General features: G+C 42.9%; 1 protein-coding gene and 1 long non-coding RNA gene across 2 annotated transcripts; both read left to right on the top strand.

Moving 5' to 3' along the window:
• Nucleotides 1–15,271: 15,271 nt before the first annotated feature.
• pipox (pipecolic acid oxidase) lies at nucleotides 15,272–48,818 on the top strand. Its single transcript, XM_076035840.1, has 8 exons — nucleotides 15,272–15,445; nucleotides 18,258–18,406; nucleotides 20,908–21,121; nucleotides 25,658–25,840; nucleotides 29,720–29,872; nucleotides 32,780–32,929; nucleotides 34,691–34,766; nucleotides 48,604–48,818. The coding sequence occupies exons 1-8, from the start codon at nucleotides 15,335–15,337 to the stop codon at nucleotides 48,732–48,734; spliced, it is 1,167 nt and encodes a 388-aa protein (XP_075891955.1). The 5' UTR covers nucleotides 15,272–15,334; the 3' UTR covers nucleotides 48,735–48,818.
• On the top strand, nucleotides 35,282–36,043 carry LOC142895083 (uncharacterized). The gene is made up of 2 exons (XR_012928163.1): nucleotides 35,282–35,748; nucleotides 35,880–36,043. It is a non-coding gene; the product is annotated as an uncharacterized LOC142895083 (long non-coding RNA).
• Nucleotides 48,819–72,089: the final 23,271 nt, after the last annotated feature.

Below are 72,089 nucleotides of genomic sequence, written 5' to 3'. Positions count from 1 at the left end.
ACTTCCTTCAACAAAGTTGAATACTACATTCAAACTGGCAGTTTGTGTGTGTGTGTGTGTGTGTGTGTGTGTGTGTGTGTGTGTGTGTGTGTGTGTGTGTGTGTCTGGATCCCGCTGCAGTGAAATAAATGCATTAATTCGCTTTCATTATGGTCGGACTCTCAGAACAAGCTGTGACCTCCAGGCTGTTAACCAACTTCTTCTTCTAAAAAAAAAAAAGAAAGAAAGAAAGAAAGAAAAAAAGAAGAAACCCATCACATTATTGTTACCTTCCTCTTTCAGGCAGCCCAAAGAGTACAAGACAGCAATTAGTAGGATTTGGAACAGGCGGCATATAGCATAGTGACACATCCATCCATCCCCTTCACATCTGGGGGACGGTGGGGGGGCAACTATTTGTGACCGCGGTGTGGAGCGGAGCGAGAGGCTCATTTCTTCCCGTCTTATAACGGCAGCACATTAAGAGTCCTCCGCACCGTCGGCGCCGCGCCTTATTTGTCTTAATAAGGAAGAGTGTAGTGGCTGTTTCTATTAGACATGCAGTTGGGCTGAATGCATTTCCCCACAGAGCCCAGGATATATTACCCTGGTGGCCTTTGCTGAAGTTATTCTGGCAGTGCAGAACGGAATATATGTATATGTATATATACATATATATATATATATATATATATATAAATATATATATATATATATATATATATATATATATATATATATATGTATATATATATATATATATACACATATATATATATATATATGTATATATATATATATATATATATATATATATATATATATACATACATATATATATATATATATATGATAGAGCTGTCAGTTGATTAAAATTTTTAATCGTGAACGCAATTCTTAATTTTAATCACAAATGAATTGCATTTTTTTTTTTTTACTATTGTATCATTGTACCATTTTATCATTGTCACAAATGGTCACTAAAATGTCTTAAAAGATCACCCTGTTTAATAATCTTCTTTTTTTTTTTAACCAGAAAAACAAAAATGGTGAACCGAAGCAGGGTGGATTCTTTCAGCTCAGTGTAACACATGAGTACAACATCAACACAATTCAACAAAATGTGAATTGGGAGTGGTGTCAGTCAAATATTGGCAATATTCACACAAAGCGACTTATCACACAAAGTGATAAGTTGCCATATAACAATATAACATATACCAGTGTTTTGGCTAAGCCCTCCATAACATCCACTGGTCTCAATGGAGAAGCCTCACTGTTGATCATCACACACTGTGACTCTGTTGACCAATGCTGACAAGAGATTATTATGGTTTTCTACATGACCACTGTAACCGGACTTCTCAAAAAAGAAATTCACCCTGGACTTTGGTTGCAAAGAAATCTCCAGTTTCAGGAGCCTACAACTGCTGCCACGTGTGGATGAAAGACCAAACCATACCACAGAGGAACCACAGCACATTTTTTACATAAAAAAAAAAAAAAAAAAAAAAATTCTATTCACTAAGTGTGAAACCTTGGAAACTTTTTAGATGCTCACAAAGCTGATATCCTGGGAGAAGTTGAGGGAGGAAATGAGGCCGACCTTCCTTTTAAAGCACAGTTTTGTTTTCTTTTGTTTTTTACACCAATTAAGTGAAACTGTCTTCACGGCACACCTGACATGATCTCATGGTACACTAGTGTGCCACGGGAGACAGTGGTTGAAAAACACTGCCTTAGAGAATACAAAGAACATCTAACACAAATGTACTTTGGGACACGGCGGTCAAAACTTGATGGTCAATTCACATCAGGACGTCCGAGCCGTCGCAGAAAAACACGGATTCCGCTCGGTCGGCGCTCAACGGCTGTTCAGAAAGAGGTCATTGGAACAGCCTGGGTGTGCCGGTGCACGCTCCTCCCTCCTCCGCTCGACAGTCCAAGCCTTGTCACTGCACGGCGAGGAGAGGTCAGCTAATTTTCCTCTCTCCTCGCTCCGTGAGCCGGTGTGACCTGCACGTCCCGGCCCCTCTCTGCGGCCTTGTTCAGTACCAGCGCCCAACACGTCCCTGCACGTGCTTGTCGTGTTGCTTAGTCTTTGTCGCACAATAAGGCCCGCCCGGCGTGATGATACACAGGGAAAATTAGGCACACCCCGACAGGTCATATTGCCTATTTACTACTGCAGTACATGTATAGACCAGGCTCTCAAAGGCAAAGCAACAACTTTGCTTTCCTTTTCCTAGAAACCAGAAGCAACAGTTTCATGGCAGACGACCATGGTTTGATACTAAGGATCTGAAATATAGATTGAAAAAAAAAAACCCTAACAATTCTCATACTAGTGCCACCCATTACTGAGGCAATCATCTTGCACAGCACTTCTCCACCTATCTTTATTGATTGTCCTGCACTGTTCAGTTTGCAATTGTATATACAGCCCTGTTAATTTTGATGTGAAAACATTTCCTGGCAATAGTTTTATGTTCGCTCGATTTGTAAATGCCGTTGATTTCTGATCTTCTTACATTCAAGAGGTACTGTAACGGAGGTAATTTCCCACTTAGGGATTAATAAAGTACTCTGATTCCGATTGGACTTCATGCTGCAACCATTTACATCAACACAACTACACTAGGACCGGAGCCTGTTTTGTAATAATATATTATTATGAAGAAAAGGTTTACAGAGTTACAGTTGATGCCTCATACAATCAAAATAGAATATGATGGATGAAAGGTTCCATATTCCTGCAACTTTATAGGTTAACCAGAATTCCATTTCAACATGAAAAAAAAAAAATGGCTCTGTGTTTACAGCCTAATACCAAAACCGTTTGGTTTTAAAGTAGCTTGATGCAAAAGTGGATATTGCTTCCTGTGCATGGGCTGCAAGAACAGCAAGCTGTAGGACATTGTCATAAAGCTGGGATAGACATCTACGACAGATTTTCAGGACAGTGTTTTACCTTTCTAAAAACGTGGAGCAAGCAAAAAGAGTGGAGGATTTCTGGTGAGTTCAATGAGAAGCCGAGACACATCATTACAAAAATAATGAAGTGAAGTGGTGAAGTGAACGTTACGTTGCGTGGGACTTAAATATCTGACAAGCAACAACATTATCTTGCAGCTACACTTTCTGCAATGTGTCAGAGGAAATGATCAGAAAAATACACAAATCTTTTCTTATGTTGAAAATATAATTACTAATTATATTACATACAAACCACATTAACTTTGGCCCAGCAGGACCCAAAACAATTTTAGTCAAGCTTAGCTTTGGGTAAGTATACAATTTCTGCTCTAGTTCCATTGGGATTTGTATTCCACGTCCACCACACTTTATTAGGTTCATTAGGTGCACTTTTTCAAATGCTTGTTAACACAAATTGCTAATCAGATAATGACATGGCAGCAACTCAATGCATTTAGGCGTGTCGGTTGGGCGAAAATGACTCAAAATTCACACCCCGATCAGAATGCACTCTTCATATCAGAATTCAGAGAAGAATGGGCAGACTGGTTGGAGGCCATAGAAACTGAGACTACAGTTCGCACAGGCTCACCAAAATTGGACAATAAGAAGACATGTTAAAGAAAATTTTGCCAGCTGTGATGAGTCTGTGACTTTGGAATGGTAGGACCGGTATTTGCCGTAGCTAAGATACAAAGCGTCGATCAATCCTGCCTTGTCCCAAAGGTCCATGCTGGTGCTGATCAAAGTGTGGCAGATATTCTCTGGGTCCTCACAGCTTGGCATCAATCAAACATTACAGCAGGCCTGAGTGTTATTGCGAGCCATGTCCGTCCCTTTGTGACTACAGTGTGTCATCTTCTTTAGGTTGCTTGCAGCAGGATAATGACCCCATCTCCAAAGCTTTAATTATATCGAACTGGTTAATTGGAGGGCGACACAGTGGAGCAGTAGTTAGCGCTGCCGCCTCACAGTAAGAAGGTCGTGGGTTCGATTCCGAGGCCTGGGCCTGGGCCTGGGACCTTTCTGTGTGGAGTTTGCATGTTCTCCCTGTGTCTGCGTGGGTTCTCTCCGGGTTCTCCGGCTTCCTCCCACACTCCAAAAACATGCATGTGTGGTCAATTGAACATTCTAAATTGTCCGTAGGTGTGCATGTGAGTGTGAATGGTTGTCTGTCTCTATGTGGCCCTGCAATGAACTGGCGACTTGTCCAGGGTGTCAGCCTGCCTTCGCCCTAAGACAGCTGGGATAGGCTCCAGCAGACCCCCGTGACCCTGAATAGGAATAAGCGGGTATAGAAGATGAATTTATGAATGAATGAATGGTTAATTGGAAATGACGAGTTCACTGCCATCCCTTGGCCTTCCACAGTGAACAGTTGTCGATGCAGTTCCTATGTTCCTATGCAGCACCTTTGGGTTATGGTGGAACAGGAGATTCCCATCGTGGATGTAAAGGAGACAAATGTGCAGCAACTGTGTGATTGTCCCATGTCAATATTTTATGTTTTTTAATATTCAATATTTTTTTCTAACACCTTGTTGAATCTGTACTGCAAGGAATGGGTAAGCATGTCTGAAGGCAAAAGTAATACAATCTCTGTTACTTATTACGGTCAACCTAAAAGAAGTGGATGCTAATTGTTTTATTATTTTCTATTTTAATGAAAAATATCTCCTGATGTGTGTTTTTCCTTGTATTTTCTTCCACTTTTCGTCAGGTGCGAGAGAACTTAAAGGAATCATCATAATGGTTTTTCCACCTAAAATTAGTCGTGGGGTTATTCTTTGAAATAGGTTATGGCCATGTCCCAGTTAAACATTCATTTTTGGTTTACTTCCAACAAAAAACTTCAGTTGTAACTCCGCCTTGGAAAAGCGATTGTGATTGGCCAGCAACTCACTGCTAGCACAAGCTAGCAGGAAAGACACCACTCGTGCCGTGACGCATTGCCCACTTAAAAAAAAAAAAAAAAGTCTGCATAGGTAGTACTATGATAATCAGGTCAGCTTGTGAAATTCAAGCAAAATCTGAACAGTGCAGGAACACAGGAAAAGGCATACCCCTCTAGAAATGCGCATGTTGTAATTATTTTTTTGGAATATTTGTTTGTTGTTTGTTGGCATGCCTGTAACACAAAAAGCTGACATCAGTTTTTCATTTCAAGATGTGAGGTTGTAAAATGCTGATGTACACGCGTTATATGTCGCAATATTTTATGTTCCAGGTGCCTTGTAGTAGAAAATGAATATTTGGCTCCTATATGACTGCATATAATTAAAATGACCAAAGCAGCAACCTTTGGCTGAAACCTAATTTGTATTTCACTCACATTTGCGTTGGGGATGTTTATTCATTTTCGCAGGTCAGCAGTGCACCCCCAAGGTGACTCTCCTTCAGACACGAACTGCATTTGATTGTTTTAAACAGATACAAATCATGACCATGCAACATCTGCTCACATCACCCAACAGGAAGGATAGAAGACAGACAAATGGTTAGATCCACATTTCGAACTCTTCCTTGAGACTAATGATTTCTGATCAAATTTTTTGACAATTTTCTTTGTTTAACCAGTCAATGTGTTTTTATAATCTTTTAATTTTCCGTTGAGTTGCTCAGCTTTTTAAAATGATTTCTACTTGGCCATAGTCAAATTTGATTCTCAGATGTGAAGGCAACAGCTCCAAACTTCACCAAGTGGAATTTTTGAAGTAAGTACTTTAATAGGTATTTTCATTTTTCTTTTAAATGCCATTCTACTTCACAAAACACAACACATAACAGAACAGAGTTAACTTCACTCCCAAAGGGAAAAAAAAAAAAAAAGTTCAACAGGAACTTTGCTGTGGGGACATCATCTACTGAATACCAAACATACTTTGTTATCAAGGTTAAAAGTAGGTGAACTCATCATTAAAAGCATGGTCTGTAGATAAAGGAGCCTTTAAAATACTCACTGGATTAGAAGGATTATATGTATATTGAAATGATGTATTGTATTATCATATATGATTATTATCATGCTCTAATTTTTGACTTGTGTGATATTGGCTATAGTTTTTCATAGAACATCCCAACTACACACAGCAGGAGTCGGGCGAATGTCATCGCTAAAAATGCTGCTCATAACTGACAGTCAAAGAAACTTATTAGCTCCATTTTAATAAATTTCCCTCGATACCGCTCGTCGCACAGCTGGGTTACAAATTCATTATGTGGCAAAGGGGCTGTGCTTCTGCCTCCAACAGCTGTCTGGGCTTTAGCACAGCTATTTTTCATGAAGCTCAGCGAAGAACCGCGTCTTTTCTGCCGCTAAGACGCCCCAGACAGCTCCAGAGGGAGGCATACCGGCAGCTGTCTCACCGTCCTCAGGAATGCTGCAGTATCCAGGCACAGTGACACTCCAGCTCACACCTGCTCTGGAGCTGCTGAGAGTTTTTGCACATTGGGACTTTCAAAATATAGACTTAACTTGTAAAGCAACACGCCTCGATGAAGATAATAAGCATTTAAATGATAAAAATAACCGTTGTCTGCACGTTTCTCCCCAAATCCTCCCTATTTACTGATTTCACATTTTGTTGTTTTTTTCTTCCTTATCCTGAAATGTAATAAAAAATATTTTCCCACTTTGCCTTTTCCCTTTACCTTTTATTGATTAAAAAAAAATAATCTGTATCTCATTACTGGTGTATGGTATATATGTGTCATTCTGTAGAGTTGTGAGAATTTTCTTTTCATTTGTCACATTAGCTATGTCCAATCTGATCTAAACCTTGGTTGATCGTGAATTCCAAATTTTAAAGTAAAAACTGGCAGTTCTTTTCAATGTGTTTCATTATAGTGCAACTTTTGTGTGCAGAGAATCGTCTCTGCGGCACGTTCACGTCTTTCACTCTCTTGCCGTAGTAATCCTGTTCTTCCTCAGTGAGTCCACGTCCATCAGCCCAAGGCAAAGCGGCATTTAAAACTGGCCCCAGTGGGTGTCCCAGAGGGACAACCCTCAAGTTGAGTCCATTGCAATCTATAATCAGGAGGGAGTGGTCAAGGCAGAGTCAAACAGGAGCTGTTCCTCAGGTTGGACGCATCTCTTCGCCACAATCGCCACAACTGCACCTCATCATCACGGCAAAAGCAGAGGACAACGGCAAAAGTCCTGCTGCCTGCATGGTCTATCTGAATGTGAAGCAGCGGGGGAACATGTTGTTCATTATTCATGAGGCCTCAGTTATTCATTAGATGTTCCTCAGAGTAATCTTGTCCCGTTGGTATGGACAGTGGCCATGAATATTTACAACCGCTGCTCAGTATTTAAACATGCCTCAGAATACAACGCCAGCAGTAAATGCCAGGTAAATAGCACTGACTCGAACTCAGAACTTGGACATGGATCTCTGTTCTTTTCTTTCTTTCTCCCTAACTGTCACTGCATTCTTTTCTTTTGGTCTCTGTTTCAGTTAATGCTCATGGCACGGTGTTTTGTACCAAACAATGAAAATGGCCAAAACGGAAGGCAAGCCCAGTGACTGTGATATTAACACATGTCAAACTTCAAATTTTTTTTACCCTTTTCATTGATCATTTCATTCATTAGATTTCACCCCTCTTTTAGGGGATGATTTTCATTGCCACCAGATTATGTGGCATCAATTCTTTGCTAGTACATCAACTACTCATTATCAGGAAAGATATCCAAGAGTGTTCCTCTAATTTTTTTGAGCAATGTCTGTGGTTTGTAGTAGAAACAAGCAGTTGGTTTTATCAGTTTTGATGTATTGTCATGCTCTTGGGCTCTCCCAACCACTTGCATTTTATGAGTCAATGTTATGAAGACTTGTAAGTCACCCAACTGTCCATAAGATGGAAATATCTTGTTTCTTCATTTCTCAGTTAATTAAAATTGTATTTTATTTCTTTATTTTTTTAATAATATAATTCCTTTTCTTTGCACTATATTGTTGCTGTAATTATGCAAATCCCCCCATTGTAAGATAAATAAAGGTATCCCACTCTATTCTATCCTATGACTGCAAGCAAGCAGCCTAAACAAAAACTACCTGCTAACAAGAGTTAGCATGATCCTTTTGTTAAACTGTCAGCACAGATCAGGCCTGCATAAGACACATTTGATTTTTATCATTGTTCCAGGTCCCAACGTTTATGTAAGATACAGTATTATAAGATGTTCAGTCATGCATGAAATTTGATGCTTTAGTCTTGAAGATTTAAAATACCGGTCCACAGGTTCATGACGGAGATATGAGTGCCTGCTGTAATCATTCCAGCCTAAAAAAATAAATCAATAATTAAAAAAAAGGCCCAACAAATGCAATTCAAATTCAATTGACAACGCCCAAAATCCACAGCCTACTGTGTAAGCCAAATTAAAGCTCATGTGAGGCTTCAGAAATGTGACATAGAACACATCAAATGACTCTGTGCCAAAGTTGTGGTCTTTACAGTGCGAATTTCACCCTCTGTAGTTCCCAAAAGCTCTGCATTCCCATGCTAGCTAGCTAGCTAGCACTAGCAGTGAGTAGTGAGTGGGCTGTTCCAGGGCACAGCCACAGGTGGAGCAGGTAGGGGTGGGGGAAAGAGAGCCAGAACAATCTCTTCTTACTGAGTAAGAGAAACGCTTGTTTTGTGAGGCCTGTACAGGTTTATTTGACCAAACAAACCTTTTTTATTGTTGGAAGTAGACGACCACAATTAATCTCTTAAATCTGGAAATGACAATGATAGAGCCACTTAAAAACCAGATAAGAGTTCCATCAGTGTCCCTGTCCGAAATGCACAAATGCATCCCAGAATCTGGTCTCTGCCCAGCAGCTGCCCACTGTTACTCATTGGAAGAGTCAAATGGCACTGAGCAAACTGAATGAACGAGACTCATTGAGTACCTTCTTGTTAAAAAAAAATAAAAATAAAAAATAAAAAATAATAATAATAATAATCCTGTTCAGGTGCACTGCAAAAGGTTATTCAGGCTTGTTTAAGATCAAAGAATCACTATCTGTGATGAACATGAGCAATACAGTCAAGGTCCTATTCTGAACGAGCCATTGCCATGCAAACAGCAAACATACATCTTCACCTTGATCAGACTCAGGTCATGTTCAGAATAAGTAATAACAGCAATTACATGTGTGCTTTGCTTATCATAACCTGTTTGTTAGGTTTTACATGACTTTATTTTGTATTTACAGCAGTGAGGCTTAGTTTAAAGCTATTATTCCAGGATGTCTTTAGACTTTAGACTTTCTTTATTGTCATTATGAAGAAAAACACAGCAGTGGTTCAATTCACAACGAAATGTCGTTGCCCAGTTCCAGAAATACAATACTAAAAAATCTATATACAAGCTGTATACAAGATAAAAATATAAAAATATGGGAAATATGGGAAATATGGGAAAATCTATGAGGTAGAATGTTGGTGGTACATAAATAAATAGGGTAATGTACATTATCAACAGTAATAATGTACATTATTACTGTTGCATAAAGTAGTAAATAATGTATATTTTTATATTTTTATCTCAGCTTGTATATAGATTTTTTAGTACTTTACTTGCACAGTTCATCTCTGGCTTTTTCATAAAATGCTAATGAACATGCAACCGGGAATATTCCCATAGATGCTGTGTATGTAAACACCTTTTTAGGAGTACTGTGTAGAATGTGGACCCTAATTGGAGTGGGCCATGCATGTAAGCACAGTCAATGATTGGCAACATCCGTAAGAGAGACAAGGGAGCAACACAATTTCAGTCATTTCATTTGCAATGTTCTCAGAGGGACGGAACACAAGGGTAATATATAGCTGTTTTTCTCTTTCTCAGCGACTCAACATATGCCAACAGTTCATTTCTATCAATGTTACTCAAATTAAAGAACAACAAAATACATTGGTTCATTGGTAAGTGACAAGTATACAGGTGCAAAAGGGGCAATAAACACAAATTTAAAACACATAGCACAGTCATAAGAATGTACTCTGCACGGCAACAAAAATCACATATTTTCAAAATTGGACCTAATTATGCTAAACAAATGTTTAAGGCCACTGACTGTAAAGTGAAGAAAAAACAATCCAGTTGAATCAAAGATTATAAAGAACTGCCTGAAACAATTTCAAGTCTTCAAACTTGGGCCTGACACGGGCAGATAAGAAGCAAAAGGGGAATAATTCCAGCATCACAATGTCAGTGGCAGAGAAGGCGGTTAGCACAAATGCCCTGACGCTGCATTTTCTCCAGGCGAAGAGGGGTGAGACCAAGCACGGCCTGCTGCTGATCATATTACACACAGCAGAAGGACGACAAGCAGCGAGGCCGCAGCAAATCAGCACCACGTGCACACACAGAATAAACTTTCACCGCCAGCAGTTGGTGATTTCAGAGTCCCAGTAAGACTCCCAAGATCATAAACAGCACACTGATGTCTCACTTTATGTCTCTGTGGAGCCACGCAGAGTCAATAAAAAGCCTCGTCACACTCCCACCCAGGCACCGGGGGTGGAAGTTGAAACCATAAAATCAGTTTGGACTCTTAACATACAGCAAGAGTGACAGCTGGAGACGTGTCGATCCTGAAAATGGCACAATAAGCTCACAGAGTTTGTCAGCATAATGTTTGCACAGTTAGAAGAAACCAGTTGAGTTCAATTTGTATAACGCAGCACACATAATGAAGAGGGAAGTTGAACTGATGGTGAACACAGCAGAGAACTAAACCATGTTTCTGGTCTTTCTATCATCTCTAATCCTCAATGATTGATCATTTGTTCACGCGGGTGAGTGAACTATAGCAACTCAGAACATCAGAACATCTTCACTCACAGCCCTGTCTGCCATCAAACCCTTTGACCTCGTTTGGGAGGGGGCGGGGGGGGGGGTCTAACGTCTACATCGTCACTTCAGGAGCTGCTGAGTACGTGATACAGTATATGCATACAGGCCCTGAAAGACACTGACAGCATGTGATAAGCAGCTGGCAATGACAACAGAGAGACAAGTCGTAGGTTAACTTAATTGTGTCTTCAATTATGAGCAGCCAACAGTGAGTGGCCTGGATGGTATCCACAAGGCCACATTAGAGAGACTGCTCAAAAGTATGCGGACGCGCGCGATCCGAACTAAATATGCTGAAACATGCATCATTGTCCTTCAGGGTAGAGTAGAACGCAGTGTGTGTGTGAGTGTGAGCCTAATGTTCCGTGGCGTGGTGCAACAGAAAGGACCACGTGTGCACCGCGGGGCCGGGAGGAGTGTCACATTTTGTGTGCGTGACACGGCGGAACAGCGTGGTGTTTGACCAGCTGACATTCTGCCAGCCCCAGTGCTGCCTCAACATCCATCTGCTCTGACTGCTGTCCAGCGGAAGGAGCACAGCCCACTTGTTTACCCCAAACACAGCCAACAGACTCTCGGCATTGGCTGGGCACTCACACAGGTACCTTTCAGTACCGCGACACACCCCTCCCTTTCAACAGCTCCCCCCCCCCAAAAAAAAAAGAAAATAAATAAATAAAAGAAAAGAATGAGGATACCGGAATTACAGGCATCATATTCAAAAAGGTTTAGCTAACCTGCTTGTCAAAAGTGTGTACTCATTCAATAATTCCATAAACAATGTTTAGAGATCCAGTGTGTACATTTTTTTAAAGAAACCCCATATATATATATATATATATACAGTATATATATGGGGCCCTCCTGTTCAGGCCGGGTTCACAACGGCCGCGGATCCCGCGGCGCCCTTGTTAACCAATGGAGTCGTTCACTCCAACCTTCGCGGGCGGCTAGCGCCGTGCAGCGCTCATTTCGGCGTCTGGTCTATTTAGTGCGCGAGTCGCGAGCGATCCGTGTCAAGGTGGACATGAAGTCCCTCAAAGAAACACGAGAGAATCGAGAGAGGTTTGAGTTTGTTTTGTTTTTTTATCATTATCATTATTATTATTATTATTTTGGGAGTACAGTATAAGGATGTAATCATTTTGGAATGTTACAATGAAAATAGAAATAGAATATTTCCACAAAAGAATTATTATTGTCCTCTCCATTGTTTCCTAGAGTATAAGAAACATAAAAAATATCTAGTTCAGTTACATAGAGAGCAGGGTAAAGAATTTGCAATTGCAACAATCGCAATAATTTATATCTATATCTATATTTATATATGTACATATATATATATATATATATATATATATATATATATATACATATATATATATATATATGTATATATAAATATATACATGTATATATATGTATATATAAATACATATGGAAAACCAAATCACTTTTATTGTACTGTAAGTATACACTGTAAGAATACACTTTTCACTATTCATGTATTTTAAGCTTTGACAAAAAATAAAAATCCTAAATCAAGCCACATTTTACACACTGGACCTTTAAACACTACTATCCTATGTACATAGTTCTCATCAAGGTTACATTATTAACAGTAGTGGCTACAAAAAATATGTGTGAAGGAAAATGAAAGCTAACATAACAACTAAACCCCACAGTTAAAGTAATGTGCACAATTCTGACACAAACCAACAAAGGTTGAAATTACTCTCAAGGTGCCAACTTGAGAACCAAAGAAAACAAAAGCATGAAAGTATGAATTAAAGTTGAGGTGATGTTTTCAATTAGCAGCAGCGTTTTTTGTTTTTTTTTTCTTTCCCTCTAAGGAGAATGCATCGCCATTAAGGTCGAGTGAGCTGTTGCTCTGGCAACTTCAGCTCAGCCTTGTGCGCGTCCTTGCTTGTCGCTCATTAGGAAAAGCATAGGTAACGCTGGAAATGAGGAATGATGACGGCACAACAAACACACATGCAGTTCCCCCAAGATCGGAGCGCAGAGTGAAAGCAGACCTTGTACAAGTGGGCCTTATAGATGACTTACAGATGGTTGGCTGTACTCGGCGCGCTCGTTGTACAGCGGAGGTCGATGGGGATGAGCTATCTCTGCACTGATCGATTGCAAATGAGAACTCCTCGGACTGAGGCTTCAGCTGTCCATTGAGTGAAGGGAGGGGAAAAAAGAAGAAGAAGAAAAAAAAAATCAATGAATGCCTGAATCTTTTGGAACCAATGACAGAAAACGTTATATTTTTGCATTGAAATTGCAGGGTGTGAAAAGGAATATCATCAGTGGAAAAGACAATCTACATGTCCACAGATTAAAGAGATTTGGACCAATTCCATGCTGTAAACGATTGCTTGGTGATTTCTTTTTTTTTTTTTTCCCCCTTCAAATAAGCATGAGAACTATTACCATGAAAATTATTCCCGCTGTGTTCCACATATTAAGAGCCTCCCATGTGCACACATCCACACTTCCTCAACCAAACTCTTAGCTGACAGCCAGTGTGTGAGAACAGCTGAGTGAGTGGCGAGCAAAAGAGCACTCTGGCTACAAATGCAGGAGAACACCATGTACAAAAGGTCCATTTACCATTCCTCTGCCTGCTGGTCAGAGGTATGGGCACAGCGTGAATGCAGTAAACATCTGCAACATAAATACCTAACAAATAACACTGGCAATGGTGCTGTTTAAGTGGCCAAGTCAGACATTCTATCATAAAACCACCAAAAATAGAATAGTGTGGGACTTAACTAAAAAAAAAAACATCTTTATTTTAGTTTTTTTATGGTTCGTGAAATTATGAAAATCAAAGGTCCAATGAATCCAATCGAATGAAAGGGTAAATTGAACTACAGTAGTGATGCTGTTAACTCCAAAGTGATGGAGTCAACAATAGACACTAATGAGTAATAGACGCGTATGATATTTAGGATGCTGATGATACAAAATGCTTAAAATAGAATACACCTGAGGAGGAAGAACTGCAGTATGTTGTAGGTGATGGGGCAATTTCAGAGCAAGTGAGCCTGGTTGTGAGACAATGACTTGCCAAATTGGCCTGTTCAAAAATTACACTTGTCATGTAATGGGGTTTGTGTTACAAAAAATATAGGTGTTGATATAGTACAAATCACTGAGCCCTCTCCCCAACCATAAGCAATAGAAAAAGAAATAATAAAATAATAAAAATCAGAAAGTTTGAATGAAGACAGATGTTTAATTAGTTATTCTCATGCAGGAGTTTACACTTTTTTAAATGTGTTTTGTTTGAGTGTTTTTTTGTTTGTTTTTTTAAATTTTGTTGCAGTTGGTGAAACAATTATTAACCTCGGGGCCTCTCCCACTCTCTATATATTAACACAGTGAACAAACAAAAAAGGACCTATGGACTGGGTAAGCTATTTATGGTTGCATAAGTGTACACTAATCAGTGAGATTACTGGTTATGTCTTCATCAAGCCAGCAGGACCTAACAACTCCATACTATCCACTAACAAAATTTTGTTGTTTCTTTGTTTTACTTTGCTGTATCCCACTTGGAATATGATCCTCATGCACATCCTCGTTTTTCACCGCGCCGTTTATTAAACCAGCTCTTTTTGTTGAAAACAAACATTTGTTGTGAGGCTTCATGTACATTGAGGATAGTTAAGCAATATCAAATTAGAGGGATTTCGATAGTGCCGGGTAACGGGAATAACATGGGGATGACAGCCACTTTAAAAACAATTTTTTTTTTATAAATAAAATAATTTCACTTGAATTAAAGGCCTTAATTTCCATTGTACATCAAGTACGCAAAGAAATAATGAGTGCCTCTGTAGTCAGTGTGCCAACAACTAATTAAAGAAAAGTTAGAAAAAAGTTTAGAAAAGACAAATAAAAATAAATTGAGGTCGAAACAAAAACATGTATACATTGTTCACTTGAACAGCATAGCTATCATCATAGCTCATACGAAGCTCATATGAAGCTTATGTAAACAGGCAATAAGTTACTTTATTTCTGGTAAATTCAGGCTTTTCTGGCTTTTTTTTTTTTTTTTTTTTTTTTTTTTTGATAACAAGTATATCACGAGAAACCATCTGAGGAAAATGTACTAATACGTTGCCTTCCATTTCTTGCGTCGTAAATTGTGTGGAACCTGAATACACCGTCCTCTCGTGAGACTCCCAGGCACTCCGATGATATAACCTCTTTTTCTGAATTAAAAACCCGCTGTCGAGAACACTAACTGTACCTGACCTGTCCGTCAAATCAGCGCTCTAATTTCGAATCCCGGCGTTTCTTCGCTCAAACGCGAACACGTGGAATTGGACACGCGGGCTGAACTCCTAGCAGACAAGGCCGAGGGTAAACCAATCCACTTCCGGCGCTGACTCAGGGGGGGGGGGGGGGGGGGGGGGGCGTGGGGTGTCAGCGAAGCACTTCAGTACTTGTATCAGCAGAGAGTGGACACCGTGGAGTCTGGAACCACTGCCGAAAACACGCAACATGACGAGCGCAAAGGAGTACGACTGTATAGTGATCGGGGCCGGCGTGCACGGCTCCTTTACGGCCTATGAGCTGGCAAAAAGGAACAAGAAGACTCTTTTGCTGGAGCAGGTACTGTAGTGTGGGGACTTTGTCCCGGAAGATCTTGACAAGCAGAGCAAAGTGTCAACGTGAAGTTTACCGTTATGTGGCATATGGACAGGCGTGCATTACCATGCGAAATCGCTTTGTTTGTAATCAAATCAAAAATGTTTTTTTTTTCTTATTCTTCTGTAAAGATACTGGAAATAATTTGCACATTTATAGAAATAAGGTTTTTATTATTTTCACATTTCTCGAGTGTTTTTAATAACATTAATAAAATATTCATATTCTTTGGTTTAAATGTCAACTTATTCTGTGAGTAATAAACGGCCAATAGCCTGTTAAGTCTTCTCTTGCTGCAGCCAGAGTTAATTTGGCTTTTCCCCCAGTGTGCAAACAAACAACCCAAGCTTCAGATTACACTGAGTTACTTATTGCTTCTACCCTCCCATACTGCATCAGCCTCTCGTCTGCTGAAAAATAAGCTAGTATTCTGCCACTAAATTGCACTATAATAACTCTTATGACTGGCATTGCAGACGGTAGTGACAGTGCAACTAGATCTTTATGCAGTTGGGTTTACATTGTTTATGAGGCTGGACTCTGGAAGTTATGAAATTAGATTTGGATTTTACCGAGTAGTTCACTGTGCACCATCAAATATTTATACATCTAAAATTAGTTATTTGTATTTTTTTATTTATTTATTTATTTTTTTGCCTTTATTTGTTGCAATACGTTTACACATTTCCCATCGTGCACATTTTGTTTTGTGTCAGCGGTTGTTAAATACATCTGGATTTGACCTTCTTTAGCCACTTGAGTGATTGCAGCGTTCGGCCGAGAGAAGATGTTGTATATCACTCGGTGTTTGGACCCTGAAGCTCAACACCCTTCCAGTTAGTGGGTCAGTAGTGATGGCCACTGATGACTGTTCTTCTCCAGGCTCCCTGTTTAACTCCTGAGCCTGAGTGGCTCTCTAAGTTACTTCCCTAAACCCAGGGACAGCTGTCTTCCCCTCCTGCTATCCCCATGCTTTGTCCCTGGATGGCTGGACCAGGTCCTGACACTTGGTGGCTTTCCTCTCTGAGGGCTCCACGCATCCATTTTCACAACGATCAGTTCCATCTTCTGATCCTCGCCAGACTGTATGCTTCAGAAACGTTTGGACAGCCTTGGGGGAAATTGCGCTTTAATTCCCAGGTCCACCCTCATCTGCCATGATGGTGCTGCCTGCAGGAAGGCCTTCTAGGTCTTCTTGGAGGATGGTGGTTTCTTCCCCTACCTGATGAACTGGATGGAACGCTGTGAGCAGAGTTAAGATGTGTTCACTGCTCCTCATGCGAGGACGGATGGACCAAATACAGCGAACAAATTTTACCGACTTACACGTGACCAATAGAGTTTGTTGTAAATGTAAAATCCTTGACTATAAGATTCTTAAAGGCATTTTTTGAAAATTTATGTCTTTGGTTTTTTTTTTACCTCAATGGGTAAAGGTGCACTCAGGCTTCGGAGCCTGTAATGTAAAATTATGGTCCTAAGACAAATGGCCTAAATCCAATTGCAGTAATCATTTTATTCAAAGTTTAATGTTAAGAATGTTCAACTTGTTCTTGACGAAATGGTAAAAACAACACATGACCACAGTTAATTTAAAGTTGTTGATATTAAGGCACATCACGGTTAATCATTCAGCCATTCTTTAGTAATCTGTCCGGGCAACTGTTGTCCTTTTTATTTAAAAAAAAAAAAAAAAAAAAAAAAAAAAAGGTGAAACAGAGCCTCAGTAACTCACAGTGCACAGTCCTAATTTTTTAGCTGGCGAGGATCCTTTCTTGCCATGAAGCGGCCAGGGGCCTTATTTTTGTATTTATTACTTTTATACGATGCAAGGGAGGCAAGGGACATGGGATGGTCATCTTGATTTATGAGCTTTTCTGCTGTGTTTATAGTGTCGTAATCGATTGCTCCTGCAATTTATTTTTATAACAACAAAAAGACAGATGATTTTGCGCGCATGGGCACTACCCCTCACTGTTTAATTTGTGCTCCTGCACAGCCTCGCCACACTATGACTCCTGGTGATTATCATATCATATTGATGCAGATTGTGTTCAGAGTGTGTGTTTGTGGTCCTTGGACAGTAGTACGCAAATTGAAAGAAGAAAACAAATGATGAGAGCAGGCCTTCGCTGGGGCTCAGTCCCGAAATATTGCTATGGACAGACAAACATCTCATAATTACTGTAATTTTGAGTTGGGTGTTATTTTTGCTTGTGTGCATTGAATTTTAAGCATGGACATGGGGAAAATATTTCAGAATGACCATCTTTCCTATTTTTTTTTCTTTCTTTTTTTTTTAAAGCTTTTTTGGAATCTTTGGTCTTCATTTTTGGATTTCTTGAATTGTGCAGATATGGAAAAAAGTTGTCAGACACCAATTGCATTTTTCCACAAAAATTATTTTGTGCTTCAAAAGCTGTGGCTGCATCAAACAGACAAATTACTGTTAATGAAAAAAAAATAACAAGACAAACTAACTCTTACACGTGCCCTGAATGTTTGGTAAGGGTCTTTATCTTTCTGAAACATCCGGTTTTGACCTTGATACAACAGTGCACATGCATAAGCGAGCATGTGAGTTGTGGGAAACTGATAAGAAAGACACTGCATGTAGACTTAAGAGTGACTCATTATGCTGTATATGACAAATGCATAGGGAGGAGGTCCAAAGACCTTGAAAAATAATGGTGTTCTTTTGCTTTGTTTGTTTTGTTATAGTTTTTTTGCAACTCCAGATAGCTTGTATCATGTGTTTATTCCTCCTTCTCTGCAGTTCATCTTGCCCCACAGCCGAGGTAGCTCCCACGGCCAAACCCGCATCATCCGCAAGGCCTACGACCATGACTTCTACACCCGCATGATGGAGGACAACTACGAGCTCTGGGCTCAGCTGGAGCGCGAGTCTGGTGTCAAACTGTTCAGGTGAGCAGTCGGCAGTAAAAACCCCATCAGACGGAATGTAGCAAAGCCGTGGCCAGAACGCACTGATTTGTCATATCCTGGGTTGTGTGTGCACGTAAAAAAAGCTGTGGCTCAATCTGCGAGAGCCACGAATGCATGACTTTCCCCATTACCTCTGGCTGGCATCACTGAGACGCCTCCTGTGTCTTTGAGAGTGGTGCCGGGATATATATATTTTTTTATTTCCCTGCGCTTTAATTTGCAAAGGTTCAAAAAAGAAATGTGCCGTTCCAAACGGTGACATGAGCAGTAAATCGCGGGAGCATCGCTAACAGCTCGGGCCTGCTGGTCGGATGTCTTTGTTCCGAGCGCAATAACACAACCTTTATTAATCACGTCTCGCCTTTTATAGTTTACGATTCCAAGCCACACCCGCGCGGTACTTCCAGGAATCAGCGTTCCGCCCTGTCCCTCCCGTCCCCACTCGCTACCCATCAGCGGCTGGTGATGGATGGGTCTACAGCACGAAGGCCACCTGTGCCCTTGGGCCTGGCACCACATAACGTCTGTCCACGCTGGCTTCACCCGAACGGCTCACAGCGAAGACTCGCCTCACACTTTGTCCTCCTGGGATGCTGGGAGGAGACTGTGGCTATAGTTGTGGTGGTGGGGAGGGGTCCCACTCAAAGCTGAAATCTGTCCCTTACATACATGACGACACGCTGCCACGTGCAAACGGGAGAGCCAGTGCCACAAATCACACACCTTGGTCTGACAGTCTGAGGCACGGTGATGCATCATGTTTACGGTCTCACATACACTGGGGTGGGCTTTTCCTGCCCGTCTTACACACTCATAAACACACACACACGCACGCACGCGCGGGCGCCCAGGAAGGCTCAGTCGTAAAGCGTCCTGATGGATGTGCGCCTGCAGCCGAGGTTGTCTGCGCTGTATGGCCGCTGACAGATGTTGGCGCAGCCTTCAGAAAACACTGCTCACTAACGGAGTGTCGGCCATCCATCAAGCAGATTACCAAGCCTTCTTCTTCTCCACAGCCCTCCCACGTCTGCCTTCCCACCCCCAACTCCACCCCCAAAAGAGTGCGAACTCACAATGGAAGTTGGACTTCTGTGCAAAAACTTGGTCATTTACACCAGTCCCGCTAAACAAAACTCTGGTTAAATTTGCCCGGAAAGTCTGGTTCGCTTGGGAAGTCATATATACGCAACTAAACTGAACAGAAACCAAAGCAAACTAGACTGCTAGGACTGTGTCATTGTGACATCACCCATTGGTTTAAGAATTACCCATTTTAAGCCGAAAGATTGGTTGGAGTGATTGGAGTATAGCTTTGTGCACTCACGCCCACCCACCCTCTGGTAAGCCAATATGTTGGCTGTTAAACTTAAGCTGTGCCCACAGGTTTATGGCCTTTTTTACTCAAAATTAAACCAAATCAGATGAAATGGACATTAGCGCCCGTTTGCTTTTCTTACTTGAGAAGTAGACCAACAAAAATGTTTTAATGAGTTTGTAATGCTATGAATTTATGCTTCTTTCCGGATCGACACAAGGTATTTTTAGTCTTTTTGCGATCAACCTTGGTGGTCCCAGCTCGCCAAATGATAGATTGTAGGTTTTTGGTACCTCCGCGTTTGCCTATTATTTGAAAACGAAAGCTACGCCCATTTTTAATGATATAGTCAATGCAGAAATTGAACTGCATGAACCAATTGATGAGCGAGGTTTTTCGTACATCTTTTGTCATGTTTGTCATCCATCTGTGGTTCGTGATGCAGCGCCACTACAGGTGAGGAGGAAAGTAGGTTATTCATGGAGTTGGGATTGCTTGGAAGTACAGTATGAAAGCAAACTCGAACCAGCTGAATGTTGCAACCTCTATCAAACCAAAGCACCAATCGACCTCTGAGTACTTAGTTACTTTAGTACCTTTTAATTTCCACTCTTCGTTTTTTATAAGTTTGTATGTTATTTTTTTTGTTTTTTGATGCACAAATTGTTTTGTTGCTAGGTTAATGTTGAACCGTACTGATTGTATTGAAAATAAGTCTTGCAATGTTAGAAGATCCCTTAAGCACTTATTTTGTGTAATATTTTTGTAGCAAATGCCCTAAAATCAAGATCGGAGATTTTATTGCTTTTATGTTGGCACGAAAAAAGACAACTCATAACCCATTAGCTAGGACTATCACATCTGACAGCTGTGCAGATTCCAACAAATAACAAGATTAGCTGACAGTGAAATTTTCTGCTTCTCAATTTAACCGCAACTTTGTAACAGAAGATGAAAATGCACTGCACAAATTTTCCAATATTGCATAAAAGGTTGAAAATGAAAATCAGTCATGAGCTCAGTATGACATCTGTGCAACACAAAACACACAACAGCCATCCAGAAAACAACTGAATAATAATCCTAAAATATGATCCTCTGCGTATGGATTACTGTAAGTAGAGATTTCATGAGTTGAAGTATCTGCACTGCCTCCTTCTCTCAGACAAACAGGGCTGCTGGTGATGGGACCGGAGAACAGCAAAGACTACCTGAATTTTAAGGACACCTTGGAGAAGAACAACATCCCCACGGTGCACCTGCACAAAGGGAACTTCAGCAAGCACATCCCCAATGTCACCCTGGCTGAAGGCACCGCAGCGATGGTGGACATCACCGCAGGGGTTCTGTTTGCTGACCGCGCACTAAAGACTGCACAGGTACGATGCCGGCTTTGACTCACACTTTATATCTACGGCAGTGTTGTCTCTTATTTCTTCATGCAAATAAAGAGGATGGTGTGCATCCCCAAGTCCCATTGACCAGGAGGAAGGGTTTATTTTCACAGCGGGCCAAAAGACAAATCTCATAAAATGCTGCAGAGAGGTGGGCAGAGTGTCGGCAAATATGAAAAACGTGCACGCGTGCACGCATGCACACACACACAAACCAAATATAAAGATACTGGAATTTAGCTATTTATTCAGTAATTTAATGCAAATACTTTCATTTAAATGTGCATATCTTCTGTGTCAGAAAATATTTAAAAATAATATTATCATAAATGTTCACATAAACATTATGAAGGTTTTGATTTGACTCTATAGCTTAGTACATACATGCTTTCGCACACACTAATTGTTTAATATATCTCAGCTAAGTGTCTTAAGGTTCAAGTTTCCGCTTTCCTTTCCTTTCCTTTTTTTTTTTTTTTTTTTGCATTCATTTAGCCTTTTTTTAATTGTAGTTGTTGGCTGGATATGAGAACACAAATGTCACAACTCAACCTTAGCTTGTCAGCTGACCCACACAGCGGTTTAACTGATCCAGAACACACTGTCCTCAGTGCCTGACATGTTGTAAGCTGTTGGAACACAATGTGCATGTGCTCCAGGACTACAGTAAATGTTATGTGGAAGTCACCTTGTGGAAAATTTCTTTTCCATACTGTGGCTAAATCACTGTACACTGTTCACTCACTGATAAAATCAAGTTGTGGGACTGAAAATTAGACGGTATATGGGGAGCCAATTAAGGAACCATGCCTCGTTCAAAAAAAGAGAGTTTTAACAAAGCAGCAATATTGCATATCGACAAATACTGCTACTACTACTACTGCTACTACTAATAATAATAATAATGATATTACATTTTATTTATAAAGCATTTTTTATTATAAAATGTCAAAGTGCTACAGATAAAAACAGAATAAAGAAAAAAAAAACAGTGTAAATCAACACAATTAAAACTTAATCCTCACTCAGAGACGGAGAAGCGGCGAATTAATGCCAGCATATTCTCCTCTCATTTCCCGTTAACACTCAAAAGCTTTTCGAAATAAAAATGTTTTTTCAAGGCAGCTTTAAAAGACTCCATATTCTTTTGGGCTAACGGCACGGTCCCCCATGGTGGAGAGTCTGGTCTTCGGGACTCGGAGGAGCAGGCTGCCTGTGGATCTGAGGGAGCGGGTAGAGGTTTGTGGAGCGATAAGTTCTTGTAGATATGTGGGTGCATGTCCAGTGATGCATTTGTGAGCGAGCAGCAGGATTTTGTAATTGATCTGGGTTGAGACAGGGAGCCGGTGCAGTGTGTTGCTGAATGATGGTTATGTGTTCATTTATTCAGACTTTCATCAGGACCCTGGCAGCGCCATTCTAGATGTATTGCAGCCTCTGGATGTTCTTGCCAGGAATGCCGAAATAGAGGGCAAAGTTTGGAGATAGTTTGGAAGTAGGTAGGCAGAAAGATGTCTGTGGTTTCCAGCGGCCCAAGACAGTTAAACAACAGTTTCTGCTGGTTTGATGAGTGAGTTCCAGTTTTCACTTTAAAATGGACTCTCTAGCATGTCCATTTTCAGGAAGTTTAAACTGGTGCATCGCGTCTGAAATTGTGGCCAGTACCCAAGCAGCAATGTCAGGCACCATTAATAGTCAATTCTGTGGGCAGGCATGTGCTAGACTGAAGGAACATTAAGGTTGTTTTTTTGTTTTTTTATAATACAACTAGATTTTTTTTTTCATATTTGGGGCGTCTGCAAGAACAGTTACTGTCAAAACAGACCAACTCCATACGATGTCCGCCTTATGGGTTATTTCAGCACAAGTCAGGCTCGAGATGTGGCTACACTCCCCATCATTAGTTCATGACAGAATCACAGCTCTGTTTGTTAACCCTAAAATGAGGGACCCTTGAATTGTTCACTGCTGAAAGGCAGGCAGCTCAAACCAAGAGACAGGGTTCTTCTATACCTGATTCAGAGGGAAGGAAACTTCGACTTTGAACCAGTTTCTGTTACAACTGAGACCTGAAAATCTTGTAACACCTGGTTCACACTGGACAGGGAAGCGCCGCAAAAGTGGAGCCCGCTTCCTTTCGGCGCCCATGTTAACCAATGGTGTCGTTCACACCAGACGCGAAGCGGCTCCGCACCTCCGCTCGCGGTTTGCGCCATGCAGCGATCGTTTCGGCGTCTGCTCTATTTTTGCGCAAGCCGCGAGCGATCCGCATCAACTGGACAGGGAGTCACACGAAGAAGAATGAGAGAATCCATTTCATTTTCAAAATAAAAGCAACTTTCAAAATAAAACACCGCAAATGACAAATTCGATCATATTTGTGTGAGTTATATTTGTCAGTATCTTGTAATTGAGTGCGAGAGAGATGAAACACACACACTCACACATGCGAAAGTGCGCAACAGAGTGGGCTGGCTACGGGGTGGGGGGGTGGGGTTTTGGGTGTCCCTAACAAACAGGGAAAGAGCGAGAGCGAAGAGGCAGTTTGTTGTGAAGTCAAGATGGACAATGTAAAATTGATCTTGGAAGTGGAGAAGGAGAGGGATGTCTGAATAGGAGTAAACAGCAGCTGAGCACAAGCGCTTGTCGACCGTCGCAGAGAGATGCGTGTCTGGTGTGAACAAGAAGGATGAACAGGAAAATTGTGTGCGATTTTCGCAGGCGCGTCGCTTCGCATCACTTCCGCCTCCAGTGTGTACCTGCCATTATTCAACTCCAGTCTCTTCCTAGACAAAGTGAAACAGACGCAAACTCATCTTGATTGTTCCATGTTAAATTGTACAATTTTCCAAACACGAAACAATAGAGCCATCACTTTTTTTTAGGAAATGGAGGAGAATTCTGAGACCTCATCTGCTTCCTAGTTGCTGGGGAGGGAATCAAACAAGCTCTCCTGACCGAAGTTCCAAACTTGCTGCGAGCTTGCTGAGGGCAGTCTGTTTAACAGGGCTTTGGTAGCTTGAATCGCTCAATACATCTCTTAATTAAAAAGGGACCTGCCATAGCAAAAAACAGTTTAATAATACTCAGCACAGTGAGGTGCCAAAATCCATCAAGTTGCTGCCATGTGATTGGTCGATCAGCCATTTGCATTAACATTTTTTATAATGAAGTGATAATTAAGTAATCTTCATCTGCTTTGAAGATACATATACATGACATGCATTATGTGTTGCCTTTTCAAATGCATTTTGTAGAAATAATCCAGCATCGTCACCCATCTGTCCTGCTTTTAAAAAAAAAGCTTGTTGTTGAATGACAATGAGATTGTAATCTTTAATTAAACCTAGATTGATCAATTTGTTCCAAAAAGAAACACAGAGCAGTGTACAAAAAAATGTACTTCCTTTTTTTTTTTCTTTTGTTTTGTTTTTTTTTTCCCAAAAGGCATTGTGTGTCTTTGCTCAAAGGATGTGTGGGAGCAAATTTTTTTTGTTGTTGATTTGTACAGACCGAGACCGAGAATCAGGACAAGAAAAACAAAGATAACTGAGCATATTTCATGAGCGCTGTTTTTTCTTCTTCTTTTTTTTTTTTATCTAATAATAGCTCAGAGGAATTCTGCAATACATTCCTATTACTGGCCTCTGTCAGCGCTGAGCACTGGAGGAGAACAGACTTATCCACGGCTGTTAGGTCAGCCGCACAACATTGCTTTGTTGTTTCAGCGAGGTGCCATTTTCAATTGACGGGACAGATTGTTCAGCCGCCTTCTGTGGCGAGGCGGCAGCCACTTGTAAATTAAAGCTTTTGGTGATAGCTGCGTAATGGACCGTGAATTATTGCTTTGCACTTCCCTCGCCGTGGGTCCTTAATAGCCTCGTGTCTTTATGTCTTAATATGTTACAATCGATCTGTCTTGTTATATTTTCTCCCGTTGACATGCTGCTGAAGGCTGTTCTTTTCGCTTTTCTGAAAGCGGCTCTGTCCACAGTCCCCTTTTTAATTTAAATCTGGCCAGAAAAGGTCTTTTAAGACTCGGCCTTTGTGAGCCAATCAATGGCCATGGAAAGCTGAGGGGGGGGCGGAGGGGGGGGGGGCCTGATATGTGCAATCACAGTGTGGAACTCAAATGGTACAAATACCGGTAGTTTGTTTAGTTTAGCATCAAAATTGTGTTGATGCGACAAGCATTGTCAAGCAAGCAATTTTACCTACATGGTCCAAACTGCATTAACTAGTAATTTGATGCGTTTAATTTGTATGCAAGGCTAACATAACGATCAATGTCCTATATTTACCAAGTATAGGTTAAAATCATAAAAGTAAGGTTATGTTTTGATTGTATTCTATGTTATGGCATCCACCGTTTGTGTTTCATTTGTACATTTTCTGTCCCATCCCTTTACATTTCTACATGTGTTTGATTCGCTAGCACTGTGAAGACAGTCCAACCCTGTGTGTGTTTCTTCCATGTAGTCGGATTACCAATAAAGTTCATTTCAACTCATCTCTTCCCAGGACCAGTTTCGGAAACTGGGTGGGGTCATACGGGACAACACCATGGTGACCAACATCCAGCCGGGCCCCGTGGTCACCGTGACCACCTCAGCAGGTGTTTATCGGGCCAAGAGCATCGTGATCACCGCTGGACCCTGGGCCAATAGATTACTGGCCCACACTGGCCTGCAGTTGCCACTGGAGGTACTTCAGTCATACACATGCAGTCCAGTATGTGCGTGTGGGCGTGTGTGTGTGTGCTCCAACTATCTACTGTTATTCAATGTTGTGTACATATGCTGAAAGTTCTCCCCCAAAATGCCCTAAGTTTTACACAAACTTTCACCTGTGCCCAGTGTACCTTTTCTTTTTTTGTTGCTGTTTTTTTTTTTTTTTTTTTTCAACTTAATGGTCATTTTCTCTGCTCACTGACGGAGGTTTTCTTCTTAGTTTGTGTGTGTGTAAGCTTTAATATTTAAGGGTGACCCTTAAATATGCCATGGTTTATGTGAAATTCACTTCACTTTGTATCTACTAGTGCAGTGACTTTACTAAGTGTATATTTTGGTAAAGAATGTGTGCAGCGATAGAGCAGTGGCCACAGTAACAGTACAAATACAACTGTTTGACAAGGCTATCGGCTACTTCTTGATGTGCGTAGTGAACCGTACGACAAAGCAGTCATCAGTTTCAGCAGGAAACTGAAATGGAACACTTTGCAGACAGCTGTACACAGAGGAATAAATATACGGCTGTAGGATTATTTATCTCGGAAGGATGCACTAGTGGAGTCCAATGTGGAAGGTAAAGAAAATGGATGGAATTTCATCTATGGTCTGTACTAAATAATTATGGAGGTATTTCCACAATAGATGAATTGCTGAACTGAAAAAAAAAAAAAAAAAAAGTTTACATTATATAGTACTTTTGAATTTGATTGCACCAATATATTTTTGGAATAAAGGTTTGGGCTGTAAAAAAAAAAAAAAAAAAAAGAAAAAAGACTGCGTTGACGAGAGCACAAACATCATTTTCCTTAAACTCAAAAGACTCCAAAGAGACAAAGATAAATAAACAAATAAATAAGCAAATGAATGAATTTAATAAAGCCCACATTGGATGGGTGCTGTAGCCTATGGCACCACAGGCAAATTGGAAGGATCTTCTTTGTTGTTTCCTCCATTATTCAAGCCACATATAGTAATTATAGCCAAAAGCACCACTTCTAATTACCATATTATTCTAATATGCCCGTGATAATCAGAGTCGATCGAATTGCTTAAGAAATTTGAATGTATAATTGTTGCCATTTTGCAAAGTTTACTGTGAAAACATGAATATGACAGTAATTTATATATATATATAAATTATATATCCTGTTCTCTAAATGGTATTTCACACACAAAATTTTGCAATACAGGCAAGTTACTTTTAATTGTACGGAGCGTACAGGCAGTAAACTGTACTAGACGTTGCAAAGCATGTCAGAATGAGTGAGACTAGGGCATAGAAGGGTGGCAGTGAAGTGGGCTTCACGCCATTGTGTAACGATCTCGCTATGGCAATTACGATCAATTGCTCTGTAATGTTACTGTGGCAGGTTGCCAAAGTTACACAAATCAGTGCAAACCCCCTTTTGCCATCATCAGCAAGTCAGGCCCGTTAGTCAGGACTCAACATGACACACCTTTGATCTGCCACAATCTGAAACCACTGCCGACAGATAAAATCATCTTGGGTCCAGTTATTGACGTGACTGTGGCACGTGAGTGGCATCCCAAGCCCCGTCCTTCATTTCATCTTCCAGTATACAATAACAGTTTTTTGTTTGCTTTTTTTTTTTTTTTTTAAAGGAGTAGTACACAATTTTCATCACTGTCAATCAGTAATGAACCAACGATTCGAGCGGCACACTGCTGATGCCCACCGCTCCCTCAGTGGATGGGTCAAATACAAAGGAAAAACTTTGCGCCCTTTGGGAGGTGACGATCAGTGGGGCTTCCTTTGTTGTTCCTTTACAACAATACCAATGACAATAATGTGAAGCTCTGGCGGTGTTATTTCTTCTGGAACATGCCCTCTTTAGCAGTTAGACCGTTTTTTACACCGCCCGCACGTGCATGTTATTTCATGTCCATCCAAGCAAATGCTCCACAACTTGAAAAAAACATGTGCATCAAAACATGCTCCAAATGAATTCTAGGGTTTGCTTAAATTGTGCTGGATATAACCTTGAATCTGGAAAGTGGCCTTTTGAGACAAGATCTGTTCCACTGTTTGAACAGTTACTGAAACACATGGCCGACCCTCCATATTTAGTGTTATGACCAGCGTCATTTAGCTCGGGCTAGCATGTCCAGATCATTCGTATGTTTCAATAATTACAGCATCTTTTGTGCTCGTTCAGTGGACGTCCATTGCTTTGGCATAGAGGCGGGAACGAGAGGAACGCGAGTGCGAAGCCTTTTTCTTTTGATCGGCATTCTGTGTTCAGCTGCGCCCTCCAGCAGTGACAAAAAAAAAAAAAACAACAACAAAGAACATATTGCCACTTTAACTGCTAATTTGACGCCATCACCTCCATTTCTTGTTTCATAAAATATTCCGATGCTTCTTTTTAGGAATGCACCAATATTGGTATATCGGTACCGATACCGGGGTTGAGTACTCTTCTTGTGCTCATAAAATATGTGGAAATACCACGACGCCGATTTCAGTTGTATATGTGTGTATATGACAGTATTTTGTTAAATCTGTGTTTGTACTGCAGTGAAACTTGTTCTATAAAAACACACTGAGGAATGTTGTTTTCAAAAAAAGCTCATCTTTGAAAAAAGAAAATCTAAGTCATTCCACAATGTGTAATGGCCTTATCAAGTTATAGGTATCAGTGAGTACTGAAATGGAAGTGCTTGTATTCTACTCCTCCTGTAAAAACTGCTTTTATTTTGCACGGCGCATATTGTGACATTCAGCGAGATGGTTTGTTCCAATTGTTCTCACCCTGAATGTCTGGATTTTCGAATACGGTCCTGTTGAAACGTTGTCAGAGTCGTCCTGTCTCGGCCAATTTCATCTCACACTAGTTTTTTTTACACCGCGGCTGATAGGTGTGGGTTGTTATCTTATCGTTTTTTTGGTTCCTTGTATCCTCGTTCGCACTCTGTTCAGCAGCGGCCTCCTCGCTCTGCCCGCAATTGGAAACGTCCACCTAAAACAAAAAACAACGTTGCTCCTCCATATTTAAGCAGCGTGGGGCCCTGAGTCAGCACGGCAGTGTTTTCCATCCGTGCAATATGCCACACAGCCAGAAAAAGAAGGTGATGGGAAACCAAGCAGACAGCTGTTTGAGTGGAGAATTGGAGTTGATATTGGAATTGCATTATTCAGGCCAGCAGCAGGGCTGGGGAGGGGTGGTGGAGTGGGGGCCTTGGGAACGCTATGCCTGCGTGAACGGGTGGAAAAACACGGGCTTGGCGCTCGCTCAGCTCACCAGCACGCGTCTGAATCTTTATGGTCTCGGGGAAAACAAGTGCACGGCTGTTTGCTTCATTGCGCTGAAGGCTCACGAGCGGCGTGCCGTTACTGCTGCTCACCCCTCAAATGGACGTGATTTTGTAAAAGCATGTGTACATTTCATTAAACCCTAATTCACGCTCCGTCGCCTCGGAGCTCCTTTGGTAATTGTGATTTTGTTCAGTGAGGACGAGAACGGAGGAGGTGGTGTTGATTTTTGCTGTGTGTTGGGTTTTTTTTCTAAAGGTAGCGATGGGATTTTTATGACTATAAGCTCATGACTGATTGATTTTACAGTAAGAGTAATGAGGAAAAAACATAATTCAGTCTGCGTTAACACACACTTGACATTTATCATCATGATAGACATATTTTAGATGGTTCAAATAAATTTCAAATGTTATGTTATTTAAATGATTTCTAGTGACGCTGGAAGGCCAGAAGTATGATGTTGATGTTTTTGACCGACAGTAGATCGTTTTTATGTGAATAGGACTTCAACCTTGAAGGCAGAGACACGCAGCTACCTATACAATCAGGAAAGTAATGACAGCTTTTCTGTTTCAGGTGGTTCGGATCAACGTGTGCTACTGGAAAGAGAAGGTTCCCGGAACATACAATGTGGCAAAGCGCTTTCCATGCTTCCTGCAGACTGAAAACAAGGACACTGATGAGCACATCTATGGCCTGCCGTCTAATGAGTACCCCGGCTTGGTGAAAGTACGACATAGAACTGGAAGATATACTCTTAGTAGTTTAAACAGATGTTACAGATGTTACCTGTTTAAACTATTGTCCGTCTGAACAACAAAAGAAAACCAAGGGGTAGATCCTCAAAGAAGGGCGCGCAGCGGTAAACTGCGGTGCGTTTTGCGGCGGGATTGCGGCCGCAATCTGCGCCACAGATGCGGGGCTCCACAAAGGTTTTTGCGCTAATGACATGCAGACGCAAACACGCCTGCAAATGCTGCACCTGAAAACAGGTGCGAATGTTGCGGCCTGGCAACCTGAGGGCAGTTTGCGCCAAAGGTTGTTGGTGAGGGCGTGTGTTTGACAGCGAAGCTCTGCTAGGATAAACATTCCTGTGCGCGCCTGGCAGTACGATGCCTCCTCCGTCTACCAAGACTGCTGCCATAATGGAAAGAAAGTCAAGACGCGTTAGTCACCAACACCTGAGTACCATTTGTATTTTTCATAGCCTATCTAAAATATTGGCATATATACTGTGGTCTATGCCTATCTATATATAAGATTTGGGGAGCCATATATATATTTCAGGCTTTTCAGAGAGGAAAGTTACACTCAGAAGCAAGAAACACTCTGACAGACAGAAGCTGCGCCTGGTTTTGGCTTGCGGTGTTTGCCTCTGTCAAACTGCGTGCGGACACGAGCGCAAACTCTTTCTGGATCTGCCACTGTCTGAATGAGGCATATTTGCATAGAAGGGGGTGTGTCCTTTTGCACGTAATGACTCATTTCAACACATTCAAATGAATCTGGCGCAACCCTGCCGCTACTTGCGCCGATTTTCACGTTTGCGTCCCCTCTGTGGATCGGAATCACCGTTTTTGGCGCTGTTTACACGGATTTTCTGCCGCAAAAGCCGCGCAAACGCTTTGTGGATCTACCCCCAAGAATATATCCATCAACAAAGACAGAATGAACATTTTCAATCTAATAGAACTGGAAGGTTACCTAAACAGGGCACAACCTGAAGCTGTAAGGTTACGAGTGAGAAACTTTGAGCGAAAGCTTCTCTATCCTGTTACTTGATCAGTAGTCAGGGCTTTATACTATTTGTGTTTTGAAGGCTTTATATATACACTCTTCACTTTAGACCACTCTTGAACCTCAAAATCTATTCACACTAGTCTAACTATGGTAGTATGTTAAATTTAAAGAAAAAGTTTAGCCTTGTGATCACAAGTAATAATTGTAATAGGGAAACTCGAAGTTCACAGACGGAAGATCTTTTCTCGTAATTACTGAGACGGAGTTTACATGTTTTTTTGTTTTTTTTAATGTTTTCAAGCACTTGTTTTGACACCAGCTGCACCATCATCCCCTTCAAGTGGGAAGTCGACGAAGCGCTCATATTCTGTGGTTGAATTAGCATCACGGACGGCGCTACACATCTCTTTGGCGTTGTCTTTTTGTGGTCGCACCACATCCATCAATCCATCGTCTGTCCACCCACCCATCACCCGTTCCTCAGCAGTAAAAAAGACTCAGTAATAAACGTAAACAATATCCGGAGGACATCCTCGCCAAGACTGTGGCCACAGGGAGTGTAAATGTTCCTTCTTGGGCCAAATATCACCGGCTGCTCGATCACGTTGGGTTTTCTTCTGCCTAAGAAAATTATGATTTGCATTAGTGTCTCAGTAGCAACGGAGTTAAACTTCCTGTATTTGGCATTGGGCTACAACAGCGGCAGATTAACATTACCTCTTTAATTGACCTACCGCTGTCATTGCTACAGAAGCAGAGTAACAGTGCTGCTGCTGTGAAACTAGTGCCTCATAACGTAATGTAATTATTGTGATGCAAGGGTGTTCTTTTTCTAACATTATTCTATCAAAATAGACATTCTGGAGTGGGTTGTTTTTATCGGCAGGCCAGCAGAAACCATTGACTTGCTCTAGCGTAGCACCAGCTAAACTAGAGGACGAGATGAAACATGTTTAAAACACCCTCTACTGATAAAAAGCACACTGGTTAAGTTGGATATGAGGTCCAAAATTCAATCATTGATGTCTATCTTTCAAGTGTCCACTGTAAGAATTCCAGATTAATTCATTCATTCAATCATTCATTCATTCACAGTACTTATTTTGAGAACTAAACATTTAAAGGTCCAGTGCGTAGAGTTTTTAAGGAAGCCTGACAGGCGCTCAGAAGCAATATTCTGGCTCTATGTATATTCTTATATTTATGAGAATCGTTCTAAGGGTAGGAAAACCAAATTACTTTTATTGAATTGTGGGTATACACTTTTATTAATGTATTTATGGAGAGTATGTTCAGCCCTAACCAATATAAAAATCATAAATTAGGCCAAATTTTACGCACTGGACCTTGAAACCTTTACTTTGCAATGGAAGAACTAAAATCCTTTTATTTTGAGCCTACGCCAAACCTGTAAAAATCATTATGACACACCAACGCTGTGGACTGAGCCAGCGTGGCCCGCTGTGCCTCATCTCAAGTTCTGCTGGTCGGAAGGAGTGTTTGATGTAACCTGATGGTCGTGTTTCTATTTCAGGCAGTGTGGCAAGCTAGTAGGAGCCGCACAGCCCAGTAGCAGACTGTCTCAGTTTAAGAGGACAGATGGTGTAGCCACGTGGCATTATCCAGCCCGAGACAGCGAGTCACTGCTGCTGCTGCTTTATATTTCGCCATTCAGACATTAAAAGTGATGACAATGATTACCTTATTTGCGAAGGTATATTTCAAGTAAACTAAGCAAACTCTCTCCAGGCAGTAGACTGTTCTCCACTCACAGAAGTTTGATTATATTTGGAAAAAAAAAAGTTCCACTACTATAGATATACTATAATATCAGAAGTTCAATTGTGATGCCATTTTGTAAAAATAAAATAAAATCAAGATGATGTGACTTTACAGATATGCTACCACAACGGCAGCCCGACAGACCCAGACCAGAGGGACAAGGTGACGGATCGGTCCGACATCAACGTCCTAAAGCGGTTCGTCTCCAACTGTTTCCCCGGCCTGGTCCCAGATCCTGCTGTGGTGGAGAGCTGCATGTACACGGTGTGTGTCAACAGTTGGGTCAAAATGTGTTTGCTCCCCTGCGGTTGCAGCCTTGAGGTCACGTCGCAGAAGGCAACTTGGCCAGTTAAAATGCTGCAAATCATGGAGGCAATTCTCAGCATGAATTATACCTTTTTCTGTTGGTAGAGCACGACGGTACACGTGTCACGGGTCTGTGTGTGTATGCATGTAGTAATTAATTACTTCAAGGTTGAAGGTGGCTGTTCAGCAGCCCTTGGTTGTAACCGGTGGTTATTTGAGTTACGGTTGCCATTCATCCAATGTTGGGGGCAACGAGTTACATGTAACGTTGTTAAGCAATTTAATTACGAAATAGACATAATTGTAATCAGTTACATTACTGGAAAAATGTGTAATTAAATTACAGTAACTTGCCGAATTATTGATGATTACAAATTTAAGTACTTCTGACCATTTCTTACAAAAAAAGGCTGGTCTTTATCTTTAATAATTTTCTTTTTTTTTTGCTTTGCATGATTTTTCTATTTCCCTCCACAGAAGAAAGGGTTAGTCTTAGCATTTGTTCAAAATTTAGAAAAGTTATCAAAATATAATCAAATGTGATTCATTACATTACTTCACTGAAGTGAAATAGTTACGCTACTGTTACATTTTCAATAGGGTGACTTGTAAGTAGGGTAACTTTCATCAGTCCATCCTCCTGATGACCCCTGATCGAGGCATTTTCCTCACTGTAAACCCTGGAGATAGTTGTGTGTGTGAAACCCCCAGCAGATCAGCAGCTTGTGATGATAAGACCAGACCATATCACTCTGACGCTCACTTTGAAATTCAGCGAGTTGCTTTCACTACATCTACATAGCTGATCACCTCTTTGTGTGGACAAGCAGTTTAACACTGCGCCTAAAAGTGGCCAGTGAGGGTAAATCAATCTCCTGTACCCAGAGTCCAAACCTTGAAGTCACCTTATCGGCTATCAATACACCTCATGCCAAGAAACGATATTTTGTCTGCTGGTTTTTGTCTGACGGTAATTGGTGGGAGGGAGAGTTTCTGTCACAGCTTAGAACGTTTTTGTCTTATAGACACTGTGTCCTGTTGGTGATGCGTTTGGTGGCAAAACTGAACTGACAATTCAACAACTGAAAATTGCTTTTACTGCATCTCTTCACTGTTCATTGTTTAGAGAAGTGAAAAGTTCCAGGCTGCCCACATTTAATTCAGTGTGTGTGTGTGTGTGTGTGTGTGTGTGTGTGTGTGTGTGTGTGTGTGCCTTCCAGCGACACAGCAAGCATGCTTGTGCTAAAGCCGTAGAAAAACATAATTTCTGTGACCTTGTCTGACGCCCCTCACAATCCCGACAGCCGCGCTATTCTCCAGTGAACAGCATGTGTTTTGTTCCATCACCAGACAGACCGTCTTTAAGGGGGGGGGGCGCAGAATGAAATTAAATCGCTCTCTGAAAGTCAGATGTAATATCGAGAAGCGTGCCTTTGCCAGGGGTCACTTTTCATCCGGTTAAACACATTTTCAGCTGCAGGGTCCTCGTGGACGGACTGAGTCCGTTTTTCTGGAACCCCGTTTGTTTACATTGCACGTCTGTGTGCAGTTATGTAATCACTCAGTGGAAAGAAGGGTTCACGTCAGGCTATGTTTTTGTCAGGGGTGTAGAAGCAAAGAAGGAATTGAGCCTATTTTCCAAACACATTGATGCACAATCAAGGAGTCCGCGTCTCCCTCTTCCTCGTTTGACCTCATTTGTTTGTGTAATTTCTGCAGCTCACGCCCGACCGTCACTTTGTGCTGGACCGCCACCCCGCCCACAGCAACATCGTGATTGGTGCCGGATTTTCAGGTACGACACAAAACAGCAATAAAACAGTTTGAACTAGGGATGTTAACAATGAATTGATTCTTGATTAAGAATTTAATTGATTGAATAAAATTAGTTGCAATTAGTTGCAATCAACAGTTTTTTTTATTTTCATTTGCTAAATGGCGTGGTGTTGCCCGTCAAGGGCACCATTGCCTAATCTAGGCCACACTGAAGTGCTTCAAGGGAACGCGAGATTCCCGCGAGCGTCTAGAGACATCCGGAACAGAAACTGAATGACAAATTCAAGCTAATTAATCATGACAAAGACCAAATGTACACTCTGAGGTGCCACCTTCAGGTTCAACAGCTCGACGAGTTCGCTACAGTGCCATCTGCATAACTTGAACCCAGCCGTGTTTTCGGGAGGAAACGCATCGCCTTCACAACCTACAATGACAAAGAATGAGAGGCCATTGTAAAGCACCTTGGGGTATGGTGAAGGTGCCAGAAAGCGCTATATAAGTGCAGTCTATTTACCATTTACCACCATCAAAACAGTGATCGAGAGAAGCCTGCGTTTTCACTGAAACCACACAGAACGAAACCACACATTTTTGTAAACGCTCTCCAGAGTGGATAAGTTTGAAAACGCCGCCTTGCCCGGCTTTGTGTAAGCGCCGAAACAGATCTTTTCTGGAACACTGATGTTACATCTGTAAACCCCACCCCCACCTTGCAACCTGAACAACAGTGAGTTGCAGATGACCACTCACCACAACAACAACAACCACGTCGGGCAACAAACTTGGCACTGCTACTAATGTTCAGCCTGCAGTCTTCTTGTTAACATCCACTACAACAAACCGCAAACAATAGTGAACAATAACACAGTGCTCGTGGATTGATCGTGGATTGAGTGCAAAGTGAAAATAAAGACAACTAAAGCGATTTGTAAACCTCACTCATCCAGATCCTTCACGTCATGTCAAGTTTTCGGGAGAGCATCAGAGCTTGTTTGAGTGTTGGTACAAATTGCAAGACGTGAAGGATTTGGATGACTTAAAAAAAATCTCATTTTGCCATTCTCCACAGTCACCAAACAAACACAAAATCTCCAGTCACTCCCAAACCAGGATCCACCCCTACTTTAAGGTTGATCACTTCAAGTCAGATTGAATGTCATTACTGCCATACAAAAGGACACGTTGTCCGTGACTGTCCTGTCCTGCAAAAGAAAAATGAGAAAACCAAAGCAGTCGCCTTGCTGGGAAGACCCATAATCGGTGGGCCTTCATTTGAGAAATGTAAACCCGTCACAGTCCGTTTTGCTGAGGAGTGTGTTACCCTTAACTGAAGAAATGAAAAGTGGAAACAGTGCTCTACTGCGGGGGGTAGAGATGACATGGTTCAGAGAACCACTGTTTAATGTTTATTTAGATTCTGATTAGGCCCTGGTGAGGTGGTTGTGAGAGATGGTTTGCCTCTGGAGGGAATCTCTTTTCTCCTCGGAAATGATTTGGCAGGTGACAAAGTCACACCAAACCCCATAGTAACTGACATTCCCATAATTGAGGATAGATAGATAGATAGATGATAGATAAAAACTTTATTAATCCCGAAGGAAATTCAGTTGGTGGTCGGCTGCATACATTCATCCAACAGTAAGAAACAAACAGACAGCGAAAAGGAAAAGAACAGGCACAACCTATAATAAATAAGTAAAAAAAACACGAGGTGCTTAGTGCATATTACGTGTGGCGCTAAAGTGCTTGATAAAAAGTGGCTAGCGACCCACATCCTCCACCCGTCCCCCTCCCCTCCTGCCCGAGGAGTTGTACAGCCTGATTGCCCGGGGAACAAAAGAGTTTTTCAGTCTGTCAGTGGAGCAGCTCTGTGACAGCAGTCTGCCGCTGAAACTGCTCCTTTGCTGTGCGATGGCAGAGTGCAGAGGGTGGCTGACATTGTTCAGGATTGCCAGGATCCTGGACCGAGTTCTTTTCTCCACCACCCCCTCCACGGAGTCCAGTTCCATGCCCACCACTGAGCCCGCTTTCCTGATGACCCTGTTCAGCCGCTTGATGTCTTTCCTCCTGGTGTTGCCTCCCCAGCAGACCACAGCGTAGAACAGGACCCCAGCGACTGCTGCCTGGTAGAACATCTGCAGGAGTTTAGTGCAGACAATGAAGGAAGCCAGCCTCCTCAGGAAGTACAGCCTGCTCTGTCCCTTCCTGTAGATGGCGTCAGTGTTCAGTGACCAGTCCAGCTTGTTGTCCAGCTCCAGCCCCAGATACTTGTGTGACCCCACAATCTCCACCTCTGCTCCCTCGATGATGACTGGCTGTGGACGGGGGGGGTACACCGCCGGAAGTCAAGCACCATCTCCTTGGTCTTTTCAGCATTTAACTGCAGCTGGTTCCTATGGCACCACCTGACGAAGTCCCTCACAAGGTTTCTGTACTCCATCTCCGCCCCCCCGCAACACAGGCCACGATAGCAGTGTCATCTGAGAATTTCTGTTTGTGGCAGAGCTGTGAGTTGTACTAGAAGTCTGCTGTGTCCAGGGCAAAGAGGAGAGGAGACAGCACAGTCCCCTGCGGAGCTCCCGTGCTGCTGGTCACAGTGGTGGACACACTTGCCTCCCAGCCTGACAAACTGTGGTCTGTGGGTGAGATAGTCAGTGATCCAGGTCACAAGATGGGGGTCAACCTGCATGTTTGTCAGCTTCTCCTGTAGTAGGAGCGGCTGGATTGTGTTAAATGCGCTTGAGAAGTCAAAGAATAGAATCCTCACAGCGCATCCCCCCTTGTCCAGGTAAGAGAGGGCCCGGTGCTGGAGGTACAGGACAGCATCCTCCACCCCCATCTTCTCCCGATATGCGAACTGGAGGGGGTCCTGGGCGTGCTGCACCTGAGGTCTTAATTGGTGCAGTATCAGCCGCTCCAGGACCTTCATCACCTGGGAGGTGAGGGCCACAGGCCTGTAGTCCTTGGGCTCGGTGGAACGACCCTTCTTGGGAACAGGGACAATACAGGATGTTTTCCATATTGTGGGGACTTTCCCCAGGTGCAGGCTAAGGTTGTAGACATGCTGGAGGGGCTCCCCCAGCTCAGCAGCACAGGCCCTCAGCAGCCTGGGGCAGACTCTGTCAGGGCCGGCTGCTTTCCTGGGCTGCAGTTTCCTCAGCACACCCCTAACCTGGTCTGCAGTGATGGGGTTAGGGGGGCAGAGCTGGAGGTTGTTGGTGGAGATGGAGGAGAGAGGGAAGAGTCCCATGGAGGGGGAATGGGGGGAGAGGGGTCAGATCAGGGATCAGATGCAGGGAGGGTGGGGGTAGAGGAGGGGTGGGGGGTGGGGAGGGAGGCAGGCAGGGAGTTGAACCGGCTGAAGAAAGTGTTGAGCTCGTTTGCTCTCTCGATGTTCCCCTCTTCCGTGCCGCCTTTCTTCTTGTTGAAGCCAGTGATGTTTTGGATGCCTGCCCAGACCTCCCTGATGTTATTCTCCCTCATCTTACTCTCCAGCTTCTTCCTGTACTCCTCCTTAGCCTCCTTCAGGCAGAGTTTTAGTTCCCGCTGCACCTGCCTCATCTCCTCCTGGTTTCGGGTTTTGAAAGCCCTCTTCTTCCTGTTCAGGACAGCCTTCACCTCACTGGTTACCCAGGGTTTGTTGTTTGGGAAGCAGCTCACTCTCCTAACAGGGACCACGGTGTCCATAAAGAAATTCATGTACTCTGTCAGGCATTGTGTCGCTCCCTCGATGTCCTCAACATGTGACTCCAACAGCACACTCCAGTCTGTGGTGTCAAAGCAGTCTCTGAGGTTCTCCTCCGCTTCAGGACTCCACCTCCTGACAGATGGTGTGGTTATGGGCTGCCTCCTCACGAGTGGTGTGTACAGGGGCCGCAGGTGTATGAGGTTGTGGTCAGACTGTCCGAGGGGGGTCAGGGGGGTGGCATTGTATGCATCCCGTACGTTTGCATACAGCAGATCTATAGTCCTGTTCTTTCTTGTCGGGCAGTCCACATACTGAAACATAGCAGGCAGCTATGATTGAAGTCTCCTGAGATGACAAAAAAGGCTTCTGGATGTTGTGTTTGTAACCTTGCAGTTGTGGTGTGTACAGCCTCACATGCTGTCGTTGCGTCAGCCTTCGGTGGGATGTAAACACAGATGGCTATGACGTGTGTAAACTCCCTCGGAAGATAGTACGGTCGGAGGCTAACAGCTAGCAGCTCTAGATCAGGGCAGCATAACGCAGCTTTCACAGTTACGTGCCCTGGGTTACACCATCTGTTGTTAGCGTACAGTATGAGACCCCCACCTTTGCTTTTTCCACACGCTTTGTTGTCTCTGTCCGCTCTCACGGCGGCGAATCCCGGTAGTTCCACGTTAGCGTCAGGTACGTGGCTGGTTAGCCATGTCTCCGACAGGGCGATCAGGCTGCTCTCCCGGTAGCTCCTCTGGTTTTTAATCAGTCCCGTCAGCTCGTCCATCTTGTTGGACAGCGAGTTAACATTCCCCATCGAGACGGAGGGGATGGCTGGTCTATACCGCCGCCGTTGTTGGGCTTTAGCCTTCAGTTTAGCCCTTCGCTTCACCCCGGCTCGGCACCCCCGGTACTTCCGCATTATCTCCGGTGGAATGAGGTGACATTTCCCGGCGTGTCCGAACTCCTTCAGCGCCAGCAGCTTCCATCGCGAGTAAACAAGTTTACTGCCGGTGCTTTGTGCCAGTAAGCTAACTTCCGCTGGGCAAAAATTAGTTGAAGACAAACAACACAAACCACACATACACTGAGCAGCGGACTGGCAGCCATTGTGCGCCATCTTGTGCAGGCGCCTGGAAGGTGAGAAAGTGATAGGAGGGGATGAAGGGTTGGTAAAGTTGCACCCAACAGTGTTCTCATCTTGTGTTGTCACTCGTGCTATTGGCTACCTTGGTGTCAATAAGACATATAAGTGAGTTTTACAAAATTTCTTCTGGCCAGGTCTGAAAGCAGACATTAGAGAAATTTTGTAAATTGTGTAAGGTTTGCCAGTACTGGAAAGCCAAACCAAGTAGTGCCAGTCGCACCACTGCAGCCAATACCTGCTTTTGATGAGCCCTTCAGCAAAGTGCTGGTGGACTGTGTAGGCCCATCGCCTAAAACAAAGAATGGAAATCAGTTCCGTCTCACAATCATGTGTGTGTCCACTCGATTCCCAGAAGCCGTTCCACTTAGGAAAATCCCAGCTAAGAGTGTAGTGAAAACCTTGGTGAGATTATTTTCATTGTTTGGCATCCCAAGAGTGGTCCAGTCAGATCAAGGATTCAAGAATTGAGACAAAGGTTGGTAATGTGGATTACATTGTTTCAACACCAGACCGTAGAAAGAAATATAGATTGTGCCATATTAACATGATGAAACCATTCCATGACACATATGATGAAAGCAAAATAATGGTTGAATCCCAAGTTGTGGGATGTGCTGTTTTGGGATCTGACCCATCACACGCTGACGACCACAAACAATCTAGGCATGTAGGCCAACTCGAAAACTCTCAGATTCGTGAGGATCTGGAGGGTTACTTGTCTCATTTAACTGCAGAAGAGAGGACAGATATGGTGATTCTGCTGAATGAGTTTAGGGATTTTTTTTCTGACGTTCCCTCTGAGACCAATGTGCTCGCACATGATATTGATGTTGGTGGTGCCAAGTCAATAAAACAACATGCATACAGGGTCAATCCTGAGAAACATGCCCTGATGCAAAAGGAAGTTGAGTATATGGTAGAAAATGACATTGCAGAGCCTAGCAATAGTCCATGGAGCTCACCTTGCATTCTAGTTCCAAAGGCAAATACCACCAGTCCACGATTCTGTTCAGACTTCCGTAAACTTAACAGTGTCACCACACCAGATGACCCTTTACTGAGGGTGGACAACTGTGGAGACCAAAGTGGATCAGCTCGTTATGTCAGCAAATTTGATTTTCTGAAAGGATATAAAAGCAAAAACAATCGCCAGCGAAATGTCTATTGAAGATTTCAAAGGTGACCGTCATGGTGTTTTAGATTCATGAGACGAAAAGGTCTGTCCATCAGGGCGCGGACAACTGTCTGTCAGCAACTCCTTCCCGACTATGAGGAAAAAGTTGCAAACTTCCACAAATTCCTTGAAACAAAATAGCTGAGAATTCCATCGGAACCGACAACATTATAAATATGGATGAAGTACCTTTGATGTTTGATCTTCCTCTAACTAGAACTGTTAACAAGACAGGTGCAATATCCATTATGGTGAAAACAACTGGCCACGAGAGAATGCATTTCACGTGTGTTTTGAGCTTCCTGGAGGTGCAACTATGTTTTTTCAGTCACTCGACATTAGTGTGAATCGTGCATTTAAAGCGGCACTCCGAGGTGAGTGGGAGGCTTGGGGCGTTTACCCACAGGCGCCCTCAGTAACATCTCGGTACGGTACGGGTCGGTATTGACGCATTTCCACGGGCCCCAGCACGGTCCCAGGGGTTACGATTTTGGTACCTGCCTCTTTGGGGTTCGAAGCGAGCAGAGCTGACACCGTATGGGTGACGTAGCAACGTGCAGGGCACTGATTGGGTAAAAGTTTTGACGAAAGCCAAAGGCAGTCTCTCACGAAAGACCAAAACCGCCATTTTTTAAATGCCCCGCGTATGGATTTTTACAGTTTCACGTATTAAAAACTGAAAAGATTATGAAACTGTACCATGGGCGAACGTAGAACTACAGACGTTTCTGTTCTCTGTGGCCAAAGAAAAAGCTCATAGAGAGCTGGACGGACGGAGTGACATGCAATGAAAAGCCTTCCTGGTTTCGCAGCCGGTGGCCGTCGCTGTACAGCGAAACAGTGTCCGGAGAAATAATAAAATAAAAATGCCAAGCGACTACCGAAGCACCAAGGACTACAACGGTCGGAGTGGAACGAACAGAGACAATGTTGGAGGTTTGTTCAGCCTAATTCGGATGCGATGGAACACCGACGCAGTGGCCAACGGGAGTGAGACGGGCTCGACTCGGCCCCCTGGTGGATGACGAGAGAATAGTCGGCCACGATGATATTTGAAAACATGCTTGAGGACTGTAAATGTGTTTTGTAACATCAAGCAACTTTAGTTTGAAGGCTATTTGCAAAGTAGAGCCGTTGAATCGTGTCGATAAACCGCTAGCCACCACCGCTAACTCCATGCTCTGCTTGTGTTGTGTTCGCTGGCAGCGAAACTTACGAGGCGCCGATTCTGGCTCGCAAGTTTCGTAAGTTTCACTCCTTATAGCGATTTTTAAACGCTGCTCGCTTGTTAACACCGGTCGTATAGAGTTGTTGCTGTTTTGTGCTTTGTGTGGACTTAAGTTGTGCGGATATTCTTGTCTAATAATAAACGACTGTGAGACATTTTCTCTTCTAGGACAGTGTTTTGATACAAGTCAACAGTATGAAACAAAATAATTCTAAGCCCTATGAAAATGTCTCGCACAAAACAAAACAAAACCACGGTTAATACAAAAAGTGAATCCTATGGTTTCCGGGACACGGGAGGCACAAAAAAACCTTTGGTACGCCTTGCAACCGTGACTCCGCCCACGCTCAGGTACTAGTCGGGCTTATGGAAATACCTTTCAACCGAGCTGTCCCGTACCGTGAAGGGCTGGCACTAGCCGCACAGGGCTAGTGGGTAAACGCCCTTGAATGACCAACGGCGAGAACTCGTTCACACGCATGCGAAGAGCATCCCTTTCTGAGGTCTGCCAGTGGATCCTAACAGCGTGGAGCAGTGTGAAAGAATCCACAATCACCAACAGGTTTTGAAAGGCTCGACTGCTGCGTGAAGAGTACAGCACAACTTTAGCGGTAACTTTACCTTGAGATGAAAGTCACAAGGAGAGCGACACCAACAGAGAGACTGAAAGGTGTGTGACCGGGATGTTGCTGAGGCTCTTCAACTCTGACACTGAAGAAGAGGACTTCAGTGGTTTCAGTGCACAGGAGGAGGATGACATAAATGACTTTTCCGTTTTGTTCGATCAGCCGTTTCACTGCCGTGTTACAGGCATCGTTTCAAAACAAATATGGTACAGTATATAAATAAACATTTACAAAATATTTCTGTGTAAATATCTCATTTCACAACGTATATATGAAAATATGATTGCGTTTGTCAATCATAGTATTTTATTTTGAAAATGTATTTTATTTTGAAGACTTACCGGATTTTGATCCGGAGTGACTTCCTGTCCAGCGTGACGCGGATCGCTCCCGTCTTGTGCACAAAATAGACCAGACGATGATAAAAAAAGCTGCTGAAGTCCCGTGGAATTTTTCGATGTTCGTCGGGGGGGGGGGCAATCTCCTTCCTTTTCTGGGAGCGCTCGTGAGTGTTTGTGTGTGTGTTGCCGGTGCCGCACATCGCCTCGATGTGTTACCGATATATCAATACTACGGAGAAGTCATATCGTATTGTTTTTAATTTTCAGAAAAAAATCGCGATATATTGCTATTTTGGACAACACTAATACATATATACCCTTACTGGGAAAAATACACACAAATACTGAATTGGGAATCTAAATATTAGAAAAACACTGTTGTTTGACAAGACATCCCTATGTTGTGGTGAGATGAACCGCACAGATGGAAACACAGAGATGCTTAACTTTTAATGAGATTTGTTCCCAACCATTGTTTAAAAAAAATAAAAAAATAAGTCAAGAAAAAAAAGCCCTAGTGGCTGAGCTTTGGGTCGGCACTCGTGTTTGCTCTAATTAACATGGCGAGGCACCCAGAGGGCCAGCACGGCTCCACCTCTCCTCTCCTGCATTTACCTTCAGTGTCTCCTGGCACTTTTCCATCTTGTTACGCAGTCATGTCCTTTACCTAATTACATATCTGTAATTAATATCCTGCATGCTGTTCCCCTGCTTTCAGTCAGGATTAATAGACCTTGTACTACACTAAGCATTTTTTTTAAAGCAGGGAAATAGATTATACATTCCTGATTCATGCCACTCCGAGGACCGTACGTGGGTAAAAGCTAAATGCATTATCCGCTTTGCACTCACCCCAGGATGCAGAGACAATGTCATATGTAGCAGGTCATACCCACAAATTCTTTTGTAGGTATGACCTCGACGTTATTATATACTAAGTGCATGTTGAAGACACACTCACAAAGCATGGTTTAAACCTGGTGTAATCCTTTCAAATCATTTAGGAGAAGTGGGAGATTGTTTCCCCTCTATCAAGGTGCACGTAAAACAGGATCAGCTGTGGTACTCTATGCTTTTGAGACAACTATATCTAATAACATTTCAAAAGCAAAAATAGCTTGAAAATACATTGCATTATTATATGCTGCAGAATGTTTCATGTTTGCTTTCTAATTTATTTGTCTTTGTAACTGGGTAAGAGCTCATAGAAAATCTTTTTTAAAGCGGACTTCCCCCCCCCCCCCCGGAAATGAAATGGCTTAATGTCATTTCTAAAATAAAAAAAAAGAAAAGAAAAACACAACATAATAGGTCCAGCGCATCTACCGTCAATATATGTAGATGGGACCCTGGTTTCTTTACTTTGATAGTATAAATTATGGCTCTTTTTCAAGCAACATCAGCCTGGTCAGATATTTTACAATACTAATAGATCACCTTGAAAAAAATACTGAAGAGGCCTGACCCTTTAAACACTCAATCCTAGTATCAGATAGATAGATAGATATATAGATAGAAGTGTTGTATCTCAAAGCCCAGTGCTCTGTGGTAAGGACACAGGAACCTGAAAGCCTCCATGAAGAGCTGCCGCTGAATGCTGCTCGCTCCCTGTGGAGAGACCCCCTGTCTGCCCACGAAGCCCGTTCCGAGCAGCGGGAAACTCTGAAGGAACCGCTGCTGCTGAATGCTGCTCGCTCCCGGCTGAGCGGCCCTCTATCTGCCCAGAGCAGCGGTTAACGACACCAGGCTAGTGTCAGCATCTCCTAGCCCCAGCGGCGGACTAACAACTGACTTCCGGCCAGCATGACTCCCAGAAAGAACACGGCGTCTGAGGAAACGGATGAAATTAAAAGAGCACTTGAATTCTTAACAGAGGAAGTTGCAGTTGTCAAGACGCAACAAAATAGTACATTGAGTTTGGTGGAGGAGGTAAAAGCGCTTGGTATCCAGAATAAGAGGATCGAACATTTGGAAAGCTGTGTTGTGGAGCTCGAGGCCTTGTTTATCTCCAGGTTAAACAAGGTCATCATTACGGGGCTTCAGGTTAAACCCCAATCTTGTGCTCGTGCGGTGACTGCAGATGATGGAGAAACAAACGTGGAAATGCAAGCGTTGACGGAACAGCAAGTGGTTTCATTTCTACGGTCGAAGGGGATTGACCTGGATGACAGGAGCATCGAGGTTTGTCACCCATTGACAAGGAGAAATGCCGGTGACAGACAAGCCATCCTCATCAGATTTATCAACAGAAACCATAAAAATGCACTGTTGAAAGAAGGAAACTGAAGGGAACCGGGAACGTTAACATGAAAGATTTTCATTAAACTAAACGGAGCACCGGAGGAGGCCAAGGTTTTGCTGGTAAGGAGTATGGAGGAGCTGAACGCATTTCGCTAGCCTCAGGATTGGAACTGCAGCTAAAGGGAATACACAGACTATGCAAATAAATGACAAATTCCAAAGAAGATTACCTAACTACCCTGGCAGAGAGCAGCAACACCCAGAGGATCCATACACGACAGGACATTACAGAGTTACATTCATTTCGATACATGGATTATAATCAACAAGACATGGAATATGATATATGTGGTGTTAGCTGTTATGCTTTTACTCTGGTAGCCAACAGGAAGTGCCCAACTGGATGTTGGTGAGTATTGTGCTTGTGCTTACACCTGAAATATATGCTACCCGGAGTGACTGGCCTAAATAAATATTTTTTCTTTAAATCTATCACCTTTCCCACAACATGGTGTCAGAAGTTGGGCAGCAGTAAAAAGAGCAAAAAAGAAAAACTTTTGGAGCCTAAAGGAGAGTTTTAAAATTTCAGCGAGAGGCAAGATGTCTGAAGGCGGTAACGGCACAGCTGCGCCGGCAGCGCAGCCACAGCAACCTCCCCAGCTACGGTCCATGCTAACACTCCTACACACACCTTCGTTCTCCATACGACCACCTGAAGCATTTGACTTCTCAAAGCCTCAGGATTGGGAACGGTGACGGAGACACCAGTACACATCGTTTGAAACGTACTTTGAAACGTACTTTGTGCCTGGAAAGAACGTGATATATGAGAGGGCAAGATTCAACCAGAGAGTGCAGCAACCACATGAGGCTGTTGATGTTTTTATCACTGTTCTGGCATCCTGTCTATTTTGCAACGTAACCAAGCCTGTGGCTTTACCTCTCTTTCCCCTCGAAGGTCAAAGACTGGCACAGCCTTAATCCAACGCAACCAGCCGAACTTTCTGATTTGCACTTAAAATGCCGGCAATGTTGCAGCCCTGTGAGGCTTTGCTGGGATGTTTTCCAAGCGTACTTCATGTCAGCTCAAGTCTAAAATTCACAGCATTTCTCTCAGAGGCTAAAGATTGTGTTGACATGAGATTGACACTGGCTGCAGATTCTCATCCTGATGTGTTACAGCACTGAGGTGGCCTTCAGTGGTGACAAGCCCTCTTTTGACAGTGATGCAGATGCTTTCTGACACAACTGTACTGACCCAGCAAAAACTGTTAACGCCAAAAGATCAATAAGCATTTTCAGTGGGAAGTAATTTTTTTTTTTTTTTAATTTGTTGCTAGATGTTGCGGTATCCCCACAGATGCAGAACCCCAACAATTTTATGCATGACAGTTGTGAAAATGGGAAGTTAACCATTCCAACATTCCACGATAATGATGAGCGACAACATAGACGAAGAACTCTGGGCAGATGAGACAAAATTCAATCGCCTTGCGCCGCATTGTTGTTGCCCACTCAGAAATATGTAACGTAGTAATGTAGCTTCACCTAAAAATGTAATTAAAATTCAGTCAACCATGCTTTTTTTAGCTCACAATTTTCAAATGCGGCAGAGCTTTCAGAAGTTTCCCAGCCGTGACTGTTACTTGGACGCCACGAGTGTCATTTGCAATTTCAAGACTGGTAATTAGTAGAGAATTCAGCGTAACTTCAGTGCGGTGTTAAACTCAGATTTCATCTCCAGGGAGTTTCCTTCGGGCTCCGCTAATTCTAATTTTGCAAGTCGGTGTTAATCATGACTGTTTGCACTCGTTCTGCGGCTCCTTTGCATCAGCTGTGGCACCAGACCTCAGGGGCCATGCTGCACAACTTCACAGGGCTTCTGCTCACTGGCAGTGGGAAAAAAAAAAAAAAAAACTCTTGCCATTCCTCCTCCTTCACGACATGCGTCTGTCATCAAAGCCCGACACAAGTGCTTTAAAGTGAATACCGGAAGGGGGGTTGCCATGGCTACAAAGTCACCCTGCGGGCTTGGCTGTGTGTCAAACTTTTTCCAATTCTCCTTCTGGCGAGACGAAAAAATCCACATGGCCGAAACCTGTGAGAGGCAAGCTTTTTACGACTTCAAAGCCAGGCGGGGATCTGCAGGAGCGCCGAGACCTTTTGTCGAGCGGCAGCGTGTCGCATTCCCCGAGCCCCGCTGACATTCACAACTTGGCTCTCAGACCTTAGCAACAGCAGCCGCTGCAGTTAGAAAATAGACGCTCCGTCGTCTCGCTCCTGGGCCACCGCCGGATCGAACGGAGCCATTGTGGCAAGAATGGACAGATCCAAACAGAGCGTTTGCTCCCGCTTTGATTGGAAGGTGCACTGTTTTTCCCATTCCCAGGTTTCTGTTCTGGATAACAGAAACCAGCATGATCAGTGATCCAAGAAAAAATAAAAAATAAATCTTCCATTGTGCTGCAGGAAAATGGCGTATTTAGCACTCTGTTTACAAAAAATAACTCTGGCTTTTAGCCATTGACTCTTTGAAAAGATGGACAGAGCTTCCGGTAAAAAGGAGGCCAGTGGGGAAATACCAAAAACCTGACTTGTATTGTTTGGCCAACAGGAGCCGCCGAAGTTGGTTGCAAAAATAAAACAATTTGGCAAATGGGTCCTAATGTCCCTTCCCCTGTCTGATTTGGTATTATTTTGAGTAAAATGGCATGGCTCAAGTTCAGTGTGCAGGTATTGGGGCCACTAACTCCGCTCATGCTCCAATCATTGCCCACTACCAGAACCACCCACACAGAACCAGAAGCTCAAGATGGTGCTGCCCATTAAATCAAGCTCTAGGCTTCAGAATAGCTATTTTACGTATTATAAAACTGCCCCTTTGTTGCATCTTTTATACGTTTGGAAGGATGGTGGAAGGAAAACATCTGGCTCCGGGTGCTGTTACTATCCCGGGGGCGGGGGGGGCATCAGTTCCCTTTGTGACATTACAAGCGCTTGATTTCACAAACAGCATTTCAGTTTCAGCACACAATCCTAGAAAGTGGAACACACAACAAGTAAAGAATAGAGTCTCTAACTCCAAAGTTCACTGATTGATACATTTACATATTGCGATGCAGAGTGCAGATTGCTCAAAGAACACGAACGAAGTTGGTGTTATTTTTACGTTATTATTATCATACCATGATTTCACCGGTCCGGCCCGCGCGGGAATGAATTTTCCTCCATGTGGCCCGTGAACCAAAATGAGTTTGACATCCCTGCCTTACACTGTGTAGATCCTCAGCCTCAGGCAATGTAGCTTCTTGATGGCGCAGGGTATCGAGAGGTCGACTGCACAAAGCAACTTTATCCACTCCGCTTGTTTTGGTCGACCCACGAGCGCTTCACTGACTGAAATGTTTTATTCCTTAGGTCACGGGTTCAAGATGGGGCCGCTGGTTGGAAAGCTTCTGTCCGAGCTGAGCCTGGGAGAAATGCCCTCCCACGACCTCTCACCTTTCAGGATCAGGCGTTTCCAGGGGCACGCCAAGGCCGCTTTGTAGAGCCCCGAGTGGATCACCACCTCGGAACGAGTACGGTAGATGTTGTGATGATTGTCGTGGTGATTCAGCCTTCATTCAGGAGATGATTATTGTTTACATAATTATGGTGGCTTTTTTTGTTTCCTCTCATGAGAAACGTGCCTTTCGTCACAAGATTTTTGTTAATCGGAGGAGAAACCGTTTTAACAAAGAAGTGGGAAGTGAAACTTGAAAATATCACCGACTTATTACTCACCCCTATGTCGGTGGAGGCTCTGTGAACATTTTTCCAATCCACAAAACCATTTCCCAGGGATAAAAAATGGAGGCACACTGTCAAGAGCTGAACAAACAAAGCACTATAGAGGCTACAGTGTCTGTTTGCTTTTCTTTTCCCTCCAGTTTATGTTATAGCCCTCACATACAATCGTGGCCACTTGCTCAGGTTAGCTCATAGTTATTGTGATTTAAAAAAATAAATAAATAAATAAATAAATAGCGGATCAGTTACAAAAAAAACAATAACTATGGTTCACTTGCACCCAAAATGTGCCAGATTTGCACAGATTTTCTGTTTTAAATGTAGAAAGTCCACCATTTTCAGAGAAAACACAGCTGATTCTTTTTTCTTTTCTTTTTTACGTAACAAAATATTCAAATATTACACACTTAACCTTTAAAATACATTTTTCACTTTTTGTTTAAACCTGGTTTAACTAAACCAACCAGGACTTTTACAGCCTGGGTCTCACATGTTAGAATTTGTCTATAGCGCTGCTTGAAATAAAAAAAAAAATCAAAATAATTCCCATTGTAACGAAAAGAAGGAAAGGAACAAGATAAACTCTGAAATTAACAAATTCCTCAAATTAACAAATTCCACTTTCCCTCAGCGAGAGAATCAACAACCGTAATGTGGTGCAATTGTACAATTTGCTCGTCCGCGTTGAATGGTGGCATAAAATAAACTGCTAAATCTCTTTGGCTTGTGTGATTTCATGCACCAGGAACCTCCATCCACGCCTGTGCAGCCGGTGCAGTTTTTGCAGACTAAGCGCGCGCTTAAAAAGACATCAGCCATGGAGGCGTGCGCACAGTGGCAGCTGCGCGCCCAGACCTCGGAGGTGGCCTGTCGCCTGTATCCATTTCCCGGCGTTACTAGTAAACATTTTAATCACTAAATCAGACGGCCTATTACAATGAATGCCAACCCAGGCCATCAAGTGGGAATGGGGAAATTATGCAGCGAGACGACAGAGATCAGTGAGCTGTTTGGCCCCCGTTGCCTCTAAGTGACTTCAGATGGATCGCAGGGGGCCATTATGCAAACGAGAATTAGAAGCACATCAAACATGCAAATGTTGATATTCGGTAGCAAATAATCAACAGGCAGTGGCCGGGCAGACGGAAACGCGCCTGGGAACAATGTTGATGTAGTAAGTACGTGGCCTGGCCATAGTGATAGGCCACATTACGATTTCCAACGACATTCACAAACTGCAAACTGAAGTCTTCCTGTGAAGGACAACGACGATGAAAGGTGACATTCAAATGAAGCAATATAATGAGTGGTCGCCCACACCTGCTCTCATTCCTCGTGACTGGGATTATTAAAAGGTCAGGTGCTCCGGGGGGGGAATTTTCCTGACCTTTTCTTGGTTCTATTTTCCAGCAGATACTGAGGTCCGCAAAGCTTTCGCAGCATCAGAGGGTCCCATTGCTGAGCGCTATAAGTCATGGAAGGGGTGAAAATGTTAGTAAGGAACTGAGTTGCGACACAGAAGCGGACACAGAAGACTTAAAGAAAGTAATCAATAAAAGTTTATTTACAAGGTGACAAAACAACAAAGACACAGAATACCAACTAAACTGCAGGCTTACCACAGCGGTGGCTGGGGCTCTTCCAGGCAGGGCCAACTGAAGAAAAAGACTGGAAAGAAAACAGGATAAAGCTCAGGCAAAATTAATTGAAAATTCACTAGGAATGATCTAATGAGGAAATAACTGAAAATCATTGACAACGTTAGGAGGAGAAATTTCAAAGTAATGATCAAAAGACACTGGTAATACTAAAAAAAAAAAAAAAAAAAAAAAACACCACAACAGAAAATCACTGGGAAAATCTCACCAGGAACAAAGTAGCAAAGGAAATCACTAACACTAAACTACAAACAGGAACCATCAAAAGATATTTAGTCGAAGTCAGGTGATCGCAGGGAAGTGAGGAGACAGGACATGGGGCGCGAGGTTCTGACATAGAGGAAGAGCGTTTGAGTCCTAAAGTAGCCTACTGGCAATGAGTGGAAACAGTTGCCGGCTTCTGCTGAGAAGCTGAGGAATCTCACAACAGTGCATGACAACAGAAGAATTAGAGATTTAGCCGAAGAAGATCAAAGTGATGGAACAGCCCAGCCGGGTGCAACACATAAATTCAATGGAATTTTTGTCTTTTTTGGAGGGGGTTGTTTGTTTGGGTGTGGTATGTTTGGACTTGTATTGCTAACTCAAGACTTCCCCCAAAAGAGCATTGTGTTAAGAATCCAAACGTTTTTCAAGAGTATTCAAGGGTTTGTGTGATAATGCAATCATTGTAGGTTTTCTATTTTTACCCCCACCAAAAGTAAAAAAAAAAAAAAAAAAATTGCTACCAAAAAAATGGGTCACTGGTTAGAATGAGCTCTGAAACGATACCTTTTTTTTTTTTTTAAATATACAAACCTGGTATTTTAACATGGTGTGTTGACTTTTTATATGCACTCACCTAAGTGCATCAGTGTATATGTATTGGTAATCTAGCTTCTGCAAAGAGGAAAACTTGATTCATGTGGCCAGTTTGGCTTGACACTGCCTCTGCTACAATCTCTGCGTGGACAACTGCACGTCTGCTTGCTGGGTGGGTTTATTTTCTTTGAAGAAAAAAAAAACATAACAGCACCTTTTCACTGCCAGTCTCCAACACACACCTCTCCAGGGCTAGAGCCGAATGAGGTTTTTTTGTTTGTTTGTTTGTTTTGTTTTTTCTAGCATTTTCAAAAGTTAGCAACAGAAGGGAGCTTACAAACCTGTAACAAAAAAAAAAAAAAAAAAAAAAAAACAGTACAGTACTTGTTCAAAACCTGTCTCCGCAATGCACACCAAGAAACGTACATGAAACAAAGTGCATCAGAAACAGTCCCAGTGCTGTGATAGCCTAGCTTAAAACCATCGACCTATCCAGCGAATATAAAAGTGATACAAAAAAAATTTACATATCCGCTAGAACGAGCGGTATGCTTATAAAATATGACATGTGTGACCCATACAAAGCACCATGTGGGAGTATTTATTTTTTTTTGCCACTTTTTAACACGCTATTAACAGCAGCACTGTAGCGTTTTACCTCTCCTCTCCAGGGCTAGAGCCGAGTGAGGAAAATACCGCAAAACAATGGGAAGTCACTACAGTGTCAAGGGTCAACAAAACAAATGAATTTAACAAAATAGAAGCTCCCCTAAACAACAAAGAAACAAGATTTTTACATGGGAACCAATAGCAAAACGTAAATAAACATAAAAGATAAAATAACATTTTTTGGGTGAAACTTAACACATCGGGTCTGATTAACGCTAACACTCGTGAATGGCACTCAACTGTCATGTTGAGCTATCCAGCATGTTACTGTATAAAAATTAATTAAATTCAAAAATGTTTTTGCAGCTGTTGGTCTGTTCATATGTCAACTCAATTTCACTCAACACATTTTTGCAGATCCACTGAGGTTGGTTTGCACGCTAGCTAACCACCTAGCTTTAAAAAGAAATACAGACTGCATTAAATACAGAGACTTTGTTATTACTGTGACAAAATAAGGCATAAGTTGCAAATCTAAGAAAAGTTTTTAAAATCAGAGACCAAAGACCAGTTTAATGTAGCCTTAGCTTATTGAGTATATAGTGTCAAATGTTTCTCTCCCAATTTGTTGCAACAACTAATTTTCTTATACAGTATTCTCCAAGTGTTCTTTTGTCAATTTGTCTGTGGTATCGGGGCAATATTTAAATAACATTGTCTCATGTGGGGTTTGTTTTTGCCAGGTTCCTGTAAAACAGCACGCATGTGTCTGCATCCACTGCTGCCAGTGTGTCGCCAACTTGCTCTGTCATCAATAGTTTTTAATAATTCATTTCAACAAAACATAACCCATCCAAACATGATACATTTTGATTTGGGTCCAGATCTGTCATTACAACTGTAGTTTGTGTCGAAAGCCCGAGTTGATTTAAATAATTTAGGTCTGTGTTGAATAAATAACGAGACTATTGGCACGCAAACACCCTGAAACTGCCTGCTATACTCAACCTATGCTCAACCCAGCATTGGCCCACAACACTGTTTTCAAAAATAATGTGACACGAAATGGAATTTGGCCAGACAGGCTGTCTACATCTTGGTTTGGTCGCCCTGCTAGTAAGTCTGACACAATAAGGCATGTTGTTAGCTTGTTACTTGGTTACTTCAGATGGAATCTAGAAACAGCACATTTTTTTTCCTCCGAGCAAAGGTTAGAGCACAGCGGCCAACTTCACCTCACAGAGACTTTAAGTCACTTTAAGATTACATCTGGTCCTGAGAGTGAAGAAAATGACATGGCAAGAAGATGATGGCCGATTTATAGGACACTAAACCAAAATAACTCAAATGTTATTTCAAAAGTATAGTATATATATATATACATATATATATATATATATATATATATACATATATATATATATATACATATATGTATATATATATATATATATATATATATATATATATATATATATATATATATACATATATATACATATATATACATATATATATGTATAAGACATTTCCTTAGAAGAGCGTGATCTAACTAAATTAAGCATTACCTAGGAGAGACAAAAATAATGTAGACTAAATCTTAGCTTTGACGGTTAGCTGTCATGGTGCCGAGCTAAACTCCAGATCAGGAAAAAAAAACATGCCCAGTTTTTTGTGCTCTGTGAGATTTTATCATGCACCATAAGAATCTGACTAACAAGCACTTAATCTAATATGCAGATACAGAGAGACGCTAAATCTTCACTAAAGCCCAGCTGCTCTGATGAGCACAGTCCAAATCTGCAACTAATGTGCAATGCTACTGCTATTTCCTACTGCTTTACTGAAGCCGTGCCACAACAAACAAAGGCGGTTCTGGGGGGCAACAGAGGCTTTGTTGACTTTTTTCCTGATGAACACCAAGAGATGAGAAAGAATATATGAGAACAGGGGATTGCCTTCCTCTAATATATATCCATTTTTCATTCATTCATTCATCTTCTATACCCGCTTATTCCTATTCAGGGTCACGGGGTATATATAAAATATATATTTTTTTTTTATCATCATTAATGCTGCACTAAAGCCCTTCCAGCTAGCTTGTGTGTGGGAGAAAGTCAGTTTCTCAAATGCAGGTTAATGTACGGCAATAGGATTGTGGCCAAAGGTGCTTTACATGACATCGTATCATGTTAAAAATAAAAACAAAAATCTTAATTGCAGTGCACTATGTTTTTGGTCAGTGAAGACATCAGTGGCTTTCAGACATTAATTTAACACCAAAAATGTTGTGTTGTTGTGTCAAACACCATTAATGTTGTGGTTTGTTATTCACTCTCTGTCTGTCCATGCCACTGTATTGTCCTATTTTAAAAATAATTAAAAAGAAATAATAATGCATAGTCACTGGCTGCTGATGCACAGGGGCTGTGTACCAGTGTTTTCTTTTCTTTCTTTTTTTTTTTAAAGTGCACAAACAGGTGGAGAGGTGAAGAGGTAGAGGGCAGGGCAACCGCTCACAGGCCTTTTCCAAACACTCCGACACGAAGCAGAGCGATGAGCCCTGACACGAGGTCAGCCTTGGGGGCTCAGCCTCACCTGTCCCCATCAACACCGCGCACGGCTCAGCTTCACACGCACGCACACCGCGCACACTTCAAACCAAGAGACACGTGATGGTGCTCAATCATCTGGAAAAAAAGAAGAAAAGAAAACGGAACTTCTGGGAGCAAATGGAGACGTCGAAAGTTAATTAAATACGGGAGTCGAGTAAACACGAGAAGTGAAAGGAGAGAGGTTTGATTTTGCCCCCAACTGGGGGTCTCCTGTGACATGAGGCAGTAGAGAGACAGAAAGTCACTCAGAAAAGCTTCAGCCATCTGTTTTCATCTTCACTGGGAGAGAAGAGGATGGCTGCGGGGAGGGGAGCGGGAGGGTTGCTCGGTGCTGGAAACAAACCGCTGCAGCATTCAGTGAGGAAGGTTCTCTGAGTGTCTGGGAGTCCTGATGACGCCTGCCATCCAGCTGAGAGGGGAATTTTTCTCCTCTGAGCAAAGGCTCTGTGTCGTTGAGCATCTCTCAGCAGTCTGCAGTCCGTACAAAGTCACTTCCAGGCCTTGATCGCAGTGCCGGAGCAGAAGCAGCTCAGCTGGACTCTGATTTGTTTCAAACTGACATCTCTGTGACTCCGCCCACTTTGTTAGTCAATTGGACATACCTGTTTGGAGGCAGCCCACTCAGACACTGGCAGGTCCTCTGCCAGACAATTGCTGTGTCTCAATTCAGGTTCTGCGTCCTTGAAGTGCGCATTTTGAAAGGAAGTTGCGTCATCGCACTGCGCCAAGGCTTGTCCCAATTCCCGAGGGTGCTTAGGACGCTCAAAATGCGCACTCGGAAATACGCACTAGTTTTAGCCGATTCCAAGGATGCACCGCTACTATCCTTCGCGCACTTGGGTATCCCATGATGCTTTGCGTGCTGCTGCAAAGCATCGTGGGATCCTGGGAAGTCAGCTGAAATTAGCGGCATGTACTGGTTAAGACACGACATATAAATCTAAATATTTTTAAGTTTCACATAAAGTATCCAGTTTTTAACGTAGGATTTTATTTATTTGATCATCCAACGGCATCGTTGGATGGCGAACCAATGGTTAGCTTGATACTATAAAAACGTCACTTCCGGGGTTGGCCAGCCGGAGGGAACGCCGGTGACGAAACGAGGAAATACGCCGAAGGCTAGACCGCCCCGGGTGGTTACCGGGGAGGCGGGGTTTGGTCCGTCCTTCTAGGCTGTGTCCTCGAAGGACGCTTCCTTCAGATGGAGGACACTCGGTCTCAAGGGTGCAGAACCTCAGTTGAGACACAGCAAATATGTGGTCAAGGGACCTCTGGATGTCCCTCTAGTGAATGGAACAGGGTCAAGGGCCTCCTCAATTTGGAGGAGTAAAAAAACTGCCTTTCATCCAAGAGGCTGAGAGATCGGGGTGTGAGAATCATTACATATATTGATGACATTGATACCAATCATGGTTATTGATCGCATTCAGTGTGATGAGATTGATACTTTAGATATGTGTTTGTTCATAAGTATACAGGTTTACCAACAAAGTTGCAATAAATGCTCTAAAGGTATTGATGGCACTGAAAGGAGTGGACAAGTATTTTTTATTTACCTAAAATGTCCAAATTCTGGCCTGGATTTTAGCAAATAAATGATCCCCATGGAGGAAAAGTCATGTAAAGGTCATGTAAATTGATCCTCTTAATTGAATCTGGTCCATCACTGACATACATGAACTTGCTTTTTGTTCAGCTCACCTCTTGGAGGCCGAGTTTCTCTGCCTCTTCATTGTACTGCATACGCCCAGAGCGTCTCTCAGCTGGCTGTAGGATGTACCCCAGCGTACTCCATGTCAATCAGGAGGTAGCTGCCAAAGGACACTCCGGGGACCCGCTCACAAACCTTGAACATCAGATGGTCAATGATGCAGTTAAAGAGGTCAGGAGCAGTTAAAGCAGCCCTGGCGAACACCACTGGAGATGGGAAACCTGTCGGAGTCTCTGCCGTTGATACGGACACAGCTCTGTGCATTGCTGTAAAGCAGCTTGAGCAGGGCAACGATCTCAGATGGTGCTCCAAGGGCCAATAGGATGCTCCACAGTGAAGTATGGCAGACGGTGTTAAAGACAGACTTCAGATGTATGTACAGATAGCGGTCTTTTCTATCAGCTGATGAACAGCAGAGTTTTGGTCTGTTGTGGAGCGGTTAGGCATGAATCCAGCCTGCTGGGGACGACGTCTGCTTCTGATGGCTGGGAGAGGACGAGTGAGCAAGATCCTGGTAAAAAGCTTGCCGGGGATGGAGAGAAGGGTGATGCCCCTGTGGCTGCCGCAGACGAGTCACCCTTACGTTTCCCTCAAGAGTAGGATGACTCCTCTGGTGCAGTCGCAGGGAAGCCTCTCTGTCTCCCACACCTGATTGAATATAGGGGTAAGCCACTCGACTATGCTATCGCCGCCTGATGTTAGCATCTCAGTGATTACTGCACAGATGCCAGGGGCTTTCCTGTTATGTTTTTTTCAGAGCGGCTCTGACTTCCTTGGGTGTGACAGGGTATGCACTGCAGGCGTCGCTAGGGGCTGCAGCATTTGCAGCCACTAGGATGGTGGGATGAGCCGGGGTCGTACCATGCTGCAGAAGGAGGCTGAAGTGCTCTTTCCAGCGCTCAAGGCAGGCAAGGTTGACTTTGGTTGTTATAAAGTTGCCATCAGAGGCTTTCACCAGGGCTGTCTTGATGCGTGGGCCATTACGGGCTTGGCGCAGCAGACTGAAGGCACGGCTCATGTTGTTATTATTGGCCGCAGACTCTAGGTGTTTAGCTTCTGCTTGCCAAAACTTCTCCCTGTCCTCAGCTATAGCCACATGGTGCTGGTGGTTCATCGCCGATACTCCATCAGGTCGCCACGGAGACGGGCCTCACGAGAGACGAGGATATGATCCTGCACCACCCTGGTTCTGCGATCTGGGCTGTACCATGTCCAGTGATGGATATATTTTTGAGGAAACCAGATATTAGCCATGCAGAGGTTGTTGTGGTGGCAGAGAAGAAGGCGGTTGCCATTATCGTTTGTCGACCAGTCAGCGAAAGTTGTGCCGACAGGTGAGCCACTGGGCCAATCACTGCTGGACAGATTGTCATTGGCATCAGTGAGGATGATGCCCCACGATTAACAGCCTGCTGAAGTTGGTCGAAGACGGCATCCTTCACATCCTCATCAGCGACATCAGTGGGTGGGTTAGTGTTGGTGTTGCTGTGTTGGTGGAGAAAGCGGGCAGACAATAGTCTGTCGCACAGAGGTGTCCAGCTGATAAAGGACTTACGGAGGGTCTTTGGAATGGCGAGTGTGACGCCATAAAGGCCGGTCCATCTCTCAGGGCCACTCCAGATGTAACAATGGTCGCCTGCTTTTGTTTTCTGGCCTTGCCATTGAGCTTCGCAGAGCCCTGCCAGGGGGATGTCATAGCAGGAGGGCTCTTGGGACAGCAGGGTGGCAGCTCCGGGGCGAAGGAGTGTCTCTCTCAGTTGGGTTGGTCTAGATTGTCAACTTAAAACACCTCAGCTGCACATTTACATGTTTAATCAAAGCAATTGTTTGGTTTGTTCTTTCATCATGATTGGGTACCATCATTACACCTTGATCAGAATTAAGTCAGGAAAAACAAAACAACCCGAATTCAATTCAACCCAAAGACAAAGCAGCAGAAAACCCATCAGCATCAACAGGTGTCAAGGCGCTGTTTTGAAACCTTCAACCTAAGTTACCTAGGAATGCAAATGAAGTATGCAAAGCCATCTCCTTCTGACTGACTGTCTATGCTGTGTGTATTGGCCTTGTTCATTTTTGTTGCTCTCCAAGCTCTACAAAAACACAGTGAGGACATTCAATGCAGATCTCTTTATACGTTATAGTAATGTTGGAACATTGTCCAACTCATCGGTGTGAAATACATTACAGCATAATGACTTTATTAGAATAAGATAATACACATATGTTGAGTTACAGTGGCTGACGGCCTATTTTATTTCCCAGACAGCCTTGCAGCGAATAAGACCGTCAGCTCGAGCTGTCTTTTTTTTTTTTTTTTTTTTTTTGAATGGATGAAACGTGCATGGTTCCTGAACTAAATGAGTCTCTTAAGATGTATTTGTTAAACATGTATTTATTATCGTTTTCTTAAATTCACATGAAACACAACATAAAAAGGCACACATCAACAATGTCACAAATGTTGCTACATTCACTAACTCACATTGATAAGAGGTAAACAAAAAAAAAAGGGAAACGCAAAGGTGAGAAATAAGGAGATACTAGGGCCTCAATCCTTCCCATCATCCATCCAATCACCAGTACTCATTGTTATTCTTAAGAAAGTTATAAAACATATTAATTAATTTACAGAACATGTCAAGTTTGCTCTTTATAGTGTAACTTATCTTTTCTAAAGCCAAGTAAAAGTCATTTCCCTCAACATTTGTCCGAAGGCACAGGGTGTATCTGATTTCCATTATCAGGCTATCCAACATTTGGCTTCCAATAAACAAATATTCAATTGAGATCTAACCTTTTTAGAAGTATTGAAGTCCTCTGGGTACAGATGCAGTAAACACAATTTGGGACTGAGTGGTAAGGTCCAAAACTTTCATCCAAAAGGGAAGTATACATAGGTATTCCCACATACAGTGAAATGAGGTGCTTTTTTAGTCTCCAGATTTGAAGCAGGTGTCGGGAATGTTGGGGTGAAAGTGATGCAACTTAGCAGGTGTTAAATATATTCTACTTATCCATTGATATTGTAACAGTTTGGAGTTTGTATTTATAGATATGCTGAGTTAGAGAACATGCTTTTGACCATTCCTCATCTGTTAAATTAATTTGCAAGTGTACCATGTACACAGGCCAGAAATATTAGCTGTAATAATTTAGGGTTTATGGAAAGATTAAGGCTAGAGCAGAAGATTCTAACTAGGTTCAGCTCTAGAAGGTGATGGTGCAACAAATAAACACAGAAACAGAGATTTATACTTGTGATGTACGGTGTATTGAGTGAAATTAGAAAATAACAAATACAAACAAACATAACCCAACCATTTACAAATTCTGCAGAATAAGCGCACCTCTAAGGAATATTTACAAATAATTAAACACCAACAATCAAAAAGAGAATACAACAGCAATTTGGTCCACAATTTTTATTCCCAGCAGGTAGTTCATGCAGCACACTTTGGTTGCAGCAGATTGTACTGGACTAGTGTGCTTCACTCAAACCAGAGGCCGGGTGTGTGAGTGTGTGAGGGGTTGTCACAGCTTCCTACTAGTACCAAGCGGTGATGGACATTGTGTGGCTCAAAGTCTCCGGGCACTTTTAGCTCGCCATTGGTAATTACCCCAACAGGGTCTTGGGAACCTGGCCAATATAATGTAACGGCCTGTCACTACTGGTCTCTCTGTCAAGCACTGGCCTGCTGGTCATATCACTCAAGGTTAGGTGACACCTGTGTTCCGTTATGTGTTTTTGAAGCTGCAACAAGCCGGTTGACGAGTTTTATGGTGACTTTAATAAAGGTACTTGTGAACAGCGAATCAACCTCTGAGACATTTCAGTGAAGTGCTACAATAATATAAACAGGACCATGTATTATATATCACTAGCTAGGTTAAATTAAATTGATTGAACTCAAAATTATGTGTACACAAATTTCATAATTCATAATGCAGAGCGTTGATTTAACCACATTGCAAAAAAAAACACAACCAACAATACATATTACATCATTTGATTAGCATTTAATGCTAACGTTATGTTAGTTAACTATCTAGTAAGACTCATCATTCCCTTGACAAAACTTGGAAAAACACAGCGACCAACTGTCTATCTTCAGCAGTAGAGGACGACTAAAAGAGTACAACCATTAGGTAAGCATTTATTTAAGCAAAAAGGTTATTTTGGGGGGAAATGAGCAGTACTAACGTGGCAGCTGTCCAGTGTGTTTCCCCAACACACACTGAATGGGGGAGACAGCGCTGGAGAGTTTGTACCCAGCTGCACACGCTCACTGCTCAACGAGCGACCTGATTGGTTGTCGCAGAGCACATGACAGGAAGTACCATTTTGATTTCCTGTCCTGTTTGATGTTGACAACTACTCAAGATGCTAATACAGACTCTTTCAAAATAAGACAGGAAATACCATTTTGACCTGGGTTACACAAGTCTGTCCTCCACGCTTGGAGTAAGCGTTGTGATGACTCTTTAGACTTGCTTACGAACAGATCATACAATATTGAGACCGCCCCCCCTGGAATGTAACAGCGTATTTATTTATTTATTTCAAATGTGGGGGGAAAAATTTACTATGCATTAATGCATCCACAAAAATACAAATAAAAACAATAAAACAAGATAATTAAGTCACAAGACAGACTTAACCAAAAGGTCCTGGAAAGGAGTGGGAAGAAGTACAATTTATCTAGTCCCACCCCTTCCTAATAATTCATCTAATCAAACACTATATTATAGCTCACCTGCAGAACAATAACGCAAGAACACAATATACACATGTACATACATGCTGGGGTGCACATAACTGGTGCGCAGGTGCGCATGCTTCGTCAAAATGCATGCTGCGCGGTCCATGGAACGCATCGAAGCGCTCATGCGCACCAACAGCTGGGACCGCTGGGAGAGGAAGCGCCCTGCTCCACTGGCCAAAAACCGTCGTGAAGTCCTGCTACTAATGGGGATTTGGTAGCAGTGGAGCAGGCTCAACGAGCAGCGCTGAAACTTGACATAACGGGTCAAACAACCCGGCAAGCGACCCGGGTAATAATCGGCTCCGATCGGCTTGCGATGTCATTGGGACACCCGCGACATCACCACTTTTTTTTTTTTTACCTGCCGCACGGGATGACGTTGAGCGTCACGTGCGCTAAGTCATAATATCACGCCAGTCGCAGCGTATATCAAGTACTGATGCAAAGGTGTTCGATCACGTTACATCAGCGCTCGATAATTGTTCATTGTCCTCTGGCTTTTTCGCTCGCGGCTCGCGCACAAAGTGGACCAGATGCCGAAACCATCGCAGCACGGCGCGAGCCGGCCGCGGAGGTGCGCGCTGCTTCAAGTCTGTCGTGAACGACACCATCGTTCCGCGGCTATTTGCGGAACAATTCTACAGCCAAAAGTGACCAACAACAAAGAACTGATTTCAGAGTTCACAGAGAAGACATTCAGTGCTTAAAAAGATGCCAGTTGAAATGATTATGCATTTTTTTTGTTTCTTTTGTTTTGCATCCAACACCTGTACACCATACACGTCCACTGCACTGTACCCGAACGGTACAGTACAAACTCCCAGGACCACCTTGGAAGAAGCTCATCCAACGTAAGCCCTCATCACTTGTTCGCTGTCCCCATGAGTCTGGTGTCGCATCAGTTTAACCAACAACTTTGCTAAATAATTTTTGTTAGACTTAGTCATAACAAGTCTACTAGACAAGCAGAACTATTTTAATATTTCTTTTTATTTTGTTACTTTTAGCTTAAGTTTGGGTTTTCTTTACTTAGTCTCTCTGTCTGTCTGTCTCTCTCTCTCTCTCTCTCTCACACACACACACACACACACACACACACACACACACACACACACACACACATGCATGCCCACACACCCAACACCCGCACAGTTTGTTGCTGATTGTGTGTCCATGATCACATTCATGTCATACTGTTCTGCGTGAACCATCTATTGTTACACAAACAAATGCACATTAAGCCTGATGTTGTTGTTTGACTGACTTATTAAAGTGTGGTTCAAATCCCTGCGTATCGCCAAGAACTCCCCGCTAAGGAAATGGTTTTGAGACTTATTCTGGCGTTTCCTGCTGACGTCAACAGCCAAAAAGCAGGTGGTGCCCCAATCAAATCATATTAATCATTATAAATATTAAAATTATCCATTTCTTTCATAACTATCTGATGCCCGTTTCCATTCCTTTGTGAGTTTGGTCGATTAAATTAATCAATCAACCTCCCCCCATTACAACGACGAAATTAATGCTTGAATTTTGAGTTTGAAGGCTCCAGCTTCAACTACCCCAAAGCACTGGCAGCAGCTCGAACCTAACAGCTTCAATGTATAATCTTCAAGAGTGGGTAGGGGAGGGGGTGTTAGATTATTCTTTTGGTTGGAAAAGATGAAACCTTTGATTTGCCAGTACTGAAAAAATATTTGGTAGGAGTTCCATATTTGATTTGAGTTCCTCGAATGACATCAGAACCAAATGTTCTGGGTTGCCCACATTTTACACCCTGGGTCCACTCTGCCAGGTTGGAAACCATCATTACCAAAAATTGGAGAGAATTATGACAGGCTAGTTGTTTCCCCCAGATAAGCTAGAACATTATGCCAGAAGTTCGAAAAAAGCTTTTTAAGTTGCTTAAAAAGTGAGGGTGGAGGAGCAAGTGGGCTCGGCCCCGATCGTCGAAATTGGTAAATTGTTCCATCTACTTAAAAGGGTGTGACCTTGTCTGTTAAGTCATTGTAGCTGTTTGGAATTATTTTTTATCAATAGTAGGGCCAATCTTAACTCCTAGGGAAGTGAAACCACTGGTTGGAGTGTGAACAGGAGGGTTTCGCCGTTCTCTTTCGTCCATGAACAACACCATTGATTTTGAATAATTAATTTTGTATCCTATGAAGGAGCCATAATAGTTAATTAGGTCTACTAAAGCTGGTCAAGTCTGTTTCAAATTAGAGCTAAACAACACCACGTTGTCAGCATATAAGGCTTATCGCATGTTCCATATCACCTAACTTTACGCCTTTCAAATTAGTATGATTGCGAATTCCCATGGCGAGTGGCTCGATTGCCTAGGGTAAATAACAGTGGGGACGGGGCAGCCTGGTCTTGTGCCCCTGTATAATTTAAAGGGTGTTGATAACATTCCATTGGTTAAGGCTACCACTTGAGGATCTGCATAAAGCAACTAATTCAATGGAGAAATGTGCCCTTTATGCCAAATCTTTGAAGGACTTCGAACAGAAAGTGCCATTCGACCTTGTCGAAGGCCTTTTTGGCATCCAGTGACAGTACGGCAGTATCCTTGCAACCTGAGTTTTCAAACACTATATTAAGCACTCTGCATATATTGTGAAAACCTTGTCGTCTCTGAACAAAGCCATAGTCTCTTAAGATGTATAGTTTTTATGACTGGGTAATAACTGGCTTAAGAACAGAATGTGAATTTCGCAAACCATCGGGTGATGTCACAAAAACTCCATCCATCGTTATTACACAATCAGTGGTAAAAACTCAACATGATTAGTCTTATGAAAAGTGATACATAATAATAATAGATTTTATTTATATTGCACTTTACATTAAGGAAATCTCAAAGTGCTACAAAACAGCATAAAACCAACAGTAAAACATAAATAATAGAATAATAAAAAAAATAAAACAGCCCAAACCAAGAACAGTGAGGCAAAAAAAAAGAGGCCTTTTTAAAAAGGTAAGGCCGGGTTCACACTGGACATGGAAGGCCGTGAAGTGTCGCGCCTACGAAAATCGTGCGCGAGCCGCAGCCCTCCGGTTCACAGCTTGGCGACGGTCGACAGGCGCTTCTGCTCAGCTGCTGTTTACACCCATGCAGAGAACTCCCTCTACTTCTCCACTTCCAAGATCAATTTCACATCGCCCATCTTGACTTCACAACAAATCCTCTCGGCCTCTCTTCTCTTGCTCTTTCCCTGTTTGTTTGTGACTCCCAAAACCCCACCCCCACCATGTAGCACCCCATTCTGTTGCTTACTTTCGCACGTGTGTGCGCCGCTTCATGTCTGGTGTGACCAACGACATTGGTTAAAAGGGGTGCCATTAAAAGTGTGAACTGGGCATAAGTCTTTAGGCTACGCCTAAAAGATTCCAGTCTGTGGTGCTCTCTGATGGTCAGGGAGGGCATTTCACAGCCTGGGGGCAGCTGAGCAGAAGGCTCGATCACCCATGCTGTGCAGCTTGGATCTGGGGACCTTAAGGAGGTTGACTGTGCTGGAGCGGAGGGTGCGTGAGGAGGTCTGGGTGACAAGAAGTTCCTTGTAGGTAGGCTTGGGCATTTCTGCATACACACTGGTGGGTGAGGAGGGAGATCTTGTAGTCGATCCTGAGTTCCACAGGGAGCCAGTGCAGTGTTTTCAGGATGGGGGTGATATGGTCGTATTTGCGCACCATCATCAGGATTCTAGTGGCGCTATTCTGAATATATTGGAGCTTATGGATGGGTCATGTGGGAGTCCATTCTCACATCCAGGTTGATGACTGCTGCGGAGAGTGGGATTGCCTGACCAGCAAAGGTAATAGACTTTATAGGGGTCGATTGACCTTGATGTGGAGTACCGACCAGCATTACTTCGGTTTTGGAGCTGTTTAGTTGTAGGAAATTGTGGCTCAACCATGCCTTATTCTCCTCAACACAGGTTGTCAGTGTGGCTGGTGGTGGAGATGATGAACAGGCTGTAAGGGGTGTCGGCTTCATCCTGATGTACAACTGCGTGTCATCAGCATAGCAGTGAAATGACACGCCATGCCTGCTGATGACACGGCCAAGGGGAAGCATGTATAAAGTGAGCAAGAGGGGACCAAGGACAGGTCCAACCAAGGGAGACGCACTCGGCCCGTCCAGCCAGGTAGGACTGGAACCAGCTCAGGGCCAGGTCACAGAGAGCGACAGTGGAGTGCAGACGATCCAGGAGGATGGCATGATCTACTGTCTCAAACGCTGCCGATAGGTCGAGGAGGACAAGAAGGGATGGACATGATGGAAAAGTGTCACATTTTTAGAAAACAAGTCTGAAGCCTGAAGTTCCCCTCCAGTCGGACTCCTCCCCCTGGCCTCTTCACGCTCACCAGAACGCTCTGCCCCTCCGGAGCCCTCTCGGCCCTGGAAACAAGTGACAGTTCAGGAGGGGCCGTCAGCCACAAATCTGACACCGGGTCAGAGGCAGTGACTGCGAGTCAGCTGAGAAACAAGACGGACTGTCAGGCAGGGGGCCCCGCGGGGGTGAGGAGGAGAGCAGCAGCCACATTTGGAAGGCTAATGAGCTCGCTGGCGAGGCAGCCGGAGGAAAGAAAATGCTAAAGGTTTCACGTGTTTTCTCAGACTCTCCTTGTCGCCATCTCTCTCTGGGGAGAAAAGTACACCATCCTCCCCCTCTCCTCTTCCATCATCTTGCCCTAACCCTACTCCCACCCATCATTCCCCGTCCTGGTGGTGGAGATGTGTGATAGTGTCTGGAAGGCCAATTTCCATCATTGGGCTAATGAATGCTGACTGGGCTCAAGTAGTTTTGATGAAGGAGGTACAGAGTGTCATCAGACTTTCACTACTGGGAGAGTTTATATATACAGTATATATATACATATGTGTGTGTGTGTGTGTGTGTGTGGCGATGCGAGGGCTATAAATGTTTGATGAAATAAAATTTGATTGATCTTGTGAATTTTGGAAGGAAAAGGAACCGACGTCACCCTGGGAATTTCACCCAGGGAACTCTTAACTAAACATAAAAGTGATAAGTAGGCACACAGGTAGGTTATACAAAGAAGGGACAGGAGACGTAGTTCAAAGTGTTGTTGTTTAACAGATAAAACCAATTTAATTTAACGCTGAAATTGAGAAAAGAAAAGTATTTATTTAAAACAGAGCCACTGAGCTCAATACTCTGCTGTAGATGCTGAGGCTTACCGATGAGGGGGCCAAACGGGGGAGAAACCCAAACTAAAAAGAGGAACACCCCACTCACACATGACACACCTGCAACAAAAGTGAAATGCAAAAAGAAGAAGAAAAAACAATGCAGGATCACAGCACTTGAAGGGGCCCACCACCCGGGACACGAAGAAAGCGATAAACAGTATAAACATATATATATATATATATATATATATATATATATATATATATATATATATATATATATATATATATACATATATATATATATACATATATATATGTATGTATATATATATATATATATATATATATATATATATATATATATATATATATATATATATATATATATATATATATATATATATACATATATATATACATACATATGTATCATCATTTTTAGTAAATTAGTATTATTATCACTATAATCCCTGTAGTCATAGAAGGTACATGAGCTTTATTCAACAGTGTCAACGTCAACCACTCAGTGAGCCAAATGGAGGTTAACTTATCAAATGCACAAACAACACCAAAGACGTTCTCCTGGACAAGTTGTGACCTGTGTTCATGCTATGAAATAATACTGTAATGTATAGTTATGCTATGTTACGACAGACTGGCAGAGTGACACAGTGCTACCTTGGACAGTCTTGTAGTGTGTTTTATTTATTTTCTCTCTGTCCTGTCTGGCCAAAATGACAAGCAGAAGTGTGTCTGAATGTCTTATGATGGCTGACAGTTTTTATTGTCAAAGGAAAAGCTTGTGACCCAGAGGGTGTGAATCCCTTCGGGTCGGTTCAGGAACTACCTGTTGAGTGGTTTCTGGCCACGACTGGACTGAGGGAGGGATATGGAGTGAAAAAGAGATTAGAAAGGGCATGTAAGTGAGGGGTGGGGGTGGGGGGAGAGGTAGAGATAGCAAATGCCAACAATATACATGTATTATGTAAAAAAGAAAAAAACAGACATTCATTTGCATAGTTGATTATCCAATAATGAACTAATTCAAATAATAAACAGATTAATTTATCAATTAAAATAATAAGATAAATACACATACAAAAAATAAGATACCCATATATAAGTAAGGCAATAAACTATGCGCACGAGTTGAATTGAATTGAATTGAATAGTTTTATTGTCATTTTGGCAGGTAAACACAACGAAATTAGTGTATCACATACATAAAATCTTAAATAATCAAAATAAAACCAAGATAAGAACAACAATCAGCACTACACCAAACAATAAATTCACAGAATTAGTAATTGTAGTGAGATTGTCCATGAGGTAGTGTGGGGAGTGGGGAGTGTTAGTGCGTACGTGAGTTCAGTCTGGTGATGGCTTGGAAGAAGCTGTCCCTCAGCCTGCTGGTCTGGGTTCTGATTGACCTGTAGCACGTGCCTGAGGACAACAGTTCAAAGAGGTGGTGTGCAGGGTGGGATATCCTGTGTAATCCGCACGGCCCTGCTGTGGCATCGGGAGGTGTAGATGTCCTTCAGGGAGGGGAGGGGACAGCCAGCCTCTGGGCCGTCTTCACCACCCCCTGTACCTTCCTCCGTTCTTCCTCAGTGCAGAGACCACACTGAGATGCCGTAAGTGAGTATGCTCTCTATGGAGGAGCGGTAGAAGTTCTAACTGAATGTGTGTGTGGGTGTGTATGAGTGCGCCACTGGAAGTAAGCTGCTAGTTATTGCAGTCCCGAGGCTGCACCGCACCACGCTAGGCAACGGACCGGGCAGGACCCTGAGCATGATTGGGGATCCCTGAAAATATCAGATTGTCTCTCATGCTGCCTGGAGTTCGAACACTGGTTCTTTTAAATGTTCATTGTCTTTTTAGACAGTGAGAGATTTTACCGACTCTTGCAGCACTTTATTTTCTGCGGCTAAAGAGACAACTTGTTTGCTGGCTGAATTCGAGCGACTCACACATCGCCTAGAATTCTTGTGGAGTACTTCCATAACATTTAATCTCCCATCAAAACTGGAAAAGTCTTTGTTCGATCGACACTAATATGTTAGACGAGGAGTTACTGGGCAGTGACATTGCTCCAGGGGAGCCTCCAGGACGGCTTCACTTGGAAGATGGTATTGGTGTTGGCATTGCCGTCTTGCTCGTCTTCCCCATGACTCTGCACAAAGATGTTGTCTATATATTTTTCTAGATCCTCTAAGTTCTCGTTGACCTCCAGGCATCTTGGCAGGTATTTGTTTTTGAGGTATATCTAACTCGGAAAGTAGTAATCAAAAAGTTTGTTATTGTTGTTGACTGGGTGTCACCATTTTTATTGCGCCAACAATCCAAGAATCTCACAGCATCACGGAGAACTGCCACTACTTATTTTACTTTTGCTTCCAATAAATAAGGTTGTGGCTCTTGGTCAGTAAATAAATCCTAATCGCTGTCCTCCACAAGTCCACCATTGTAAGACGTCAGCTTTTTCTCAACAAACATTATGGGGTAGTAAAGATCATTAATAGTGCAATCACCCCATCCTTGACTGAGTTGTTTCTTCTGAAACCCGATCCGTCATGAGTCCTCTGTACATGCATTATGCTTTCGGATTGGGTCACGCATGCACTGATATCTGCCACACTGCTCAGGTATGTTTCAAGGGCTCAGCGGCCGGCTCCCCCTGTAGACAACAATCCCCATGCTAGAAACTTATAAGAAAGCCTCCAATTGATCAGGCTACCCAATGCCGACCCCTGCACCGACGTCAACTACAATTTAATGAAAATAAACTGAAAATCCTTGAAGTGAACATCCGGAGATTAGGTACTAATATCGGGGAGCTCTCCAACCTCTGCTCAATGAATAAGCTTCAATTGTCATCTTGGTTGAAACTGTCCTGGACTCCTCCATTCCACATGGGGCAGATGGAATTCAGATTCCTGGCTACTTACTCAGATGTCGCAGAGATCGCACTGGAGCATATAACAGTGTACTGTCTAGAAGGCTTCTCCATTTACCATAATCCATCCAGAGACCCTGACGACTTCAAACTCATGTGGTTCCATTGTTACCCTGAAGACCAGGATGCTGCTGATAGGTGCTATTTACCGCCCACCCAAGTGCCTCCAATGAAATCTTGGACAACCTTGACAGAAACACCTTCTCAGTGATGGACGAGTTTGGAGCCCAATCTGTAATGCTCATTGGCGACTTTAATGTACATCATAAAGAGTGGCTGGGGAGCAATGTCACGGATGCTGTTGGACGATGTGCCCTGAATACTTGTCAACTTAGAACAATTACAGCAAAAACCATTCTCTATAGGATGCACACTCCCAGCTGTCCAGTGGATCTCAAAGCACTGCTACCCAAACCTCACATCTAGGTCACCCTAAGGGTACTACCAAGCCACACCCTGGAATTCCGTGGAAAGCCAAACACCAAATGCCTTGAGAGGAACTTTCTTTACTCTGCTATTACAACATGGAACAGCCTGCCCCATGTGGTTGTTGGAGACATTACATCAAGCAACATTCATGCCTTTAAGAAGAGGCTGAACAAACAACTTCTCAGTATGTGACTGTAATCACATGAACCTCAACATTTAATCATCGAACATGAGATATACTCTTGACTGAGTACCTGCAGATCAGTGATAGGTTCTCTGAATGTAATTCAACCCAAGTGAAAAATATTCAGTTTGTAAATGGAAGGCTACCGTCGGGTTCCAGGAGTTGATCAACACAATGGGTCTGTTTATTAAAACAGTTAGGTGAAGGAAGGTGATGTGGTCCAATCATTTATTGTCATTGGGATTTCTTTGAACTGGTTTCTATGACAAAAAACAGAAATAAGATAACAAATGGTCAATATTCTAACAATCCAACAGAGGTTATCTATTCCAAAAAATCAATCACTCTTTAAATAAGGAATAACTATCAGAACGTAAACAGGCAGCACATAAATCAGATTCTAAATACACATGAAATGAAATAAACTCACATCTCAGGTACTCAGCTCAAAAAATAATGCTGCGACTTCTGAAATGAGGCCAGCCAGCTCCTTTGTTCTCAAGAAGAGGGTGTGATGCTGTTGAGCTGACTTCCCATGTAGACTCTGAGCTCTGCCCTTCAATGGTAGTAGTGGATGCAGGTAGAGGAGGGGGAAGCAAGAAGATGCAAGGAGGGGATTTTCCACAGCAATCATTAAAAACAACAACAACAACAACAACATAGTGTTCTGATGACGCGAGTAGTGGCACTAAGGTCCAGTCCACACGGAAACGTTACTTTTTTTTCTTTCCCGGGGTTGAAAAAAATCGCTGACAGATGGAAACGGAACGGTGGGTGAAAACGATGTAATGTGTATGCCACGCCGAAACGTGGCACTGTTAACAGACGCTGACACAGCCACCGGACCCAAGATTTAGAAAGAGGGCATTTCCGCTACACACTAAACACACAGAAAACAAAAATTGCGAGTAGCGGGGAAAAAAGTGAGTCTGAGGTTTTGTCATTGATATTGCCAACAAATCGTGAAGCATTGCAATGCAAAGACAACTCCGCACGCCGCTATCGTTGTTTTTTGTGCCGCTGCTGCCGAATTGCATGCCTTGTTTTTTGCGGTCACATGACAGTGACGGTGCGATGACGTCATTGTTTTACAAGGAAAAGCCGTTTTCACTGTCCAGGCGGCAACAATGTGACAACGGCGAAACGGCGTTGTCAGATTTTACCACTCTGGGACCCGTTTTCAAAAAATACCGTCTCGGAGGACCCAAAACGCCGTTGCCGTGTGGACGAAACGTCGTAACGGTTCAATACTTTACCGTTTCCACCAAAAAACCTTCCCGTGTGGACAGGACCTAATATTTGAAATCACTCTGCCCAGCAGGTGTGCGTGGAATGTAGTTCCAGCTATATGCATTTCCCTCGATAACAACTCAGTCTCATGATGTTGCATTATTATTTCATACCCTCCATAATATGTAGTTCACACCTTGTCCACAAGAGCATTTTTGAAGTTATTGGATTGTGTATTTGATGAGTTTCACTTTAAATTTCTTTACGCTTGCTGCTCACCGGATCTCAAAACACTGATCATTAAAGGTAGTGTACCTACTCACAAGACAAAAAGGAGGTCTTTTCCTTCTTCCATTTAATTCCTGCAATGATATCTAAAACCCTTGAGAGAATTCCATGTCCTTTGCTTTTTTTCCATAACGTGGTGAGTCAGTGCAGCAGCGAAACGTGTTGGCACCCTGAAGGAAGAGAAAGCTGATCAGTCGCCTTCCTGCTACCGGGGTCTGTTCCCCCTGTGGGGGCGACACAGACTGCAGAGCTGGTAAGTGATTGTGAATTTCTGCTGACAGTCTGACCTTCGCCTCGGGCCCTACCCCGCCACTGTTTGCTCATCAGCGGGATCTGCATCGGAGGCAGAGAATCTCCAGAGGCTGCGTAAGACCCCTAAACCCCCTCCCCACCCAACCCCCCACCCCTAACCCAAGCACACTGGTCCGAATCAGGAACTTCACACAGGGGCAGTCAGCCCAACAAATGAACGCCTGCCGTCTGAACCTGTGCGCAAATGGATTAAATATTCATACGAACTCATTAGCGACGTGGCGATACATTTCAGCTGGTGTATATTTAATAGCAGCCTTCTGTCTCATCCTGCGTTATTTATGAGTCCTGCACAGTGAGCGCCGGCACCAACGTGTGTGCAGGTCACCAAGTCACCTGTTGCAAGAAAGCAGTGACTGGCTCCACCTGGAGTGGACAACTTTTGAAG

The sequence above is a fragment of the Nelusetta ayraudi genome, unplaced genomic scaffold, assembly GCF_046127955.1.
Source record: "Nelusetta ayraudi isolate G7.1 ecotype Tasmania unplaced genomic scaffold, CSIRO-AGI_Nayr_v1 ptg000048l, whole genome shotgun sequence".
Taxonomy (NCBI): Eukaryota; Metazoa; Chordata; class Actinopteri; order Tetraodontiformes; family Monacanthidae; genus Nelusetta; species Nelusetta ayraudi.
This window is presented reverse-complemented; position numbering and strand designations above follow the sequence as displayed.

Coding starts and splice junctions, on each gene's coding strand:
- pipox (XM_076035840.1), top strand. CDS start 15,335: ATGACGAGCGCAAAGGAGTACGACTGTATAGTGATCGGGGCCGGCGTG. Junction 18,407..20,907: donor TCTGGTGTCAAACTGTTCAG/GTGAGCAGTCGG, acceptor TCCTTCTCTCAG/ACAAACAGGGCTGCTGGTGA. Junction 25,841..29,719: donor GCCTGCAGTTGCCACTGGAG/GTACTTCAGTCA, acceptor TTTCTGTTTCAG/GTGGTTCGGATCAACGTGTG.